Source organism: Scomber japonicus, chromosome 10, assembly GCF_027409825.1.
Source record: "Scomber japonicus isolate fScoJap1 chromosome 10, fScoJap1.pri, whole genome shotgun sequence".
In the NCBI taxonomy this organism is placed as follows: Eukaryota; Metazoa; Chordata; class Actinopteri; order Scombriformes; family Scombridae; genus Scomber; species Scomber japonicus.
In genome coordinates this window covers 31,966,317-32,038,405 of record NC_070587.1, presented here as the reverse complement: position 1 = coordinate 32,038,405, position 72,089 = coordinate 31,966,317, and the positions used below count along the sequence as shown (strand labels likewise).

Sequence of the window (72,089 nt, the reverse complement as noted above, 5' to 3'; positions counted from 1 at the left end):
GTGCTGCTTGTGCAAAGGTTCATGGTCAGTATAACACCATATCCATTACATGTCGGTATCATTTCCTTGAACAGCATACTCTGGCTGATGTGAGGCATTCATGTGTATTATTAAGCACCAGCTCCAGATATATAAAGAGTTTTCAGAAAAATACCTCGTTTCCACTGTAATTGCAGCCTTTGATATTGACGTCTGCGTTATTTATGCGTCAGAAACTGGTAATTACGGTAACTCCCATGTAATGTGAATGCAGCACAGCTTCACTTCATGGAGCTACTCTTGTTATGTGAAAACCAGTTGTTAAACACGACTGGTGGAACATTTTGCTTTAATATCATTTTTAGGATCCAGTTTAAAAAATCCACAAAGATCCACATTAAAAATCAGCATAAAAATGAGATCATGAGTCAGGTGTGTGTGTGTGTGTGTGTGTGTGTGTGTGTGTGTGTGTGTGTGTGTGTGTGTGTGTGTGTGTGTGTGTGTGTGTGTGTGTGTGTGTGTGTGTGTGTGTGTGTGTGTGTGTGTGTGTGTGTGTGTGTGTGTGTGTGTGTGTGTGTGTGTGTGTGTATTTGATATATCGGCACATTATCTGTAAAACGTTATATTCATATTGGATAGTTCCACATCTAACGTTTTACATTAACCCTCCTGTTGTCCTCGAGTCAAGGAAAGAAGGAAGGAAGGAAGGGAGGAAAGGAGGGAGGAAAGATGGAAGGGAGGAAGGAGGAAGCAAAGGAAGGGAGGAAGAAAGGAAGGAAGGTAGGAAGAACGGATGGACGAAGGAAGGTAGGAAGTAAGGGAGGAGGGGGGGGAGGAAAGAAGGAAGGAGGGGGGAAGGAAGGAAGGAAGGATGGAAGGGAGGAAGAAGGAAGGATGGAAGGGAGGAAGAAGGAAGGAAGGGAGGAAGGGAGGAAGAAGGAAGGAAAGGAGGGGAGGGGAGGGGAGGAAAGAAGGAAGGTAGGAAGGAAGGAAGGAAGGAAGGAAGAATGGACAAAAGAAGGAAAGAAGGAAGGTAGGAAGGACGGACAAAGGAAGGTAGGAAGGAAGGTAGGAGGGAGGAAGGAAGGATGGAAGGGAGGAAGAAGGAAGGAAGGAAAGGAGGGAGGAAGGATGGAAGGGAGGAAGAAGGAAGGAAGGAAAGGAGGGAGGAAGGATGGAAGGGAGGAAAAAAGAAGGAGCGAGGAAGGAAGGAAGGAAGGAAGGAAGGATGGAAGGGAGGAAGAAGGAAGAAAAGGAGGGGAGGAAAGAAGGAACAAAGGAAGGAAGGAGGGAGAAAGGAAGGGAGGAAGGAAAGAAAGAACAGTCAAAACAGACGGGTCAATTTGACCCGGGAGGACAACATGAAGGATAAAAGACAAATGCAAAAAGCAGAGTGACCTTAAATGTTGAATAATGAATCTCTGATCATGTTTTCGTTTGTTCAGCAGCTGCACTGTTGAGATTTGAAGGGTGTGTTTGTCGGCTCCTCTGTAAATTCCTGCTTGTTTGCTTTTTTTTTTTAAATTAAATCTATTTATGTCAGGGACCATGTACAAAAAACATGAACCTCAAAAAAGAGAAAAGAGCCGTTTGCAGTCTTTGTGCAGGTAAAGGACACACACATACACACACACACACACACACACACACACACAGGAGGAAGGAAAGGACAGAGGAAAGAAGGAAGGACGGAAGGAAGGACAGAAGGGACAGAATATAGATATCAAAATACATACCTCTATCAAAGTGATTAAAAAAACAGGTCATTATGAAGAATGTGATATTAATGATGATATTTAAAATCCATTTTTTTTAACTTCACGAGAGAAAATGTGGAAGTCTGGAAGTTTTCAGATGGGAAACTGTGAGCTGGAACATTTCTGTAGGTCTGCAGAGAACTGTGTGTAACATCAAGGAAGCATAAGTCCAGCTGGAAGGAGGTCAGGTTAGAGATAAAGGAGATACACCAGAAAAAACAAAGCTGCCTAGTTGCTATATCCAGTAAAAAAAAGAAAAAGATTTGTCCACACTTGTTTAAAACATAGTTATTGAATATAATCAGGAGTTTGGCAGAAGCATCCAATCTCAATGTTACTTTTGTGGAAACATCTGCATCATAATCATCTATAATCAGCTATAATAACTGTTTTCTGGAGGATGTTGAAAAGCAGAAAAAAGAAACAAGAGAATAAAAGTTACAACTCTTATTTGAATGATTGCTTAGAAGACAAACTATAATACAGGATAAACATTTGTCTTTAACCCTCCTGTTGTCCTTGAGGCAAGGAAGTAAGGGAGGAAGAAGGAAGGAAAGGAGGGAGGGAGGAAGGAAGGGAGGGAGGGAGGAAGAAGGAAGGAAGGAAGGAGGGAAGGAAGGAAAGAAGGAAGGAAAGGACGGAGGGAGGGAGGGAGGGAGGGAGGGAGGATGGAAGTGAGGAAGAAGGAAGGAAAGGAGGGAGGAAAGGAAGGAAGGAAGGAAGGAAGGAAGGAAGGAAGGAAGGAAGGAAGGAAGGAAGGAAGGATGGAAGGGAGGAAAAGGGAAGGAAAGGAGGGAAGAAAGGAAAGAAGGAAGGAAAGGAGGGAGGAAGGAAGGATGGAAGGGAGAGAGGAAAGGAAAGGAGAGAAGGAAGGAAGGAAAGGAGGGAGGAAAGGAGGGAGGAAGGAAGGAAAGGAAGGGAGAGAAGGGAGGAAGGAAAGAAGGAAAGGAGGGAGGGAGGGAGAAAGGAAGATGGAAGGAAAGGAAGGAGGAAAGGAAAGGAGGGAAGGAGAAAATAATGAAGGAGGGAGAGAGAGAAAGTAAGGGAGGAAGGAAGGAAAGAAGGAAGGGAGGAAGGTAGGAACGAAAGCAGGAGGGAAGGAAAGAAGGAAGGGAGGAAGGTGGATGGAGGAAGGAGGGAAAGAAGAGGCAGTAAAAACAGACGGGGCCAGTTTGACCTGAGAGGACGACAGGAAGGTTAATGCTGTGATTCCCCCGTCTTTATATCACAGCTGAAATGTAGTTAATAGAAGAACGTTTTGAGTATCTCGGGGCCACGTTGGGGCCTCAGCTCGGGGCCCTATGCTGCTCCTGGGGGCCACGCTGCTCCTGGGGGCCACGCTGCTCCTGGGGGAGACGCTGCCCATTTATTTGATCTCATAAGGTTGGTTGTCGTACACCTTAATCCACATGCACGCCTCCTCCCACTTTTATTCAGGAGCTCTGATTGGATTACACCACAGTTCAGCCCCGTGTGTGTGTGTGTGTGTGTGTGTGTGTGTGTGTGTGTGTGTGTGTGTGTGTGTGAGTGTGTGAACAGGAAAGAGAGATTTCAAAGATGGGCATATGGTAAGGAAAGGAGGAGGGAGGGTGTGTGTGTGTGTGTGTGTGTGTGTGTGTGTGTGTATAAATGAAGGATATCTACAGCTAGTTTCTCTCCAGCTGTAGGTTTGATCACTCACATTCACATCAGAAAAAATATTAAATATCTATTAATTTAAGTTTTTACAAAAGCAAAATGCTTTCTATTTGTTTTAAGGTTAATTAATCTTCCACTAATGTACACCTGGAGACCAAAATATAAAGAACATCACACAGTTAAAAACATTCATTTAGTGTCTAATTTAGAAATGATTTATTCTTCATTCAAAATAATAAATATTTATTACAATAACAACATTTATTCATTCCTTAAAATAATCTCAGCTGAACTCTGGCTCCGTCTGTCAGTGTGTGTGTGTGTGTGTGTGTGTGTGTGTGTGTGTGTGTGTGTGTGTGTGTGTCTGCTTATATCTCCGTTGCACAGTGAAGGCATCACCATGTGCTCCAGTTTGACAGAGAAACTTAAATCACTGATTGATTTCTTTGCTTTAAAGTTGAATGAGTCTCTGACTTTGTTTGCACACACTTAAAGTCCCTCTCTCTGGTTTTTGTTGAGCTTAATGTTCTTTACTCCCGCTTCTGTTTCACTCCCACAGAGACCTGGATTACAGATAAGATTCCTTTTTACAGAGCATTCATTCTGAAACAGTGACAAAAATTAAGCTAATAAGAACTGTAACCCATGATTTTCTGAGCACTATCTGGAAAAAATGATACTCTATGTAAAAGTTGTAGTATAATATCAGTATGAAATCGGGACAGAGTATTTGTTTTTGACTTGGATCACACACTGTAACTTTCCTCCAAACACTTTATCATCCTGAGTCTGAACTGCAGAAGTTCAAAAACAAAATCATTATTTTTATTCTTTTGAAAATAAGTGAATGGAAGACAAATTAAGTGACAGAAAGACAAACAGAATGAAGAAGTTGATTATTAAAGGTGGACTATACAGGATTTCTCAGAGAGAGAGAGAGAGAGAGAGAGAGAGAGAGAGAGAGAGAGAGAGAGAGAGAGAAGAGAGAGAGAGAGAGAGAGCGAGAGAGAGAGAGAGAGAGAGAGAGAGAGCCATGAATCAGATATAATAAAATGTTATTTTTTGATTGTTTTATGACGGTTACGCTCTTAAGCACAAATAAATATCTCCACTCCACATTTAAATCATTCAGTGTGTATTAGCCTTTAAACTGCTGCAGCGGGGACTCGTCATTGGTTAGAGGTTAGGCATTACTTTGATAGCTATTCAAACATCTCTTAGCTGGATGTTAGATTTAAATCCACATATTTAGAAAGCAAGCTGAAATTTGAATAATGGCATTTTAAAATCCTGTTTGAAGGTGGCAGTAAAACCTTTTTTTTTTTTTTTAAATAATGCTGCTAAATATGAAATAGCTCTATCCCAATGCTACACAGTTAGTACACATCCTCCAAAATATCTCAAACCTGCTTTATTTGTATGTTGGCATGAAATAAAAAGTTTTAGTTTATAGATCAACTTACAGGAACTTCACATAGGCCAGAAAGGCAGGGAGGGAGGGAGGATGGAAGTGAGGAAGAAGGAAGGAAAGGAGGGAGGAAAGGAAGGAAAGAAGGAAGGAAGGAAGGAAGGAAGGGAGGAAAGGAAAGAAAGAAGGAAAGGAGGGAGGGAGGAAGGAAGGATGGAAGTGAGGAAGAAGGAAGGAAAGGAGGGAGGAAAGGAAGGAAGGGTGGAAGGGAGGAAGAAGGAAGGAAAGAAGGAAGGAAGGAAGGAAAGGAGGGAGGAAAGGAAAGAAGGAAGGAAGGCTGGAAGGAGGGAAGGAAGGATGGAAGGGAGGAAGAAGGTAGGAAAGGAAGGAGGAAGGATGGAAGAGAGAAAAGGAAGGGAAAGAAGGAAAAAAAAGGAGGGAGGGAGGAAGGAAGGAAGGAAGGAAGGAAGGAAGGAAGGAAGGAAGGAAAAGAGGAAAGGAAGGATGGAAGGGAGGAAGGAAGGGAGGAAGGATTGAATTGAGGGTTTAGAGTTTAAAATGCATCATCAGAAACTTTTGAGAAACATTTGTAAATCGTGATTTTAGGCTGTATAAAATTCAGTATTCAGTAATTCAGAGTATTTTCTTCTTTTCTTTAAGCTCTGGTATGTTTCATATTAAAGCTGAATTGTTGCATGTGGTTGCCTAGCGATAATATAACACCAAAGAAAAAGACCGACGGTGGAGCTCATAGTGCAGCGTTTCTGTATGAAAACATAAGTGAATAGGTTGTCGCTTGTATTCTTCTTTACAAAGCAGTAAAGTACAAAGAGCTCGACTGTCTAGGATTTCATTTGAATCACATGTTTTATACACAACCTGCATGACGCTGAGAGGCAGCATGTTTTTACAGAGAATTTGACTTGTGCAATCTTAAAGGTCCCCATGAAATGAACACTTCTGTTTCATAATGTGCACATATACACACAAAGGCACACTGAAACCAGCACACGAAATGTAGTCCCTGATATTCAACAGAATTCAATGTCATTTTTACCTTCCAAGTTTTGGATGTATACAAATAGGAAAAATATTATATGTCTTCTTCAGCATTTGCTAGGTGTCAAAATATGGAGTTATAGCTGAATGTTTATATTTTTAAGGCCCTATATTATGCATTAAAGTCTGTGTAAAGTAAGAATAAATATGTGTTCTGAGTTTGACATACCACAGAAAAGTGTGTTGTTAACCACCCTGCCAAATCTGAATGATTAAAAAAATCGCCAAATATATGAAATTAGGCTTCAAAGTTGTGTAAATATCAGTCTCTTTCTCTGCTCCCAAACGCTGTAGATGTGGCCGCTGAGTCCGCTGAAGCCCCGCCCCCTACCAAGTGTCACCTGTCAATCAAAGTCACCACCTCTACCAGAAACATGGACGCTACGTCTGAGAGCTTTCTGCTGCTAGCTCAGCGGCTAACTCGGCAGCTAGCTTGGCAGCTAACTGGCTAACTGTAGACTGTAGTAGTAGTAGTGTGTGCTGAATGTATTTCTACCTCTACAGCAGCAGGGGCGGGTTTATGCTAATCACTAAATCCTGAACACAGAAATCTTGAAACACAGTTTGTGAAGCTTAGCTCCACAATTCAAATCTAAATGGTTGAAATGCTTTTTACACCTTTTTTAGAAATACATTTATGACCCATTTAATGTGTTTAGAAGAAAATGTCTGAATTCACTTTACACAGTCTTTAAGTTTTATACCATCCTTATTTTCAATGTATCACAGTATGAGATGACCTCGCTCTCCTGCTCCAGTTCTTTCTTATCACTTCCATTTTTGCAACTTAACTCAACTCCTATTTCATTATTCTACAACTTCCATGGTTGTATGTTTAAAAAATTATAACTGCAATATATTATTTTTTTTGTTTGTTTTTAAAATGTGGACTGGAGCACGGCCTGCTGGGAAAGGGAGAAAGAGCTCATCAATGAATGAACAGTTTACAAAATCGGGTCAAGTCCAATTCACAAATGTAGACAACATATTTCACATCTACTGCAGCGAATATTTATCTGGAAGTGAGCGCTATATAACTGAGACTTAAAACTCTCCAGTAATATGCTGTTATGTATATTTGTGAATTTGTGACGAATCTGCTGGAGCTGTTCGGTAAGGAAACCAGTTAAATTGGAAACCAGTTGGGACAAAACACCGGGAGCAGTGGTATCTGCAAGTACGGGTCACGTGACGGTCCGTTGATGCTATTTTCACTTCACAATGAAACAAAACTTCAAGAAAAAAAAAACAGTGCTCAATGTGCATCCAAAAAAACACGAACATAACAAGATCCTGAGGTCAAACCCACAAGGCCACTCCTTTCAATTATATTCAGCCTTTACTCAGCTGCTTCCCTTCAACACACACACACACACACACACACACACACACACACACACACACACACACACACACACACACAGGAAGGTCTTAAGTGACATTTCAATCTGGGTGTCATGGCAACCATTTTACTCTAAACCCCGCCATTACCACCTGAACATATCAGGGCTGCGACACACAAAGGGAGGAGGACTTCCGAGTTTGTGTGTGTGTGTGTGTGTGTGTGTGTGTGTGTGTGTGTGTGTGTGTGTGTATTGTTCCTCCATGAGACCTCACAGAAAAACACAAGGACAGGTCAAAGCTGGCACAAATACTCCCTGACCTCCGAATCAGACCCTCCACGTTGGACCTGTGGGGGCAGGAAGAGGAAGGAAGGAAGGAAGGAAGGAGGGAAGGGAAGTCTCATGCAGCTCGTCACTTGACCTCTACGTGTGTGACTGACCGTCCCCCTGGGAAACACGGAGCATCTTGATGGCCTCCTACAGCCAGCTCCAGACTCGTCCAGGACAATGAGCAATCAGGAGTAAGTGTTGGTGATTAGGGAGACACTCAGACCTCAGACCTGTGCTGAACTTCCTCCACAACATCAGCCTCCAGCAGGCTTCAGATCATGTTCACACTGAGCTGGATGAAGCTGGAAATGCTCCTTCCTTCCTTCATCCATCTGTCCTTACTCCCTTCCTTCCATCTGTCCTTCCTCCCTTCCTTCCATCTTTCCTTCCTTCCTTCCTGTCTTCTTTTCCTTCCTTCCTCCCATCCTTCCGTCTTTCCTTTCATCTTTCCTTCCTGTCTTCTTTTCCAACCTTTCCTTTCTTCCCTCCTCACTTTTATTCTTTCCTTCCTTCCACCTGTCTTTCCTTCCCACCTTCCTTCCATTTGTTCTCCCTCCCTTTCTGCCTTCCCTCTTTTCCTTCCTTCCATCCATCTGTCCTTCCTCCCTTTCTTCCATCTTTCTTTCCATTCTTTTTCCCTTCCTTCCATCCTTCCTTCCTTCCTTCCTTCCTCCCTTCCATCTTTCTTTCCTTCCTTCCTTCCTCCTTTCCATCTTTCTTTCCTTCCTTCCTCCCTTCCTTCCATCCTTCTTTCCTTCCTTCCTCCCTTCCTTCCATCTTTCCTTCCTGTCTTCTTTTCCAACCTTTCCTTTCTTCCCTCCTCACTTTCATTCTTTCCTTCCTTCTTCTTCTCTTTCCTTCCCACCTTCCTTCCATTTGTCCTTCCTTCCTTCCTTCCTTCCTTCCTTCCTTCTTTCCATTTGTCCTTCCTTCCTTCCTTCCTTCTTTCCATTTGTCCATTTGTCCTTCCTTCCTTTCAATGAAAATGAGTTTGACACCCAAGTAATAAAGCCAGTAGAGCTCTGAGATCTACTGACTCAGGTCAGATAGTTGAGCCCAGAGTTCAAACTAAACATGGTGAAGCAGCTTTTACACAACTGGAACAAACTACCAGCAGAACTGAAATCATGTTTAAATCCAGGTTAAAAACATTTCTCTCCTCCTGTGCTTATGATTGAGCTCTTTTAACCCTCCTGTTGTCCTCAAGTCAAGGAAGGAAGGAAGGAAAGGAGGGAGGGAGGGAGGAAGGAAGTAAGGGAGGAAAGGAAAGAAGGAAGGAAAGGAAGTAAGAGAGGAAAGGAAAGAAGGAAGGAAAGGAAAGGAGGGAGGGAGGGAGGGAGGGAGGAAGGAAGGAAGGAAGAAGGAAGTAAGAAGGAAGGAAGGAAGTTTCATATAAAGCACATTGAGTTGTGACTGTGTATGAAATGCTTTATATAACTAACGCTGCCTTGCCTTTAAAAAGTGATCTGCAGAGTTGATGGATCTTATTAATGCCTGGTCTTAGAGAAGAAGAAGAAAAAAACATCTTAAAAACTTTTCTTTTAGCCAGACATTTGATCACATTTCCTCATGTGACCCTTGAATATACAAAATTAGAAATATTTCACCTTTCTAAAAAATCTTCTGTGCAGCTGATACATATTTTTGACTCACATTAATTCAAAAAAACTAAAGACTCCACTCTCTCTGCTCTCTAAAAACCTTCATCGAGGATTAATCACCAATTCATGAATGACTGATGAGCTTATTCATGAATGATTTGTGCTTCCGAAATTATGTATAGAGACTAGTTATGAGTTTATATTGTTAAATACCTGAATATGAGCAGTATGAAAGGGTTAAAACTATCACCTAAACCAGGGGGGTCAAACATGAGGCCCGTGGGCCAGAACCGGCCCGCCGAGGAGTCCAATCCGGCCCACTTTCCTTCCTGTGTTCTTTTCCTTCCTTCTTTTCTTCTCTCCATCCATCTTTCCTTCCTGTCTTCCCTCCTCCCGTTCTTCCTTCCTTCCTTTCTTCCTTCTGACTGTCCTTCCTCCCTTTATTCCATCCTTCCTTCATTCTGTCCGTCCTTCCATCCTTCCTTCCTTCCTGTCTTCCCTCCTCCCTTTCTTCCTTCCTTTCTTCCTTCCCTCTTTATTTCCCTCCTTCCTTCCATCTTTCCTTCCTCCCTTTCTTCCTTCTGACTTCCTTCTGTCCTTCCTCCCTTTCTTCCTTCTGACTTTCCTTCCTTCTGTCCTTCCTTCCTTCTATTTTTCCTTCTTGTCTTCTTTTCATTCCTTCCTTCCATCGCTGTATGTGGCCCTTGATTGAAAAGGAGTTTGACACCTCTGACCTAAACTCTCTGCTCTCGCTTCCTGTCTCTACTCTTCTGTCTTTTTCTTTTTGCAGCAGTGCAGAAATCACTTTTTTTTTTTTTTTTACACAGGCACTGCAGCAAATTAATGATCAAATCTCTACATTACACTGTGCTTGTTCAGTCTCATGACAACAGAAATAGAAAAAACATTTATATGAGAACTACATTGTGAGTTCAGCACTATCAAAACACATTAATGTGACAATGGCGGACAGGAAGTGACAGAAAATACAAAGGTCAGCTGTCCTATTTCTAATCAGATGATGGCTGTTATACATCATTTTGTTTTCTGCCAAGCCAAAGACATTTAGTCAATAGAAGGTAAGACATGTTTCATCAGTATCTCTACGAATTAGTTCATATTAGATCATTCTGCAGGTCGTGATTTATGTCCAGTGCCAATGTTCATTTGTAATGCAGGAAGAAACGAGCCCTAGAGACAGAGAGCAGAGAGTAGAGTCACACAGGAAGACCTCAGTTCACAGCTAAAAATCAGAACCACAATCTTTCCTCCTTTCTAACCGTATGTTTGGTTTGTCTCATCTGCCATAATCACGATCCTTAACTTCAATTGTAGTGTTGTAGTACTCGAGATCGATCATTTTTTGAGGTTCTTGGTCTTGTCTCGGAGTCGAGGACATTTTTACTCGGCCTTGTCTCGGCCTCGGACTGGGCGGACTCTGGTATTTTTAACGAGACCGGTCAAAACCACAGCTGATAGGCTTTTTGTCCATGCCTTACTGATAAGAGTGAAAAAGGACTCTCTCTCAAAAACAGCTAATAACTTCAAATCATTGGGGCGGCTGTGGCTCAGGAGGTAGAGCTCAGGAGGTAGAGCAGGTCGTCCTCCAATTGGAAGATTGGCGGTTCGATTCCCGGCTCCTCCAGTCCATGTGTCCTTGGGCAAGACACCCCAAATTGTGTGAATGAGAATGAATGGTTAAATTCCCCCTGATGAGCAGGTTGGCACCCTGCATGTTAGCTCCTGCCATCAGTGTATGAATGTGTGTGAATGGGTGTGAATGGGTGAATGACATGTGCTTTGAGTGGTCGTAAAGACTAGAGACAGAGAGCAGATAGTCACACAGGAAACCTCAGATCACAGCTTTTTAAAAATCAGAAACACAATCTTTCCTCCTTTCTAACTGAAAAAAACTCTAGTTTTTTTAACAAGACCAGTCAAGACCCGGCCCATGTCTTCTTTTCCTTCCTTCCATCTTTCCTTCCTTACTTCCTTCCTTCCATCATCCATCTGTCCTTCCTCCCTTCCTTCATTCAATCTGTCCTTCCTCCCTTCCTTCCATCTTTCCTTCCTTTCTTTTTTCCTTCCTTCCATCTTTCCTTCCTTTCTTTTTTCCTTCCTTCCATCTTTCCTTCCTCCCTTTTATCTTTCCTTCCTGTCTTCTTTTCCAACCTTTCCTTTCTTCCCTCCTCACTTTCATTCTTTCCTTCCTTCTCCTTCTCTTTCCTTCCCACCTTCCTTCCATTTGTCCTTCCTCCCTTCCTTCCTACCTTCCTTCCTTCCTTCCTTCTCTCTGAAATGAAAGGTTTATTGTGACTTGTCAGGTCAATTCAGTTTTGATAATATGATGAACTTTTTCAACAAGTTTGCTGAGATTTGTTTCATTCATTGTGCTGCTCTGAAAACAACAGAGCAAAGATTGGTTTTGTTGTCTCATTTATTTAAAAGTAAACTTAAATAAAAAGAAAACTCACATTTTGATGTTTTGTTATGATATATATATGATCTTGGTCTCGGTCTCTATTCAACTGTACTTCCACGTTAAGATATTATAGCAAGAAAAGATGATTACAACATTGGCATTGCAAATAATCTGCACAATCAACCAGTGAAGCATCAGAAACTCCAGCTTCTTAAACCTGACTTAAAATAAACATCTAGCTTTAGTTTAGATGACTTTTCAGAAGCAACCTGCTACTGAGGCCTTATGATGTTTTCACTCATAAACAGCTGGCTGAATGTGGACTTTGTCTCATCCTCTATCTCAATAAAGATGCTTCAAATAATAATAAAAAAAAAATGATTATATGATGACACAGTAAGATCATAAAAAGCATCATTGCTGGATCAATACAGCTTTTTAAGGCTAGTGCTGATAATTTTGGAGTGAAGTAGCTGATAGTTAAAATTAATTATTTTTGACGTTTTATTGTAACCAGGGTGGGAAAGCTTCTGAGACATCATTTAGACCATCACGGGATGATAAAACTTTCCATTGAAATCTAGACTAATGAAATTCTTTCAGGGTTAGCAGCTCTTTAAAGCTGCATGACCCCCCTGACACTCACATGGATTCAATGGCAGGGATCTGGAAATCTGGGATACATTACTGCATTTAAATTAAGGAATTATTCCCAAAACCGGACAATAAAAATACACACACAAAAAAAAAACAATTGTGAGGAAGATGCATCAAATCAGTGATGGATGTCTGATAGTTTTCAATATATTTCTCCTAGGTGACTTTTATCATGTGCATAAGACCAAAATAGCACAAAACTGGCTTTAAGTACATTTTTAAATCAAAATAACAACAAATTATTAGCAAAACAAAAATGCTGCTTAAGTTCGTCATGCAAATCTCTGCAGCGTCAGTAAACTCCATGATTGATAAAGTGTCTGTCTTTGCTGCTATAAATCATCCGTTAAAAAGAGACACATATCTAAAGCGCTACAAAAATCTGTAAACAATGTGATTGTAATCAAAACTTTTTCATAGCTGGAAGCAGACGTGGTGATTACCATATGGCAACAGCAGCGAGCACAAAGACTTTCCCAGGCTTTGATAGTAAAACAGAGGACACCATTGATGCTGCCATGAATGCGATGCACCAGTAATATGCTGCATATGTTTCTCATCCCGTTGCAACTCTATGGGATTAAGCCTCCAAAGCCAGACACACACACACAGACACACACATGCAAAGTCTATGGCCTCGCGATCTCAGGGTCTCCCTAATCATGCTCCTTCCATGGGTCCCCCTCTCTTCATTAAAACTCAGACAAGAAAAGGGGGCGCAGACAGGAGCAGGGCGGCAAAGAAAGGCTGCTGAGACAGAGTCCTCCAGCCTGTCTGGTTAAGAGTGTGGGAGCGTGTGTGACGGTGTGTGTTTTTGGAGGGGGGGGGGGGGGGGGGGGGTGTATGAGAATTGACTTTGGCATTAAACGACTTGATTGAGAGACACCCACCCGAGCTCCTCCCCCGGTGAGAGGACAGCAGCGGCTGTGGAGCAGAGAGAGACCCGCCACTACCACCGCAGCAATTTGCTGTCTGGAAGGCACAAAGGAGAGGTCAGAGGTCAAATAAGTGCACTGAGATGGAGGTGCTTTCTCATGTTAATGCCGTCACAAACAACTCTGCATCATTCCAGGGCTGTTAGAGAAGCACATCGATTCACCGGAAGGAGATATTTATGGATATTATGCTAAGTATAATGAATGACACCTTCAAGGACTCCATGACAAATAACACTGGCTAAGTGAATCACAGCTACACATGTGACATCAATGAATATACCAGTCCTGCAGTTTTGGGAGAGATTTAAAATTAGACAAATTTGTTTATATGAATATATGAAACCGACCAAGAAGAACGCAGAGTTTGAATAGAACTACAACACTTTATGTACATATTTATATACAGATTAGATATATTGATAGACATACAGATAGCCAAGAATTCAGAGGCCCTTGGCCCAGACTCTTAGAGGCCCTCACACATGCACACACATGCGCACACACACACTCGTATGTGCACCAACACAACAGACAACTAGTTAAATAGTGCACAAGTGTGGATGTAGTAGTTGTTGGAAACTCCTGAACTTGCACAGGATTCACACTGACCGATAAATTCAACACAAGACTCTCAGCACATGCAGTGTGTGTGTGTGTGTGTGTGTGTGTATGTGTGTGTGTGTATTACCAAAACTGTCAACACTCAGATATGCAGAAACACTTTAAAGAATAGCAAACAACCTGTTTTTAGAATCTCCACAATATCAAACATCCCAACAACAAATGTTTTCAGAGTCATAAAAAAACAATGCACATTAACAACACATACACACACACACACACACATTAGAGTAGCTCCCTTATGCAATGACTTTTCTCCTAGCAAACTCCTCCACAACATCGCTAAAGTCCAGGTCTCTGACAGGTTCAGACTCTATTGCCAGTAATGATAAGGACTTCAGGCGTTTTTGTTTCATGCTTGTTCTCAGCTCATTTTTGATTCTCCCCACATGAGAAAATGAGCCCTCCCCCTCACAGTTTGTCAACGGCAACGTGAGGAACATCCTCAAAGCCACATAAACATTAGGGAAGACTAACTGCAGGCCAAACTTCAATATGGTTTTCAGCATGTTTGAGGGTGACTTGTCTGTTTCAGCCAACATGAAGGATGGGAACTGCAGACACTTAAAACACGCTGTTCCGTCTACGGGACGGGTCGGAGGTTGGGAGGTAACTACAGGTTCTTCTGAATGTTTTAAACACCAACCCTTAAACATATATATTCATGCTGTACATTGTTAGAAAGCTTAGATTGCCCTGATTCATTCAAGACCACTCACGACTTATATGGTTGCTCACAGCTGTAATAGTATTAGCGATTAGCTCGGCTAGCCACTCAGCTAAAGTAAAAACATCCCTTTATCCACAACGATCATCTTATGACTCAGGACTTTCTGTACAGCTCGCCAAGTATCCATTCTTGTGAAATATGAAATCCGTTTCCTTCTAACCGAAATACTTTCCTCAATATGTCCATGTATTTAGTCCAACACGTAACTAAACACACACGGAACAAACCATATACGGTCTTTTACGTAACTGACCTACACGCTCATCTGTGGGACACGTGACTGTTTTGTTTAAGTCCGTTCTTCTTCTGGCCGACCAGGTGCATTAAGTGCGTCTTCTTTGGTTTTATTGCCGGAGTTACTGCATAGTACCACCACCTACTGCACCGGAACTGTAACGACAAGCTACATTCACAGACAGAGTCCCATTATAATGCTTTTATGAGCGAGGTCGCGCGAGCCAAAAGCCAAAAAATCTATTCGTGGCCGCCACGAATAAATTAATGTGTGGGAAACACTGGTCTGTTTGATAAAGAGCACAAATGCCTTTCAAAAGAGTTACAGGTAGAAGCACTGTGAAAGTCTCTTAGAGGTGACCAGAATTATTGGACTTTACCTGTAAGTTTCTGATGAGTCAGGAACTACCAGGTTGGACTATTCAGCCTCCATAAAACTTCAAATTCTGTAGGCTACAGCATTTGTCAGACAAGCACTAACTAGTATTAATAGAACTATAGTCTACTAATACACTGTTAAGTTTTTCAGTGCAAGTCGAGCAGAAACAGCCACAGCTTGAGACCGAAGCCAGTGTGGAAGTACCATCGACCACCAACAGCTACTAGATGTTGCAGAAATACTAATAATATATTTTTTTAATCGTCATTCTGGCCTCCATCTCTAAATTTAGGCCCTCTAATAAGTGTGCTGGCGGTCATTTTTGAAATTATTGCTCAGTTAATAACATTTGAAGACTTAGATAGTAGATTTGATGCCTGCTGTGTGGGTGTTTGATTGACAGCTGTGATTGGAAGTCGGCTCACCTGCTGCTCTCCCCGGCTCCAGGACTCACACTTAGTTGAACTACTGTTGAAATATTTCACTAAATTTAATGTTACTTGATTATAATACTTGCCCTGTCAGCACAATTTAGCTAATGCGGCTATCTCTAAGTCAATCCAAGGAGGCACCACAGGGTTTTTTCAGTATGCTGTCACTTGCTTCTGTCTGAGTTGGAGCACTATAATGTATGGATAAATATCACCAACTGTTTGAGTTTACTTCCTGGAACTACTTAAAAATGAACACAAAGACAAACCAAAAGTCAACTTTGGAACAACAGGAGGTGATGGATCAACATCCTTGCACTCATACACATCCACCCTATTGTCACTGGCTGGCTGCCTCTCAGGAGGAGACTGTGGGATCAGGCTTGTCTGAGAGGCAACAAGTCTTGCACCTCCTTCCACCTTCTACTGAGGGAGGCCCCTGCACATACAGACATGGTGCATTATGTTTGCTGGCTGTCTGTCTTGTTTTCTGGGTGGAGAGGCCGTTCAGACGGAGGGGAGGAGACAGCTCGGGCTTCAGTACTGGAATGTTCATTAATAACGCCTGAGATGTCGACTGAGGCTGGAAGGAGATAATCCAAATACCTAAATACTCACTGTGACTCCTGTGTTATCTGAAAACAAGAGCTATATGAAGATAAAGCCAAAATGTGCAGCCCCCAAAAAATCACATGGTGGTAAAGAAAAGTCACCTTTCACGCTCTGGAAACAAGCCCCGCTACCTCAGACTTAAGCTAACACTAGCTTACTGGAAACAGGCTTAAGTTAGCTACTGTAACTAAACATACATACCATTAAACTTAGTGAAATATTACTGACTCAGTGTAAGTCCTGGAGCCAACTATCTATCACAGCTGTCAATCAACACCTTCAGCAGACATAAAAGCTACTATAAGTCTTCAAATTTTGTTAACAGAGCAATAATTCCAAAATGACCCCCAGCACACTTATTAGAGTGCCTGAATTCAGAGACTGAGACCAGAATGACTAATTGAAAACAATCATTGACTAAGTATTTCAAGAGAGAAGTTAAGGCTTACTGAATGGGATTCAGTTGGAGCATCTAGTGGCAGTCGGTGGCACTTAAAGGTGCTTAAGCCTCAAGCTGTGGTGGTTACTGCTTGGTTATTGTTATTGTCAGGGCCACCTCCATAACTGTGTTATTGCCCCCTATTGGCTTGGAGTGCAAATACCCAAACTGGCATAAACCTTTTTGTCATATAACCAAATTAGATTTTGTTTTTCCAGCGTTTTTTCTCTCTGTTTCAATCTTTTTTTTGTTTGTATCGGTGTCATTTAACTGATGTGAATAAAAAAACAAATAAAAGATTAAACAAAATCTGCTAATAACTTCTCTTCGTGTAGTTATGCCTCCAGGTAATACTCTGTGACATTTCCACCTGCTTCTCTTTATCATGACTGACAAAACACATTAGAGCTTCAGCCGCAGGAGTTTTATTTGCTCTTCTACACTCTCCATATGAAGAAATCTCCCAGCACAGGAACAGATTTTATTTAGGGTCAGATGTTTGATTGGTCTCCTTGGTTTGGACTCTTTGACTGACGGGTGGTATGTGATGGTGAAAACAAAATAAAAAATGTGTTCTTGCAAATTGTAACAGAGCAATACTGAGAGCATTACACAAATTGCATGATAAGGGGATCTTTTAGCTGAGAGGTTCAATACCAGTATGATATCTGAACTGTAAAATGGCATTTCAACACATTTTGTGAGAACAAGACAGCTCTATGTATGAATACAACCTAGATACAGTCACCAGTTTAGTTGACCAGTTTAGTTGACCGCTAATGATGCTCCACTAATCCAATGAGGTACACATTTCCCTTCCTGTAAGTTCATCACAATAAAAGTCTCTACTTATTTAGTCATGTATAACCTTTTAATGTGAAGTAGTAAAATAGGAAATGTTGGGTTTGCATCAGTGGTAACTTAACACAACTGTTATACAAGGGGAGGGGGGGGGCAAGAGCCTAAACAGACAGTTTCAGACAGAAGCTGAACTGAGGAGCTGCATAAAGGGCTAGTATGAGATAAATAAATATATTTTTTAAACTGTGTATCATGCAAAGCTACTACTCTAGCGGAGTCCCAGAATAAAAATATAGAGCTGCAAATAAGCATAATAATTCCTCTTTAATTGTCATAACGACACATAAAGAAGTCATTAAGTCAAAAAAGTAAGAATACAGCCACATGAGTTTGTATTTCTGCTGGTAATTGTGGGGGGAAGGGCGCTGAGGTTCCCACTCAGTTTTCCGCTCACCAGCATCTAGTGGCCATTTGTGGTACTGCACCTGCACGAAAATCTGCATGGCTTCATCTGTCAGCTGTCATGGTGTCTGCTCACTTTGTTGGATTTGCAGGCTGGTTTGGGAATAGTGATAAAGAAATCAAGACAAGTAAAGTTTTAAGTTTTAATTTTATTTGTAATCATTTGAACATTGAAATATTAAATGCACCACTCTCTGCTCAACAGGGGGGGGGGGGGTTATTTTTGTCAGCAATCATCTTGTTTTTTGTACACATAAAACAATAATGATAATAATAATGTATACACTGTATTTCCTTTTGCTCTGTAGGTCTTCATTAATTTGTTTTAAAAATCCCACATTTAACACCCTGAGGTGCAGGTGTCTTCATGCTGCTGCTCTCATCCTCTTCAAACAATTTAGCTGCAGGGTGAGAAAAAATAGTGCGTTGGCCTGTGTGCAGTCAGAGATAATTAGAAGTTAGTTATAGTCAGTTTTCTCATTTTATTTTATGAATTAGAAGAAAGAAAAACAGACAAAAATAATTCAACAAAGGTTTTTCACGTGTTAACTATGTGTCCACACGTGTAGCTGCATGGGAAACATGTACTAAATATAAAACAATTGAGTCTAATTTTAATTTAAATCGTGAATGAATCCAATAACAACCATAAAAACACACATATCATTTATGCTGGAGAACTTTTAAAGAGTACAAACCGCTGAAGAATGGGAATCAAACCTGCAGCTTTCTGGTTGCAGGACAAACTGCTTGAAACTCGAGTGTTAAATGAGTCGTCGTGGTGCGTTCAGGTTCTCCACCCCGAGAAGTCATATTTATAATTCATGGTCTCGTTGAAGTTCTGACTCCTGAGTTTGAGCGCTGAACTCACTGCAGATCTACAGATAGGCTGTAAAATATAACACAGCACATTATTGATCAGCTATTAATTCAACAGAATTTTTTTTTTTTCTAAGAAGAAACTCTTCACCTTATTCCAGTTTTTACTTTAGAGACCTGTAGGATAAACAACAACCTCAATTTCAGTTGATAAATTAATCCGTAATTTAAATGATCTACTTTGCTTTTGTCAATAACTGTCAGTTATCCCCAAATACTTTCATAATTACATTTTAAACATTTTAAACAAACGCAGCAGTGAACATTATTAGTCTGAATTATTAGATACATTTGAGGTAAGGAATTGTAGATTTGGAAAAAGGTTTTATTTTGCTTTAGTTGCTTAAAAAGTCACGTATAATCATAGACTTATTTCAACGTTTCCATAAAGGATTCATGATCTTTGTTTTCTCATTTTCAGCACTGAAGCAGCCAGAGATTATATGCTTTTATAAAAACAATTATTAACTTCTTACATATTTGGGGAGAAAGGAAAAAAAGTTTTCGTCATTTATTTTTCCAATTGTTTTATTTTTTAAACTAAATTATGACTGACTTGGTTTGCAGCAGACCTTTTTAGTGATGTTTCTGTACTTTATAGCTTGTTTTATATGACGTAATAAATACAATATAACACTGAATGGTGTTTTAATTAGTTCAGTGTTAAAGGGCATTGATTTAAATCATCATCGTCAAGAAAACTTGAATTTATCCTATAAACTACAATCAAAGCAGCTTTTTTGGGGTATTTTTTCCTTTATATTATCAGAGAGGAATGTCTGATAATATATAATAATTGGGTTTTTTTGGTTTAAGCTATACAGAAGAAGCTTCCTGCATGTTATATGGATGTGATCTAATTAATCATGTATATGTGATGTAAGAGGTCGAGATTATGTTATAAGTGGATTAAAAAAAATCATATAGAAAGTGAGAAGCGGCCTGTCTCTGCTGCAGTGTCCGTGCATGAGCTCTCCTCTGCGGGCCTGCTGCTCTTTCCCCGGGCCCCCTCTCTCTCTCCCTCTCTCTCTCTCTCTCCCTCTCTCTCAGTCTCTCTGCCTCTTGTCTTGTCTGCTGAAGGGTGTCTAATCAGGGAAGACAAGCGGCTGACGGAATGACGATGCTTAATTGGCATGGAGTCGTGGGAACGCGTAAACAAACAGCTGCCATTTTCATTTTGCTTGTTTCCCCCTCGTCCCTCTTCCTCATGAATAAAAGCCGCCGCGGAGAAGAAGTGGAACAGCAACCTGGCAGCTGCAGGGAGGGTGAAGGAACGAAGAAGAGAAGAAGAGGAGGAGGAGGAGGAGGAGAAGGAGGCCCGGACTGGAGATTAGCCTCACTTTAATCCGCCCTCTACCTCCTCCAGTGATGGGAGGAAAAACACAGACATACCTTCTGAACAACAGAAAAAAAAAATCTCCTCTTCACATAAAGGAGAACACATTTCTAAGATAAGCTGTGCATGTGATTATCCCTCTTTTATACAAGCATGGATCTGCCCTGCAAGATCCTCCAGAGTCCTGTGCTCTTCAATGTACAGTGAATCAGTGGGAATCTCACTGCTTTTGTGTCATAAGGCACAAATTCTTTATAATATTCCTGCAACTATAGAGACCTGAGCAAGGGTGAAGAATTGACCTTTCTCCTTGTCAGAAAAGAATTTCAATATCTATTTGACTTCAAACAGCTTTGATGCACAGATAATTACTGTAATAAATATGTAAAGAGTAGATAGATGAATGAAAGGAGCACAGAGACAATGAAACGTATAATAAGAAGTTAAAAAATGGACATGTAGTATTATCCTGCTCATCACTGAATATTCTAATGGGGGATAAATATGGTACTCAACAATTATTTTATTATGAAATTCTGTATAAGTATTTGTTTATTTATTTATTGATGGAATGATTATCCAAATCTTAATTTACAGGGCAGTGAATTCAAAATTGAAAAAATAATTTCAAAAGATAAAGTTCATACTAGAAGTACTTTGTTATGAGAGAAAGTGAAAAGTAAGTAAATATTTATTTATATAAAACTTAAATGACAAAAGTTACAAAGTGCTTCACAATTTAAAAGAGACATGAACAACAAAATCATCAGTGAAGAGAAGAGAAGAAAGAGAATATAAGAGAGATTTATTGTTATAGTTCACTTGAGTTGGATGATCTTATACTGACAAAGAAGGACATTGAATGCATCATATCTCATTTTAGGCTTTGGGATCATCCAGTAGCTAATGTGAGTAGTTTGACTTTCTATTATACAGACAACTCAACTCAGATAACACAGTGTAAACCCTGACTGAATGTTTAACTCCACACTACAGCAGACAGTGGTGTTATCCTCTCCCTGAGCTCCTTAAACTGAACATATCGCCTCCAGACATCCAAAACAAGTCAGGATACTTCAGCAGTGTTTTATGAGTGCTGCACAACATCTTTAACAACACTAAAATGATTAAAAACACATAAAAACACATACTTAAGGAACAGACTCCATTGCACAGTGAGAGTACAGTGGACTTATGAAGTTCTTGTGCATGTATTTTCTTATTTTCTGTCTTTGTATTAATATGTGCGACTTTCTGATATGAACAATCCTGCATAACTCTGCTCAAAATAATGAATTTAAGCTGTTCTGAATCTACTTCTCAGGTTTGTCCACGTCATCTTTTGATGTGAATCTAAAAAAAACTCCCTAACCTGCAGTCTGTGTCTCTCAGTTGGTTCCTACTGAAGATTTAAATCTTTGAAAATGGCTCCCAAATATATATTTTATTTATTTTAAATGCTCTGTAATTGTCCCAAAAAAAACTGTAGTTTCTAGCAAATATTAGTCAAACAGGTGGAAACACATGCAATGCATTTGTCTGGGACTATTTTTGGCGGCGGATGAATCCACATTTCGTGCTTATAGTGTGTATTTCTGGCAGCAGGATGAGCCTGTGTGTGTGTGTGTGTGTGTGTGTGTGGGATTGAGTGAGAGTAAATATTCACTGTGTGTGTTCATGCTGATGAAGAAACACATTACACCCAGTGCAACGTTCAACCTGTTTTTGGACAACAATGGAGCTCTACGGCACAAATTAATATAATAAATAAAGGTGCAACAGCTTTATTGTCACATCCACAATGACACAGTGGATGGAAACGCTATAGTTTTAAATTCAAGTATTGAGTAAAATATTAACAACTGTGAGAAAGGAGCCAGATGAGAGAGGAGAGGAGTATGTCGAGAATAATGAAAACCTCACATTCACTACACAAGCAATACCTTTTCTTTATTTCAGCTGCAGCCTTCCTCACATAGCTGTCTTCCTCATTTAGTGGCTCAATGGACATTAACTGTGAGAATGAAGAGATTGACATGTTCACGTTTACAAATGAATAGCTGTTATCCTGCAGAATTGGTCTTATTAGTATCAAGGTGAATCCAGCGGACCTATAAAGGAGCCTGACCTTCTTTATGTGTCTCTTTTATACTGCTGGAGATTTGAATCACCCCTGTCAGTCAAAGGAGAAACATGCATTATTCATCAAAGTGTGCTAACATGTTCTGCTTACTTAAGTCTATCAGTGATAAACCACTATTGAACCCCCCCGCCCCCCCCCCCCCATTCATTATCCCCATCAGTAATGCATTTAATTTTCTTTTGATGTTAATTTAATAGTATTTTATTGAAAAGTTGAAAAAAACAAAGTGTATATCTCGGTTAAAATGCCAAATAAATAATATTTTTTAAATCCTTTTAATGTTTTCTTTAGACCACACTGGCAGCTTATGTTATTCAACAGTTCAGATGAATCTTCTTCTTGATTACATTCTTAGCATTTCATTTTCAGCATTTTAATCCCCGCATATGTTATATCAGACGTCCATATAGTGCTGAGCAGACATTAAGATTAAGCCCTGATTAAAAAAAAAGAAATCTGAATTAATTAATTCTTTTGAAGTTACACGTCTCGTGATTGGCTCGTGTTAGCTCTGGAAGCAGCTGATGGTCTCCATCAGGTGAGATCTGCTTTAACAGGGTTCCTATAACTAACTGTATTGTGTAGTTTATTGTACTGTACTGTGTGTTCATGTAACTGTATTTACAGAGCAAGTCAATAAAGACGAGAGAGATTCTGATGTTTTGTTTGGTTGACAGTAGCTAAATTTCAAACAGCTCATCTATCTTTGACGCTGCCAGCTAATTAAGCCCCTTTAATAGAGCCAAAAAGGAGCTGAGAGGATGGTGATGATTATAAATTTCACTCTTTATTATCTTGCTGAGCAGCAACCTTTACTCTGAAAGCTCTTAATATTATTATTCAGCTTTGTCCAGACTTACTTACAGGTACAAGTGTGTATTTGTGCTGATTTATGTACTGTGCATGCACCTGTTTGATCTTTGACCTGCAAAAAATGATGCTTGTATACAAAAAAAGTCAGTAAATATAGAGTATGTGCTAGAAAAATTGTTTGTATACAAAAAAAGTCAGTAAATATAGGTTATGTGCTAGAAAAATGATGTCCAAAATTGCATGTGTTATTTTTACATTTGTAGCCTACCTACAAATTCTTTTAAATACAAAAGGTGTGATAACATATACTGTAACACACATTACTGTTAAATATATATTTAGGCAGGCCATAACCATCTACTGTATGTATAAAAAAATTACTTATACTACATTAAAATTCCTAAAAAAGAAAGGTTTTAGAAAACAAAAATGACCTATAGGTCCGTTTTAATGACAGACGCCATCTAGTGGCCGTAGTGATTATGACAGACTCAGAAGTGAGGCAGATCACATGACGTTAATATACGGTGACAAATGTCTAATTACAGGAGGAGGGTTGGATGGATGATTAGATGGATAGATAGGCAAAAAATAGACTTAGCTGCAGGGGACCACTGTTCACCTCTGTCATGTTTAAAAAATACTGCAGCTACGATTGTCGTGGTGTTTACTGTTGCCATGACGACAACGTTTGCCTAACTTTAAGGAAGTTAACTTGCACCGTATTTCAGGTGATCATTTTAACCCAAACCTGATCTTTCCCACTGATTTTTAACAGTTTTGGAAAGCCCTGATAATGGCAGCATATTAGAAATTGTCCTGTGTAAGTTGTTCTGTGTAAGTACATTGAGAGAAACCAAGTCAAATTGCTTGTTTTTGGACTTTTCCAGCTCTTCAAAAAGCAGATGAAGCTGCCCAGTTGTCATGGCATTGTCGATGTCAAATTTTCCGTTTCATTTGAGCACTTTCATTAAAATGATTCCCCCATTGGTGCTGCAAAATGATGATTAATAACCATCTGAAATCACAATTAAAGGATAGCTTCGCAATTTATAAGGTCTGTCCTAAAATAACATTCAGGAGAAATGAACATTGAAACAGGCTTTGGTGGTTGTAATTATTCCTCCTGTTCAGATTCCCTCCAAATGAGCTTTCGATGTAAATGATGGGAGACAAAATCTGCAGCAGAAATGTATTTTAAAGTTTATCCAAAGCTTATATTCAGCTTCAGCAGTCTGAGTTAGTCATATCAAGTAGATATCTGACACATTTACAGTCTTTTTTAGTCGTTTCCTGTTGAGCTGTGGTGGAAGTATAGTAACAAAGACTTTGCTAGTAAAAACACTGTAACATTGAAACATAGAAGATGAAGATTTGAAGGAATGATTACAGCAAGAAAAACACACTTCATGTTCATTTGGGTTCCTGACTGATGTTTTAAGATGGACTTAAAAACTTGAACCTATCCTTTAAGGGGAGGATGTTGCATTTAACTGCATCAACGTCAAATTTGACATTTCCTAAAGTGGCCCAAAATGCACAAAAAATGAAAATAATTTAAAAATGGTTATACAATAAACCCCACAGCTCCATAAAGCTCTAAAAACACTGTAACGTTGAAACATAGAAGATGAAGATTTGACTCATGTAAGTGCATTATGAAAGGATCTTTCTAATGGTCAGTATGAACAGGAGGAATCATCATCATGTTTTGGAACAGACTTGAAACATTGTCCTTTAAGTAATCACTAGATTAGGGTGCAACCGAGGAGTGACCACAGCTCCACTTCTAGAAGAAAAGTTCTACGTTATAATTGGAGCAAAATTACAGCAGTCGATCCTGTAACGGTGTGATTGGTTGGCGGGTAGAAATGTTGCCCAGTGTGTTTTGCGGTTCACTGATTGTCCTTGAAGACGCTCATTGGCGGGCATGAAAAATGTGTTTGAAATGGAGCCCAATCAACGAGCGTACCCCTCCTGCCTCAAGACAATGATAGGTGGGATGAACGGGGAGGGGCAGTGAGTGGCGCTCTGCTCAGCTGGAAGGATTTAAGGATTCGAGGTAGCTTTGATATATTTCTTTGAATGAAGGGGTGTATTTTTCTCTTTCTTTTCCCAGAGTAGTATAATTGAGTAAGGCAGCAGAAGAAGAGAGGACTCGCACTCCTCTGCAGAGCCACAAATTACATCATTTACAGAGTTGTGTTGCTTGCTCATAGAAGCAATGGTGGCGGTGCTGAGGGGGAGTGGGAGAAGAAAGCAATACGTCCACAATTGGGCCAATGAAGCATATCACGCGCATTCACTTTGCATTTGCCACTTCCGTCAAGATTCTTTAATTTCTTTGAGGCACTGCGGCACTCCTCACATGCTAATAATAGACTTGTCCATCAACTGTCCCCACCCTTGGAGTTAATTGGCGCTGTGCAAGGGGAGCCAGCGTTGCTCTGAAGTCGGGCCGTCATTAGATCAGTGGATGCTGACCGTCCCCGGCTCCCATACACCCCTCTGATCTGCACACACTCCCCATCTCTTTTTCACCTCCCCACCTGCTCTCCCAGCACGCCTCCCTACAGAGCGGACCCTCCCTTTCACCATCCCGTGGCGTCTCCTCAGAAGGTCTTGAGAAGGCCGACTTGCCTCCTTTCACATGCACGCCTCAGACGCTGCTGTGATCTTATTTTGACGAGATATCTCTCTGCCTCGCCCACAAGAAGAGTCTGCTGACCGTCCTCGTGCTGCAACTGTGTTTTGTTTCTACCTCCACACAATCACTTAATCACTGCTTGTAACGTTCTAGCTTGACGTGGTTAGATTTGTGTGTATTCTCTCTTCAATAATCATTTTGTTGTGTCCTTAAAAGCCTTATTCTCTCTTTAAATTAGTAAAAACATCTGTCTGCGAGGCGAAACAATTCCACATCCCCACACACTGATCAACTTGTTTCTACAATTCTCTGTATAAGTATAATTTCTTTTGACACTGGCGGAGCAATCTGCCTTATCCTGTCTCCTTCAAAATACAGAAGTGCTTCTCTAGAAAATTCTTGTTCATTTGGTTTGGAAGCAAATTTAAATGATTTTACTGCAGTGGAAGAAAAAAAAAAGAGGAAAGAAGGGTTTTTTTGCAGTTCTTTGTCCATTTTGCATTTTGCTGCATTAGAAAAGAGGTTTTTTGTGCATAAAACAGCATCACTTACAATCTCTTAGAGTGCTTTGCAAACATACAACAGCATCAGTTCTCAACTTAGCACAAAAATAAAACAAAGTAAGAAGAGAAAATTCAAAGGCATTCATCTCACATTGGCTATTGTTGCAACAGAGGCCGAAGCACACTGATACTGAATGCCAAGTGTCGTGTGTGTGTGTGTGTGTGTGTGTGTGTGTGTATGTGTGTGTGTGTGTGCAAGCTTTTGGTGCATGCAAACATATGTACTGTACATGCATGTTGTGCTTTTTTGGTTGTATTGTAGTTTCTGTGTGTTTTAATGGGTAAGCAAAGTACTGCATCTCCACAAACGTTTGACTATCATATCGATATTGGCCGTGTTGTCCACAGCAGACTGAGAGCTGAAGCACTTTCAGGCTGCAAATACTGACAAAAAACTCAAACAAACAAACAAGAATTTAATGTAATGAACAATTTTGGTGCCCCATGCAATTATTTATTGTAGTCTATCTCACACATCTTTTTAATTATCAACAAATCCCTTGAAAATACCCAAACTAACATCGAGTTGATCCTAACAAGTATTCTGTGTATCCAAAGCCTGATATATCTCATTCCTCTGTGCCGTAGAGCTCCACTGTTGTCCCAAAACTATTAAAAACACGTCAATAAGCCACACTGCTGCACTGGGTGACATGTTCGCTCATTACCATGAACACACACACTATAGTTTATTTTGACTCAGTCCCATACACACCGCCCTGCTGCCAAAAACACTCGCACAAGTACCAAATGTGGATTTAGTCCATGGCTGAAAACGGTCCCAAACAAATGCACAATTTCATTAATGTTTGCCAAAAAAACAACAGCGCTCTGTTGAAATGATTTAGGTTTAGATGTAATAGATATATAAATATTTGTGTTCCTATTTTAAAGATATACATCTTCAGTAAAGCATGGTAGTGAATTCAGAAAGGTTGACCAAACGTATTGCTGTTTTTGGCCTTTGGCTTCATCCTTTAATATGTGTGAATGTGCTTGTATTTATAGGATAGCAGCTGTATTGGGACATAAGGTCACATAATGTATGTTTATACTGTAGAATGTGACAATTTATGTACTCTTGTTTTATTCTCAGATTTAATATTAAACAGTGTCTCTTTGACATTTTTAGTAAATCAACTTTAAGGACACCAAAACCTACAACTGCTGGTATTGAACAAATTGTTGGTGGCAGGTTAAAAAGACACATTTTGTGCTGGACAACTGAAAAAATACAACCATTAGAAAATAAAAATATTTTTTTGCACTTACAGAACAACAACTCAGCAATTATCAGTCAAGAGTATCAAAAAGCTTAATCACAAAATACTGGTATCCGCCTTCAAACGCCTGCAGCCACTGAACCCTGGCGTGCTCACACTCTTGCATGCATGCATCAGTTTGTGTGAGAGAGAATAAATGTGTCTTTTTTGGGAGTGTATGTGTAAGTCTGTATATGGTGGGGTTCAGAACACAAAACGCCGCCTCATGCCCTCTTTGTTCCCCCTCGTCTGCCCTGGCAGCTCTCCCATGATGCCCCTGCCGCCGGCTTCCTGCCTCTAATGGCCGTCTCTGTGTGCCATCTCGGGAAGCCTGACATCCCCTCCTGAGGCAGAGGGCCCGGCGTTAATGGAAGCCATTGATGGGCAAAGAAAGGCTCCTTTGTGGCGCCGGGGGCAGGCGTGGGCACCCGTTTGCTCACGCACAGCTTCCCCTCCGCACACACTGGGCCGGCCGCTCAGAACTGAGTGCCAACAGCGGAGATCGAAAGACAGGAGCAGCAAAGTGCCCCCTTACCAGGGAAATGGCAGAGAGGGATGGGTATAGCTGAGGAAAGGCGGGAGGGGAGGGTTGGTGAGAATGAGAATGGGAGGGTGGAAACGACAGAGGGGTGAGTTGGCAAAGAGAAGGAAAGCAAAGAGGAAGGGATAGGCCACAGCGAAAAGAAAGGCCAAGAAAGAGCAGGAGAGATTAACCGAATACGACAAATTCAATTGGTGCATAGGAGGAACGAATAAAAAAAAGGACGTGAAGGAAATGGGGTACAAACCTTGCAACCAAACACAGAGCGCTGGAGAAAAGAAACCCTGGAGAAAAGGGAAATTGAGCAGGAAAAACAAAGAAACGGAGGTTGGGATCGCCCACGTCAATGAAGCTGGGTGGCCTTGGAGGATAAAAAAAACGGTGGCAGGGTGCTGGAGGTCTCCCTCTGCCACTGTACAGCCTGTCAGCCTCTCGCTGGCTCGCTCCCCTTTTGGTGATTTATAACACCTGAATTGTTCTCCTTTAACAGAGTTGTGAATGGGGAAAAAAGAGGGGAGCTGCCGGCATGCCAAACAGTCCCATCGTTATTGATAACCAAACAGATGTGTCCAGTTTGGAATGAACATCTGACGCTAAATCTGGGCTAACGGTTTTTGTTGTCAGGGAAATACTGTACGCTGGCAGCCGGGCGCTCAATAGAGACGTGGGGTTTTTGTGTGAGATATTGTTTTCATTCATCCTAAATAAAAAGTCTGTTTCCTGGCGCCGGGCTTTCCATGTGACGTCTCTTCTTCTGGTCATTGTTGGCTGTGAAAAGGCTTCATCACAAATCTAAAACATACTTTTCTTATTACATTCATTTAATTACAACTCAGGTTCTGAATGCACATTGTAAGGCTTATGACAAAAACAAAAGGAGCTGTTGTGCAGGTCTGAGCTTGCTTGACTCAACGTCGCCACCTACTGGTTTGACATCCGCGCCATCAGCCACCTCTTGTCTCCCTGCTGTGCAGCACACAGCCTCCTGCATTGTTCAGGTCGCTAATTCATCCCAACAGCTCCTGCTGCTAATTTCCAACAACTGGCAGTGTGCCATGGCCGGAAGTTGCATCGTGCACCGCCTGTATCCATGCGCCACCGTGGGAGAGCAGCAAGAAAGTAGTGCCATATTTGTACCAGTATGTCATCTGTTTAACACGCCTGATTGGCTTTCACACCATAGCCTCCTAATTAATATGCAGCGGCCCCTCGCCCCGCCTCTCCCTGCCATGCCCTAAGACAAAAGCGTATTGTGCGAGCACCTCCTGTTTTAATTACGCTCAAAAGGGAGCCGTGTGAGGGTTTTCTGTGTGCGTGTGTGTGTGTGTGTGTGTGTGTGTGTGTGTGTGTGTGCTGCATTTATGAATGCATGAGCAATGACTGTGTGTGGGTGTATGCGGCATATGTGTGTATGTGTGACAGCACTGTACACAAATGTACAGTATGTGCACCAAGGGAATCATAAAACAAGCACATTCATCGTCATGTCATCCAGCACGTATGCTCCTGTGTGTGTGCGCGTGTGTGTGAGTGTGTGCGTGTGTGCGTCCGAAAACAAGAAGAGTTGTGATGCCATTGCTAGGGGAGGAGCTGACGCTGTCCTATCCCACAGGAGAGGGGGGAAAAAAAGTGTTGTTGCTTGTTGCCTTTATGCAAATTGGCATCCGATAAAGGTTTTTTTGGGAGAGCCACAAAGAGGGTTTGTGATCGGAGCGCTGGGGAGAATGGGAGAGGTTAGGAGGGGTTATGGGGAAAAGACAGCGACTAAATTCCCATCGGCATACCCAGAGCCATCATGTTACATTCCTCTTTTCTCCTTTTTTCCCCCTTTCCTCTCCTTTCTTTTCATCCCTCTCTTCCTCACATCCATGCCCCGGTTATTAATTTGGTTGAGATTAGTTGCTCGTTAATTAACGCATGCCCCCATCTTTTCCTCTCGCCGTCTCTTTCTTTTTCGATTGTATCGGATTCTGGGTTTTTTTTTTCTCCTCTGTCTTTTATCAGTAGCCCTCTTTTCTGTCTTTTTCGCTGATGAGAATGAGGTAATGTGCAGTGTGAGGGGAGTAAGACAAGAGGATTGGGTGGGTCCCCCCTCAATTCCCTCAGGGACCGTTTCAAACGCAGATAGCGAGAGTTTAACGACTGAATACGACGGTCTGAATAGTTGTATGAATTCATAATTTCATATCGTATGCTCAGTCGACATCTGGATTCAGCACTTGTGCTTTTTAGATCTCCTCCAAACAACCTCAAACTGATTTCAGGGCAGTGTAGTCCTTATAGATTCAAATTGTTTCACACAATCTCATTAATTTTTTTTCTTTTTTTGCAGGGCTGATTACTGCCTTTACAGAAGCCTGATTTGTCTGTTATTTCACAGCTTTATGGTTTAGTGAAATGGAGTCGAGGGAGGGCTCATCTGATATGAAGACATACGATGCAGTAAGGTTGTATAACTCGAGTCTTTGCTATAAGTGGATTCAACTTGAAAAGTTTTAGATTAGAGCCCAGAGAGTGGCATAATTCAGACTCTTCATATGCTTTTCTGCTAAGCTGCTGTCTTTTTTAAGTGTAAAAAATGGTAAAATGAGCATGAAAGTCTACTCAACAGAAACCTATTAGCTACCCAGTTAGCTTACATTTATGAGCACAAAATATCCTACTTAAGGTCAAGGTTGAGTTTAAGGTTTGAAAAGGTTTCCGTGACACAAGAGTTACTGAGAATCAAATCCCAGGTGCCTGTAGATAAAGATAAATCTCTACCCTTCCCTAACCCTATACCCTAACCCTAAAAGAGGTTAGGTTCTTTTGCTTTTCATGCATGGATGTTTGTTGTTTGCATTTCAAAGCATTGTGTACAACCTAGGATGTTTCTATTTGCTCAAACCACATTTGGATTGGCTGTGATATCACTGGCATCACCATCCTACCGATGCACTGTAATCCTAAACACGGTAAACTACCATGCCAGGGTCATCACACTACTCTGTGACACTAAAACATATGAAACACTGATAGAGATCCCACCAGTGGATACAAGAAAAAAGCCATAGACATCTACACAAGGAAAAAAACATCAACTGTGACAGACAGATATTTATCATCTTAGCCTCTTTGGTTGGCAACACTCCTCATCATATGCAAAACTCCATGGACTGAGTGAACAAAATTGAGATTGAGACTGGACCCATATATAAAAACGGCCTCCTATGATGTGATCTCATTGTTTACATGCATCCTAACAATGGAGGCATTGGAAACCGTAAAGAAATGGAAAACTTACTCTTTTACACTCACTAACCACTGGAGCATAAATAAATCAATCAGTGTACCAATGTACCCAAGAGAAAGAGCACAAACACCTGAAGGATTCACTTAAAGCTTGTGGATACTTCAACTGGACCTTTGTGAAAACAGCCGCAAGACCGAGGAAGAACACCAAGAGGAACGGTGAAGAATGTGGTGAAGAAAAGAAGAATAAATGCAGCAACATCGTCATTCCATGCATGTCTGGAGTATCTGAGAAACTCGGGAGGATTTTCACACCCAAACTCAAGAAAAGCTTAACCCACTGTTTGCAGTCCACTCCACTGCAGTGAGGAATGCACAGACTTGTATATCCGGGAAACTAAACATCCAGGGCCTGTGTTGAGTCATGCAGGTCAAGACTGAGCAATTTACCTTCACCTGACAGATTAAGGACAATATACATATTTTGGTTAAATACCTGAGACAACCTGCCAGATGCGAGGTGAAACATCTTCAAGTATCTACAACCAAGTTCGATTTAACCCAAGTGATTTGTATAATTATGATGGCCAACATATTCTCTGTCTGTCAGTTAAGTCAGTTATTGTATATTTGATGTTGTGTACCAGTCCTGAGCAGGTTTACAGTACATTTTTAACCATTTCAAGCTCCAAAACTTCAAGTATTTCTCCAGAATAAGAAACTTATCAGGGTGTAAGAGCCTCATTTTAAGAAGGACAGGATAAAACTCATATTAGCAGCTTGTACAGGCATGGTGACAGACCCTTATATGCAGTAATAAAAGATGGATGGATGGATGGATGGATAGATAGATAGATAGATAGATAGATAGAGAGAGAGATAGAGAGATAGATAGAGAGATAGAGAGATAGAGAGATAGATAGGAACTTTATTGATCCCCTAGGGGAAATTTAGGGTCCAGCAGACATCACACATCATAAACAGGAATGTAAAAGTAAAATCTGTATGAATACAAGTTAAATAAGAATAAAGATACTAAGAACAGTATACTAAATAAATAAAAACTTAAAATAATTAAAATGTGCTGAGGCTGTGTGATAATAGTGTAAACGATAAGGAAAGACAGTAAATAGATATATATGACCATTATAGTGCAGTATCAGAGTAAAGAGAGTATTATGGCCTTTCCATGAACAGAATACAGAAAAAAAATTAATGACACTGAAACTAATCAGGGATGCATTTTGTTCCTTACCCCTCCTGTTGTCCTCAGGTCAAGGAAGGAAGGAAGGAAGGAGGGAGGGAGGGAGGGAGGGAGGGAGGAAGGAAGAGAGGAAAGAAGGAAGGAAGGAAGGAAGTGAGGAAAGAAGGAAGGGAAGAAGGAAGGAAGGAAGGAAGGAGGGAGGGAGGGAGGGAGGAAGGAAGAGAGGAAAGAAGGAAGGAAGGAAGGAAGGAAGGAAGGAAGGAAGGAAGGAAGGAAGGAAGGAAGGAAGGGAGGAAGGAAGGAAGGAAAGAAGTATGGAAAGAAGTATGGAAGGAGGAGGGAGCAAAGAAAGACGGAAGGAGGGGAAGAACAAAGGAAAAATTAAAGAAAGAGGAGGGAAGGAAGGAAGGAAGGAAGGAACAGTCAAAAGAGATGGGGTCAATTTGACCCGGGAGGACGACAGGAGGGTTAACCATTGACGGACCTAGAGATGCAGTGCAGACACTTCAGAGTTGGTGCAATGCATTGAATTTTATTTTGAAGGAGCACATCATCTCTCCTCCGTAGATGTGTGTGAGGGGAACAATCATCCTGTCATCTCTTTCTCTGAGCCGTCCCTACATTCTCACAGTTAGCCTATAGCGTGACTTCCTAGCTGCTCCCCTTTTTCGTTCTCAGTCGCTGCCTCAGTCGGCCCCCGGCGAGACCCTGCTGAGCCACATGCTCCCTCAATGGGCTCACTCAATTAACAGGCCATGAAGCCCCCCCCCCCCCCCCCCGACCTCTCCCAACCTCCACCGACCCCCTCGAGTCACGCACCTCCACAATGCCTGGAGCTCGGAGGCATGCGTGCAGTGGAAGTGGCTGATTTGGGGGGGGGATTCGGGGTGGAGGTGAGGGTGTAAGGGGATGGGTGGGGGGTCAGTCAGTAGTCTTTTGTTGCAGTGGTGTCCAGCTTGCCCCCCCTTCACCCCTGGTGTCTTTCATAAGGAGTGTGTAATAACTGCCTTTGTTGGTTTTTCCTCTTGTAATGGGTCCGGTGGGAGGCCTTGTTAGTGCGAGGGGTGCTAAGCCAGGGGACCTCGCAGGAACTCTGGGATTAGAGGCTGCCCAATTCTGCCCTAAATGTGATCCTTCCCTGTCACAATGGTCATTCAGCCACTGGATGAATAGGATTTCTTTAGATCTTCCTAATTGCAAATGCTTTTTTTTGTTCTATCTAAGGATCTTAAATTTTGGGTTTGCTTAGTCATCTAAGGCAGAATTAAAGGCCCAGTATGCAGTTTGAGGAAAGATAAATAGAAGCGTGAATTACAGAGTGGCACATCAAGGATATAATGACCTCAAGGAATTAAAGTAATAGAGACCCTTAGAATGAAGTTTGAGAAAAGCTGCTTATTAAAGTATAAAGTGGTAAGAATATGACTTAATGTGTCTTTGGATTTGTGATGAGACATCGAATGTGTTCTGACTTAATCTTCATGTTTCTTTTTGTTGAGAGTTTGTGAAACTTTCAATTCATCTTTGTGCCTAATTCAGTAACAAATTAGGGCCTGTGTGAAAATTATTGCATTGGAGACGATGGCTGACCCTAATGGTTCAAATGTTTTTTTAAATCAAGGCCTTCCCAGCTTTATTAAAATTTTAAACAGTGCTGAATAGGCACTTGTTCAATAGCTTACAGATTTTTGAACTTAATATTTAAATTGAATTGTAATTGTCATATTATATCCCAATTTTTAAAAACATTTTAACCAGAAGAGTTGCTGCTATCAAACAGTTATCACCACTGTCAGTGACTAAACCATTAGCAGCTATTAGCAGCTCAAGAAAAGAAGTGAAACATAAATTTGGGTGAGAAACGTTTATACTTATACTTATAAATCATTTCTTATTATTTATTTACTGTATTCTTTAAATATTCCTCCCAGCAGTGGTGTACTGGTCATCAGGCATCCCGGCCCTCTCTGACTGTCATTCGGGGTGCACATGAAAGCGTCAATCACAACAAAATTATATACTGTTCATATGGAATTAACCCTGACCCGAGCAGATTAGACCAGGACTCAATCTCAATCTCTTTCCCAGTTCACCCAGTAACAAAAAGTCTATATAACCTTTCCCCCTTTTATTTACACCTTCTTCCTTCCTAATAATGTCGTACAGTCCCTAAGTCTAATTTGGTAAAAGCATGTAAAACCTCTCTGTAAGTTATCAGGTTGCTTAAAAAGTCATTGGACGTATTTAGGAGACTCTCCAGTTATGGAGATGCACCGGGGAGGTCCAGGCGTGGCAGGTCGCACTCTGCTTTCACACGCCGGATTTGTCGACCACAGGCCAGCTATGAAAGAGGCGAACATTTGAGGGCCCCGAAATGAACACTGCTACTACTTTTGTTGATTTGGCATTCACAAGGCTAGCCATTTTTCAGGGAGGAAATTCAAGTGAAGCACTCCCAAGTACTCGTGGAGCACTGAAGGCAATTTCCCCTCAGTCAAGTGGCTGAAACCCTCTCCAGCTGAACAACTTCCTGCATTTACTCAGCACCCCCCACCGACACCCCTGCTCCATCATCACCCTGCTTAGCTGGCATCAGTCACAACCTCTCAGCAGGTCGCTGCTCCTTCCAGAATGGTGACGAGGGGGCTACAACCACAGCTTTGTTCCGGGATATAATCTGGAACTAAACGAAAAACACAGCACTGAAAATCACAGCCGGAGCTCCGAAATGTGGCTTTAAGTTTTGTGTTTTCTTTACGTAACATCACACAGTCTGTTGTCTCGATCGTGGCTGGGACCTATGGAGCTCTAACAACAGCAACATTTCCAGATTTCCATATTTTTCAGTGATGATCATCAACATGTTGACAAGTGTTGATTGGAGAGTTTATGCAGCTTTTGGAATAACTGTTCAAAACTATAATGAGCGCTAAATTAACTGTGATGAGTGTGCACTTCCAGATGCACCGCCGACGTTTTGATATTTATATTCTGAGTGCAATTTACACAATTTTGCTTTGAAGGATCTCAGCAAAAACATAAGCACATGGAATAATTATGCAATCAAAAGATTATCACTGCATCTTATGCAAAGAAGATGCAAAGAAGTTATGAAGTATATTTACTGCAAAGTCCATACAGTTCTTTATTCAGAATTTATGAGAGAAAGTAAAAACAATGTATATATCATAACATATCCTTCAAATTCATGGCCTTATTTATGTAACAATGTTTTTAATGTCATGAATGTCACCACGCCTTCTTTATGACATTTTGGAGCTGATTCTGTGACACTTTGGTGGTTAAATTTAGATTTTAAAGTTCTGCTACTGGTCTACAAATCACTGAATGGTTTAGGTCCAGAATACATGAATGACATGTTAGTAGAATATAAACCCAGTAGAGCTCTGAGATCTACTGACTCAGGTCAGATAGTTGAGCCCAGAGTTCAAACTAAACATGGTGAAGCAGCTTTTAGCTGTTATGCTGCACACAACTGGAACAAACTACCAGCAGAACTGTGATTCATTTTTAAATCCAGGTTAAAAACTCTTCTCTTCTCCTGAGCTTATGATTGAGCTCTTTTAAAGCTCTTTACATTTTAATCTTTCATTTGCACTCTATGTCCGTTTAATGATTTTAAAGCTAATCATTGTTTTATGCTGCAATCTTATATTTAATGCTCTATTCTAGCATTTTATTTCTCTCTCTTTCTATTTTTCTGTACTTTGTTTTTATTATTAGTGTGTGTGTGTGTGTGTGTGTGTGTGTGGGGGGGGGGGTTATTTGTATGTTTTAATGTTTCTCAAATTGCATGCTTTTCTGTTTTATGTAAAGCACATTGAGTTGCCATTGTGTATGAAATGCACTATATAAATAAAACTGCCTTGCCTTAAATGTTTGCACACTCCATGACATAAAAAGATGCATTTTTGTACAAATGAGTCTGAATCAGCCTCTTACATCCTGTCAGTGTGTCAGATCCACACAGTGGTTTTACCCTTTGCCCCATTACGGCCTTCACAGGGCTGTGAGCAGGCTGAGCACTCCCACAGGGGCCCGTCAGGTCCTGAGGGAGCCTATTAACCCATTATGTTCACCTCCAGAGCAGTGTTAAGGACAACAATCACATACGAGCTGGAGGCTGATCCACAGGAGGCTACAGCTGCTTAAAACAATCCCATATAGCCTGAAGCGCTGATCAGCACCATTCCCATGCCATGCCTTGCTCAAGGGCCACATGTGGAGAAGTAGAGTGATGGCTCAGAAGTGTAATATGTCTTCTTGGATTTATGTGTGATATTCTATCAAAGGAAAGTGGGGGAATAATGTGTATAATTGGCTGTAGCAGGATTTTATAAACGGTTAGGACATGTTTACTTGCTGGTTTGATTAAAGAACTGAACCATAAGAAAACTATTTAACTATTTTATCATAATTTCCAGACACATGCTTAAAAAGTGAACTGGTTTTATTCTTTCAAAATATTACAAAAATGTGAGCATATCAGTCAAGAAAGCAGGTCGGTTAAAACAAAGCAGATGTTGAAATATTGTTTATTAGACACTTTTTTATTTCTATTAATCACATTTAGCATCTGTGACCATTTCCTTTCAACCGTCAATTATATAAACCCACCAACTGGTTATGATATAGTTAAATCAGTTATATAAACCCATATACTCCAGCCTAAATTGAGCCTTTGAAAGTCCATTTGCAAATCTGATTTCAATAAAAAGTGATAGTTACACATAGTGACAGGTTCATATAAAATACAGAGGAAGTGACCTCAGTGTCATGGCATAGGCGAGATGATTGTTAATAATTCTTCTTTGTTTTAAAATTGTATTGAGAGGTTATCTGAATACTAGAAGTGAGGATGTAACTCGTAGAAATGAGTGGGGTTATATAAACTTACTCTAATAGCTCTACCCCCAATCATAATTTAGGTCAAACTCAGACAACAATTTGTTCCGCAGCCTTTAATTACTTGTTATTATGCAGTTATTATAATTATACCAGCTCACTACAGAATATATCTTAAGCGACAGAAATTAAAACAATTAACATGAAGATTTCATCTAATATAATGATAGCTGTTGTACAAGCATTAAATACAATACACCACAAAAAAAGATTTCTATTTATATATATCAGGGCCTTCAACATTTTGCAAACAAGCACATCTCTGGAAGGAATATTAGACAATAGAATAATTACCATAATCATGATTATTTTTCTCTGCATTTTAATTAGCCCTATGAAGCTCAATTAAGCTCTTCAGTACGAGCGCCTATTCAGTAAACAGCTGTCCACCTGTCTTCTCGTTCCTGGGAAAAGGCTGTGGAGCCTGTTCACGCCGAGGTACCATCACCAAATCGGGTGGGGGGTCAGATGAGGCCCCCGTAGGCTGCAAGGGGCCCTCGATATGAGAGGCGTTTAATGCCTCACTGAGGCAACCAAACAGGATGGGCATCGTTAAAGGTATGCTTGTAGCTTGCTTAGAAAAGTTAAAACTTAAATATGTAAATATAAAACTGATTAAAATAAATAGTTAATGATGTTAAATTGTAATTATAAGATGATGAATATGTGAAGGAGCCAGTGTTACTCTGATACGCTCTTATAAAAAATAATATTAATGCTGTGAACCAATGTTTGTTGTAATGTAATGTTTTTTTTGTTTTCTTACACTACAGTTCCCATCATGCCTTGGGTGATTCGTACAGTCGTAGTAATATCACGTTGCCATGGAATAACTGTGGCTTCAAATTTGTTCACATTGTGGTGAATCTGCACCATGGGAAATCATGCTGCATTAGCTGAAAGCACTTCCTGTTTGCACTGTTACCCTGGAAACAGACAATAATAAAAATGAATGACTTTAAGCAGTGAGGAAAAAGTCTGAATTTGATTTGATTGTGCGACAAAATTTAAAGTGTTTATATGATTTACGATAAGTAGATTGACAGAGGATTGCTGGATAAGTTGTAGTGATTCCAGCAGGATATCTGTGTCAGTGCTAATAATTAATCTGTGAATAAATTAGTGAGGGAATAATTTAGTAGCAGTTATTTAAACCAGTTTTTTCAATGCTTCATAGTATCTGCATGTTTCCTAAAGTTTGTGTCAGAGTGAATCCTGTGAAGTCTGACCACCTGACAATATAAGACAAAGGGAGCATGAGAGGTATAAGTTTATTTTAAAAGGTTTGTTGATGATGATGCATCCTCTCCTTCCTCCTCCTCCTCCTCCTCCTCCTCAGTGGTATTAATTACCCCTCATACGCAGGCCCCGAGGAGACCATATCTAACAAGGACACCCGCTTTCTTGGCTGTTTGATCCCCGAAAGTGAAACTGTGTTAATTACGCGGTGAGAGACAAACCCCATCTGGATTGGAGGCATTAACCCTTTCTGCTGTGATTGCAATACAGTCATTAAGCTTTTAAGAAAAAAAAAAAAGGACTAATGATGACCAACCTTCATCATAACAAGCAGAGACTTGATTGCACCGCCACTTCTGCCTCTCACCCACCTTTTTAAAAATTACTAAATCATTATAATATAATTTTTCATTGATTATTTCACTTTTCATTCACCCCTCATTATAACACATTATTACACAGTTTAATATTAAATACTAAATGAGACACAAACACACTTGAATGATTTATTTTTGCCATAAAATAATAATCCAATATTGTGTTTAAAAATACTTTCAGTTCACAGGATATTGTTTCAAGCAGTGACTGCAGCTACACATCTAAACATCTTTTAATGATTGTCTAAAAGATCCAACTCACAAATAATGTACAGTAATGTAAAATACATAACTAAACCAACAGTGACATTTCTATCCTAACTATTCAGAAAATCCCAAACCTAAGAGGTACCACATACATAAAAATATAATTATGCCTCTGCATTGTTTTGCATGAAAATCCTTTATTTAAAAAAAAAAGGTTATAACCCATTTTTCAATTTCTGTTTCCCAACAGTGACTCAGTTAGTATCGAATGCAGGTTTCTGGCTCCAGGAGAGTCTGTTTGTCTTTGGTTTGAACTGGCTGCTGAAATTAAATTCTGTAACCATGTCTTGGCCTGGTTTAGGGGACAATTAGACACCATCTTTCATCAAATAGACACATCATTTCCCACTGCACCCTTTTCACAGGCCTGTAGCACTGAGTAACGTAGCTCTAGATCTACCTCTAGTGGTCAATGCTGTCAATAACCTGTGAAAAGGTGTTATCTCTTTTTTTTTGATCTGTAAAAACTGATATTTGACAGCTGATTGTCAACATTAGGGCAGATGGGAGTACATTATTCTTCTTTTTTTTTTACAACCTACAGAGTGAAGTCTCAAGTGCTAGGGTGTTAAAACCTCAGAGTGTGTGTGGTGTGTGGTGTGTGTGTGTGATTGTGCCTGTTTGTCTTGTGTGTGATTAACAGTTGAGCTTCTCAGACTCCTCCGTTCTCACTGTGGTCAACTGTTCATCGTGACTCTCTTCTTCTCCAGGCACCTGTTAGACAGACAGACAGACAGACAGCGAATAAGATAATTGAGTTTTCACATTTTCATGACCTCATCTGGTCTCAAACATCCTTCAATTTAACCAGATTAAACAGTCTAATTGTTGCTTTTCAAGGTGCTCACTAATAGCTGCTTCCTGGTTTTATATCATTAATTTTCTCTAAATGCCAACATCCTCTACTTCTCTCTGAAGCGTTGCATGTGCTGTGCATTCATCCTTTGTTCCCACTTTCAGATGTTTATTAAAAAAGATGCAACTGATAATGATTAAATTTGCGTTAAGGGTGGAAAACAGCAGCACTCAGTTCAACACTGACATCAAATAACGTATTACTGAATGTCATTTTTTGCAAGCAGAGGACACACAATCAATCAAAAAGACAAATGGGGGGGGGGGGGGGGATCAGAACAAAGCTATTTCAAGGGGATGTGAAAATATTTTCTCAGCGTGCTTAAACATACATTTGCCCTTCATTCATCTTTAATTTCCTATACTGTGGCATTTATTAATACATCATTTAAAAACTGGATCAAATCTACATTCTTTCATTTTCTTTCTAACATAAATGTGCACCTCTAAACATTTACCTTTAATGTTTAATTGGTACTGTAGTGCATATATAAACAAAAGCACATTTAATAACCACAGACCACGCTGCATATTGCATTGTGGGATTGAATGGGAAATTTAAATTACGTCATCCCCGAAGTTGAAAAGGTCTGACATCATCCAGGAGGGCCTGTGTTCCCTGCATCCACCTGGCTGATCACATCATGTGGTGGTAAATTTGCTCCACCTGGTGGTCAAACGGCAGTACTGCCCCATCTGACAGTGTTCAGCCATTAAAGTCACTGACACTCAACTGTTGGTGTGACGCTGCCATCTTGTGGCCGTCAGACTAAATGACTCAGTCCTGGAAAGACCATTTGCGGGACTTCATATACTTCATCTTTTTACTCTTTACTTCAGTTTGAACGGTTTAGTGTAAGACCATGTAAGGCACAAGTTTAATAAAAATACCCTAATAAACTGGCTTTTAACCTGTAAACAGTTTTTTGTCCTCTTTGTCCTTTTGTCCTTTTTTTTGTCCTTTTATTTTATGTCTTTTTTACTTTGTTCCATATTTTTGGTGTTCTCTGTAAGCGTCATTGAGCACTTGTAAAAGCGCGTTATAAATAAAATGTATTATTATTATTATTATTATTATTATTATAGTAGGTAGTTTGGTCATAATTATAGGAAGCAGAGGGCCTTTCCTTGATTGATCGACTCTTTTTAAAACTGAAAATATTAAGTCAGCACTGATTTATTGTTGGAAATCTTATACTCCACATGCCTGAAGACACATTTCACATTTTTGCTGCTGTGTTCTGACTAAAGGCTGTCTTTTATTTGAATTAGTTAATTGCCCTAACAGGAGCATTGGCTTCATTTTCAAGCTAACTTCTTGCGAAACAGTAGGAAACCATTTACAAATTACCTCAACATAAGGTGTTACTGTCTCGTTTCACTAAACTCACCTCCCAGTAGACGCTGTCCTCAAAGCAGATGGTGTCAGGAGGAGCACCGAAGATGGGCAGCTTCAAAATGAACCCTGACAAAAGAAAAGAGGTGCTGTTATTTGTAATGTGCACATTGACAAAAAGCAGGATATGTGTCTTATAAAAACAATACACATTTAATGCATATTTCCTTTTTATATTAGAGGAATTTATATATAAGTGTATGAGGCTTTTAAGTTGCCAGTTAAAGATTAAACAAAATACTCTGCAGGCTGGTCTTTGAAAGAGTTGATTTTACACTACGTAGCTTGACACGTTACCATATGTTGACAACATACTGTTTGTGGCTTGTTATATAAGAGCTCTGTTGACCTCTGTTTTTAGGATTTCCAATAATGAGTTAGCTGAAGTGAGAATATCTGTTCAAAAACAGAAATCCAACCACCTGAGAGAGCTAATTATTGAACCAGTCATTGGTGTTTATTATTAACCCAGTAGGCAATTGCATGGTCATTATATGATAAAAGGCATTCAAAATCTCATTTTTTTCCTCTTTAATCAGGCATCAAGTACTTTTTTGGTGAGTTTACAGTTCAAAATACATCTATGTTGTTTTAACAGCATCTCCTGGACTATATTTCAGTCTGGTTTCATGACCTGCTTCACACTGAAATGCCTCTGAAACAACAGTCAGATGTGTCCAGTCTAACCCTAACCCTAACCCTAACTCAGTCTAACCCTAACCCAGTCTAACCCTAACCCTAACTCAGTCTAACCCTAACCCTAACTCAGTCTAACCCTAACCCTAACTCGGTCTAACCCTAACCCTAGCCCTAACTCAGCTTTATAAAACAGTCCTACTACACGCTCAGTTTGCTGTCATATATCAGAATGAATGAGGAAGACATTAGACCTAGTCATTGGTGTTTATTATTAAACCAGTAGGCAATTGCATGGTCATTATATGATAAAAGGCATTTCTTGGACTATATTTCAGTCTGGTTTCATGACCTGCTTCACATTGAAATGCCTCTGAAACAACAGTCAAATATGTCCTAACTCAGCCTAACCCTAGCTCTAACCCAGTCTAACCCTAACTCAGTCTAACCATAACCCTAACTAAGTCTAACCCTAACCCTGACCCTAACTCAGTCTAACCCTAACCCTAACCCAGCTTTGTAAAACAGTCCTACTACACCTTCAGTTTGCTGTCATATATCAGAATAAATGAGGAAGACGTTAGACCTACCAACGATAAGTCCTCCCAGCAGAGCCATGCCCAGGGTGACAGCCAGAGAAATGGCCTGTCGTACACCCTGGAAAGATGCTTCAATGTCTCCGCTCGCCACATCAGGGAATACGTCTTCCAAACTGAAATACACAGCGAAGAGAAACAACACTTGTGACACTTGACTATGAATGATCTAAATTACTAATCATATAAAAATGAAAAGGAGGCATGATGAGTTTCAGCTGGATGCCACATCCAGTACACAAGCTGATTACACCACAGATTTATTGTCTTTAGCAGGTCGTTGCATGCTGTCTGTGCATTAAATGAGGAATTTGAGAGAAGCCTGAGGAAAGCTGAGATCTGTCAGTGGAGTCAAAGTGATGTTATCGCTAATGAATACACTCCTGCAGTCAAACCCTCACTGACATTATCTTGGTGACTGAAAACTATGGTGGTGGTTTGTCCTGAATTTCCACATGTTTCCCAATCGGTCACCTGTTAACAGTCAAGATACAGCTTGTTGAAGCTATTTAACCTTCTCACTGCACACAGACTAGAGGCTAATATCACTGCTAATTCCTGTACAGTATTTACAGTGTGTAGTTAAAGCAGAGACATTAGTTGTCCCTTATTTGACTAAGCAAATATTTATTGAACATGCAGCTCCAATTTAAACAATGTTTTGCTTTTGCAGTTATATACATACACAAATTCAAACTTTGGTGTCATAATCTTGAGAAGCACTACTAAGAGCATGAGTGCATTTGGCAACAACAACATGAATAAAATATTTACCCCTTTCCATAAACGTCCTTGGTTGCAAATGCAGCAGTGACCGCTCCCACAATCGCCCCCAGGACGCCGGGCATGCCATGCAGATTGTGAACCCCGCAGGTGTCTTGGATTTTCAGCTTTTCCTCCAGAATGGGCTGCAAGGAAGAAAAAAAGGAGTTAAATGCAATATTAAAAGGGGCTATAATTCATTTGTTCTCTCTGTTTTATACAATTTGGGTGAATAGTTTTGTACACAGCAATTTACAGTTTCATGAACGCCAATATTTTTAAATAAAAGTGACTCTCAGCGGAAATCCAATCCCACATCACACCCACCTGCCTATATTCTCTTACAGTAGATATTTAAATGTGATATCAGGGCAGTGAGTGGTAGAAACAGGTTTTCCAGAAGTACTGTTGACATTTTCTGTTGATTTTTAACTGTTACCATTACATTATATTGTTATTAGATTGACTGTACTACTATTTGACTGTAGGCCAGAGGTGTCAAACTCATTTTCATTCAAGGGCCACAAACAGCCCAATTTGATCTAATGTGGGCCGGACCATTAAAAGGAAGGAAGGAAGGAAGGACAAAAGGAAGGGAGGAAGGAAGGAAGGAAGGAAGGAAGGAAGGAAGGCAGGGAGGGAGGGAGGGAGGGAGGAAGGAAGGAGGAAGGAAGGAAAGGAAGGATGGGAGGAAGGAAGGAAAAAAAGACAGGAAGGAAAGTGGGCTGAATTGGACCCCTCGGCGGGCCGGTTATGGCCCACGGGCCGCATGTTTGACACCCCTGCTGTAGGCACAATTGGATAACCCTGTGAACACTAATAGACATCGACAGTGCATCATATACAGATATTTCTTTTTACAGCATAGGTGAAAATTCATAGTTTAGTCAGGAGTGTTTTTTTTTTTTTGTCTTTTTCCTCTCTAATGTGTGCAGTATCTTCACCCACTCAAACATAAAATGAAACATGGTGAATCATCCTTACTTGGAGGTACTTGTAACCCAGAACAGAGATGACGCCAGCCAAGAAACCAACAATCATGGAGCCAAAAGGTGTCAGCATCATTTCACCAGCTGTTCCCGCTGCGACGCCACCAGCCAGGGCAGCATTTTGGATGTGGACCTGAGGAAGAGAATATTGTATCAAGACTTAACATACTACATTTTTTTACTTAATTTCATTTATGTAGTTTGCTGCATCAATTCCAGTAATATTCAAATTTGACTGAAATATCCAAGGAGGAGGATACTCTTGGTTGTGTAGAGGAGGCTTTGAACCTTTGTGTCGTCCTCCCGGGTCAAATTGACCCTGTTTGTTTTGACTCTTCCTTCCTTCCTTCCTTCCTTCCTTGCCTCTTTCTTTACTTCTTTCTATCTGTCCTTCCTTCCTCCCTCCCTCTTTTTCTTCCTCCCTCCCTACCGTCCTTCTTTTCTCCATCCTTCCTTCATTTCCTTCCTCCCTTCCTTTTTTCTTTTCCTCCTTCTTTCCATCCTTCTTTCCTCCTCCTTCTTTTCCTTCCTTCCTTCTTTCTCCTTCCTTCCTTTCTTCCTTCCTTCCTTCCTCCTCCTTCCTTTCCTTCCTTCCTTCCTCCTCCTTTCTTCCTTCTTTCCTTCTTACTTCCTCCCTCCCTTCCTTCCTTGACTTGAGGACAACAGGAGGGTGAAAAACATTTAGACTTTTATTTTTATATAAATAAACAGTTAATCTAATAAATAGTTGAAATGAAAATACTGGATACTTTTTCTTGCAGTAGCTACAGATAGCCAAAAAGCTTCACATTAAATCGTGCATGCTCCACATGAGTTGAAAGGTTCAAAGCGCAGTACGTTGCACTTTTGAACTCATCCAATGTCACAGATGGGCTCAGTCATAAGCTCAACAGACCACACCCACCTGTGATGTAGAGGGGTTTTGCACAATAGTACAACATGAGCAGCTACACAGTGCAATGTAGTGGTGGCCACCACTAGAGGGCAGCGCTAGTAGGACTTTTAGCCTGGGTAGAGTTACCTCTTAACCCTCCTGTCATCCTCCCGGGTCAAATTGACCCCATCTCTCTTTGACTGTTCCTTCTTTCCTTCCTTCCTCCCTCTTTCTTTAATTTTCCCTTTGTTCTTCCCCTCCTTCCATACTTCTTTCCTCATTTCCTTCCATCCTTCCTTCCTCCCTCCTTTCCTTCCTTCCTCCCTCTTTTCCTTCCTTCCTCCCTTCCTTCTCTCCTTACTTCCTTCCTCTTTTCCTACCTCCCTAACTCCTTACGCCTTTCCTTCCTTCCTTCCTCATTTCCTCCTTACTCATTTCCTTCCTTCCTTCCTTCCCTCCTTCCTTCCTTCCTGCCCCCCTCCCTGCCTCCCTCCTTACTCATTTCCTTCCTTCCTCCCTTCCTTCCTTCCTTCCTTCCTTCCTTCCTTCCTCCCTTCCTCCTGTCCTTCCTTGACCTGAGGACAACAGGAGGGTTAAAGTATCGACACACAATCACATGACTACTTATATGTGACAGGGGTCTCTTGTATAGAATTAGCACCCAGCTCTGCAGTTTTCCACAACTTTATAAATAATGGTCCGCCTTTTAAGTCATATATCAACTTAGAGGTTGGTGATATGTCAGTGTTGTTTTCACGGCTTGTTTCTACTGCCCCCAAGTGGACAAAATGTCAGTTATTGTGAGTTTAAACCTCAATGCACTGAGCAAAAGACCCATGCATGAAGCTCTGTGCTCTTGTTAAAAAGCTGCTAATAAATGTCTGCTAAGTTAGCTACTGTAGCTGGCCATCAGTGGAATAATATATTTCGCATTGCATCGATTCAATCAATCAATCGTTTCAGTGTACAATCCAGCATTTTATAGTACACATTTTGCACACATTAATTTAACTCTAAAACATACAAAGAATATTTTGGTTGATTTTTTTTTTACATATGCCATGCTCTGTATGCTCTCAAGTTTATTATTGTATGTTTATGATGTTTATTTTGTCTTCAATTTAATCACTAATTTGCACAGAAGCGATTCTTGTGTGTTCAAATTAAATTATTTTGTCAGGATCATAACTTCTCTAAAAAGTAGAATTTATATTTTTATTTATATTGGTGCTCTGATGATGACAGAATGGACTGGCTGTTTAACTGTAATGGTTTTAAGTTGGCTAAATATGTAACTGAAGCCTGGAAAAAAGTGTAAGCCCATTTGGGCTGTGCACTTCTGGTGGAAGACACGTTAATAAAAAAATCAATCAATCAATCAATCAATCAATCAATCAATCAAAATATCTGTGCACAAAATGTTCCATCAGGTACTTAGAGAAGAGATGCACATATTACTCCATGAGCTTTCAAACCCAAATAACCACCAAGCTTGTGGAAGTGGATTTGTTTTCCCCTCTGGTGTCTTAAAAATCTGGAAGCATAAATGGATCTGACCAGCTGTAGAGGAGAGCTACAGAAAAATATGTCAGATTAGATTTTCTGATTAGACCAACATGAACTTTTCAAACAATAAGTATGTTTGGAGCATGCTGTGCCCTTTTTCACACCACGTGGAGTTGATTAGCTTGTCTTTACTATCAAAAGGCTAAATGGTATGTCTTCAGTCTTCTCCTTTGTCAGGTTACTGCATTGCATCACTGTTCGGTTTGATTACTATCTATGCAGGAATGCCTCATCTTGATTTTAGCATGATTTACTGTTGACAGCTCAGCATGTCAGGGCTGATACAATGTTTGATTTCCATTAGCCTCCATGTGACTTAGCCAATTTTTGTTGGGTGTGTATCTTCAGGTGACACATCGGCGTCAGCTTTTTATCTGAGTGACTGTGTCATGAGTTGACAGGCGGTCAACAGAGTGAATCCTTTCTAGCTCATTCCCTTGGGTTGCTGTCTTTACTCCTGTCAGGGCGCAGTGCTTTGACCTCTTCACCTCTCTGAATATTTAGTGTATTTATGTTTAAGGTGAACTAGGAGCTCAATTATCTTCTATTTCTACAGAATCTAGATAAAAATATAAATGTGCATGCTTAATGGAAATTGTAGCTTAATTACTTTAACCTGGATTTTATTTTTTATAACATTATGGTATAGTTTAGTAATATTCTTAAACTTAAAGATTCAACACTTGATTTAATATCAGAAAGCACAATTAAACCTTTGTGTCAGCCTCCCGGATCAAATTGACCCCGTCTGTTTTGACTGTTCCTCCACCCCCCTTTCTTCCCTCCTTCTTTCCTTCCCTCCCTCCATCATACCTTCCTTCCTTCCCTCCCTCCCTCATTCCTTCCTTCCTTTCCTTCCTCTCTTCCTTCTTTCCTCCCTCCCTCCCTCCTTCTCTCTTTCTTTCCTTCCTTCCTTCCTCCCTTCCTTCCTTCCTTCCTCCCTTCCTCTTTTCATGCCTCCCTCCTTTCCTTCCTTCCTCCTTCCTTCCTTCCTTCCTTCCTTTCCTTCCTTCTTCCTCCCTTCCTCTTTTCATGCCTCCCTCCCTCCTTCCTTCCTCCCTCCTTTCCTCCCTCCTCCCTCCTTTCTTCCTTCCTTCCTTCCTTCCTTCCTCCCTTCCTACAACAGGACGGTTAATTCAGGAATGTTTACCCAGAATGACCCTGTGTCCTTACCATGTCCAGTTTTCCTTCGTGGGCGGTGATAGCAGACATGCCGTAGGTGGCCAGAGTACAAGCTGCCAGGGAGTAGTAGGTGTTCATGGCAGTGCGGTGCTGGTCGTCTCCATGAGCTGTGATGGCAGAGTTGAAGCTGGGCCAGAACATCCACAGGTAGATGGTACCTAAGTGGAGATACAACAGGAAGAAGGAAGGATTATTGAGATTAATGTTGCATAGCCTCAAACAGCAGTGAGGCGCAATTGTAAACTCCATCATATTTGTCAGCCAGTCTGTGAGGTTTCATATCAGGAGGGGAAACAGAGACGGGAAAAAAGACAACAACCAATATTTCATTCTCTCACGGCCGTGACATGCAATGTTTTAAATGTGTTTTCAACGAGAAGCTCATGTCAACAGAGCGTGTAGCAATCACTATATGGCAGCATTAGTAAGAATTTTTAGCCTGCATGGGTGTAGTTACTCTTTTAACCTATGTGTCGGCCTTCCCGATCAAATTGACCCCGTCTGTTTTGACTGTTCTTTCTTTCTTTCCCTCCCCCCTTCCTTCCTTCTTTACTCCCTTCCTTCCTTTCCTTCCTTCCTTTCTTTCTTTCCTCCCTCCCTTACTTCCTTCCCTCCTTTCTTCCTTTCCTCCCTCCCTTCCTTCCTTCCCTTCCTTCCTTCCCTCCCTCCTTCCTACCTTCTTCCCTCCCTCCCTCCCTCCCTCCTACCTTCCTTCCTCCCTCCTTTCCTTCCTTTCTTCCTTCCCTCATTCCTCCCTGCCTTCCATCCTTCCCTCCTTCCTTCCTTCTTTTCTCCCTCCTTCCTTCCTACCTTCCCTCCCTCCTTCCTCCCTCATTCATTCTTTCTCCCTTCCTTCCTCCTTTTCTTCCTTCTTTCTCCCTTCCCTCCTTGACTCGAGGACAACAGGAGGGTTAAGTGAAAAAATAATGTACTCTTCTAGACAGTAAATGTTTTTTTTTTTGTTTGACAGAGGAAGCTCCTGCATTGGGAGAAGTTTACCGATCATGGCGAACAGGTCAGAGTGGTAGACTGAGCTGTTCTTGTGTTTGCTCTTGTCCAGGTTCGGCCGGTACAGGACTCGGGTCACCATCAGGCCGAAGTAGGCTCCAAATGTATGGATGGTCATGGAACCACCAGCATCCCTGGCCTGAAAGAATCAGTTCAGATGAAATGTTATAAGACTTTTCATCTAATAGTAGAGTTGATGAACAGATGGATGTAAATATAGACCAAAATGTACTGTACTGTTTTGTATCTTCTTAGAGTCAGTAACTCACCCCCAGAGCAGTCAGCAGAATGAACTCATTAACAGCAAATAGCACAACCTCAAACAACGCCATAACCAGCAGCTGGACCGGACTGGTTTTACCCAAAACAGCTCCAAATGAGATCAGAACAGAACCAGTGCAGAAGTCAGCGTTGATCATACTGAAGAAGACATAGTTTGAGAAGAGACATTACTCCATTAACTTGTGCAGGGCATAGACAAGATAATAAAAGCACTCTACTGTACAATGTAGTTTTTAACGATTTTCTCTCAGAGGTGCTGCTTCAACTCAGTGGTTCATTTTGTGTACCTGTATGTGTGGCAATTCATAAATGTTTGTTTACCTTTCCACCCCAATGTGGATCTTGCCTCCATGCATTCCATGGAAGAAACCCTGCATGAGTGTGGCCCACTGCAGAGCAAAAGCTGCGATCAGGAAGTTGAAGCCCACGCTGCTGAAGCCGTAACGCTGCAGGAAGGTCATAAGGAAGCCGAAACCAATGAAGATCATCACGTGCACGTCTTGGAAACCTGCACATGGGAGAAAAAACAGATTGATGATTATGGAGCCAAAATCAACCCAGATTGCTGGAGGGTTCGCAGCACACTGACCAAAACATGAAAGATTAGAGACTTTTTAGTTTTTCTATAAATCAAAATCATACAGTAAACATTCAATGTGTAGGTGAAGGATCAATTCTGGGCCCACTACCTTAAATTTATACTTTTACTACTTAAAATTACTTTTATTGTGTTGCCGCCAGGGAATTTCAACTTTCTACCACTGTCGCTTCACAGCAAGAAGGTCTTGGGTCGATACCTGACTAGAGCTAGGCCTCTCTGTGTGGAGTTTGTGTCTTCCAGGTTAGGGCTGGGCAATATATCGATATTATATCGATATCGTGATATGAGACTAGATATCGTCTTAGATTTAGGATATCGTAATATAGTGATATGTCATTGTGTTGTCTTTTCCTGCTTTTAAATGCTGCATCACTGTAAAAATGTGTAAATTTCTGAACTTACCAGACTGTTCTAGCTGTTTGGTTATTTATTTTTTACCAACTTTGTCATTATAACAACATTACTAATGATTATTTATCAAACATTTCAAAGTATAAATATTTTGTGAAAGCATCAAGAGTCATCTCTACATTATCGTTGCAATATCGATATCGAGGTATTTGGTCAAATATATGGTGATACTTGATTTTGTCCATATCGCCCAGCCCTATTCCAGGTTTAATCCCATTGTCAAATAGGCCTACAGGTACCAGAGTTAGGATGGGTTAAATGCAGAGACTGAATGTCTGTCTGTCTGTACAACTGTCTGTGTGACAAATAAAGAACCTTCATCTATCTATGAGCCCTATTTTCTATTTTGAAAACAATATCAGTAAAAATCCTAGTAGCAAGTGCCAGCAGTCCTTCATTGAAGACTCCAGTCATTTAGCTCAATCTCAAATCTGCTCTTCAACAGCCTCTATCAACAGAAATACCCAGTCACTGCAGATAAGTGTGTCACTTGAGGGCTTTGTCATGAAAAACAGGCATTCTCTGTGAATGGGCACAGTTACATAAGCTTTGGCTAATGGGGACTTGAGGTTCAGTTGTTACTCAGGCCTTTATAGTGTGACTGTGAAACTTTAAAGTTATCACACAACTCTGTGTTTTCATATAATTATGCAAAATGGTTACGAGTCCATTTTAAATTTGAACTCTCTCAACTTGGACCCCATTGCCTTCCTCCCTTATTGACTTGCTTCACGTAGATAGAGAGCACTCCTTTCTAATGCTCCCTATTTTTCCCATAGTGCCACACACAATATAACACTGTGCCTTGGCTGCTGTCACCATGGTGACCGTTAATTGGCATGGCTGTACGGAGGTGTTGCCAGTGTCCCCGTTAGCCTTTTGGCCCAGATACACACAGTGACATCCAGGAGTACACAACACAAATCAAAGCAATGAAAGGCTCTGTTGGGAAGCACCAGTCTCTTATTGTCATCAGATTTCTGTTGAAGGTATAATAACAGTTTTTGTCTTGTGTTTTCTTTAAATGTCACCAGACCCAGAAATCCCACGAAACGTCAAAGGTTGAGATTTTCCCTCAATTATTTAATTCCTGTTGGGGAGCCAAGAATCTGTAAGATCATTTAGACCATTATGTGACACTAAAAGTCTCTAACTCTGGTTTCTTTAAAGGGTAAGTTCACCTAAAACAAATTTAGACATAGGGTGAACATCGTCTTACATGAAAAAATTTATTTCATGTTTTGAATTGTAGACACCTCAACAGGAAACCCCTGACCTCTTAGACCAGTGGTTCTCAAATGGGGGTATTAGTTCCCCTGGAGGTACTTGAAGGCACTCCAGGGGGTACATGAGATTTAGCATAGCATCAATTCAAAAATCCTTTAAAATGAAATGTTTATTTATCAACAATTGAGTTCATGAATTCAGTTTAAAAACATATCTTTATTATAATCCTAAAAGAGGTTGAATATTAGTTTTAAGTGCACTGATCTTTATTTATAACTAAGTTAATTATTTATTTTTTCTTCTTTAGTTATTTTGATATCTTTTTATTTCCAAATGTTTTGCACAGTTACAAAATCAGACACTGATGACAAAGTGTTTCATTTTTTCAACCAAATATGCTTAAAAAAGGTTGAGAACCACTGAAAATACATTTAGACAATAAATATGATTTCTTTTTTTTTCTTTTTTTGGTGATATGGAACATCGTCTTACACATGATACACCTCAATAGGAAAGTTGCTGTAAGGATCAAACCCCCGACCTCTTAGACAACCACAGAACAGACTGCTGTTTTCACCTTCACATGATCTTTTGCACAAGAATGAGATTTGTCGGCATATTTCCACCAGACATACCATCCTTATCTTACAGGAACGTATACAACAGACAATACATTGACTTTAAGACCACCAACACATGATGGATTTACAAGCTACACATGATCCTGCTTCAGACAAAAAGAAGAAAAACATGCCAGGTGTATACATGCTCTGTAGAGCGTGAAGGTGAAGGTGTTTATTGGAGGTTTTTCAGGCGTACAATGTGGATGTTGGATGTGTTCGCACGCACAGCAGTGAAACATGAAGGTGATATTCTGTTTCAGCTCCTGTGACAATGAAGGTGTGAAGTTAAAGATTATCTGAAACCACTCAATTAAACGCACCTTCGCTCCCTGCCCTTATTTTTCTAACCTGAGAGAGTCACCTTCTGTTGTTTGAAATGCAGCAGTGCTACAGAGACAGCTATCTGTTTGTTCAAACACTGAAAAAACCCTCCAGTTACATGGCCCCTGCTTTGAAATACAGACCTTTGAACATTGATCTTTGTGCATGTTTGAAGGCTTATAATTCAGCAACAACAGGGGCTGCAGACATAGAGAGCTCTTGGCCTCAGCTATCATGTGAGAATAGTAAATAATTGGGAGAAAATATTGATAAAATATGGTTTTAAATTTTTTTTCACAGATTTAACAATTAGATATTTAAAATTTGACGACACAAATGTGTTTACGATCTTCTGATCACTGTACTCTCAATTCAGTATTTACAACTTCCAATTCTGGGAAAAACCTATTTTCCACCTATTATATAACTATAACTACAATTCCCTAGAGCAGCACTTTTGTTAGTTTGTGGGATGTAGTAGATTCTACCCCGCCCATATTTTCTCTTTCATTCAGAAATATGTCACTCTGACAAAGCTAAAGATCCTCTCTCTGCTAGTTTAGTCTGACTTTTAAATCTTTAAAAGTCGATCATCATACTCAGGCGGGGAGCTCCGGTCCTCTGAAATGAAGCCAACGCGGAAGTAACTTAGAACTGCATTCTATCAAAAGGCCACCAGGGGGCGACCGTCTCTATACAAGTCAATGGAGAATTCACCAACTTCTCACTTGATATCTAACCTCAGTAAACGTTTTCAAAATGTGTTTATGGTCTCAATCGCTAGTTTAAAGCCTTCTTCAATGCAGTATGATGTTCATTTGGGACATTTTGGCCTCCCTGATTTTATATTTGACGATAAAGCAGGGTATGCATTAGGGCGTGGCTACGTCCTGATTGACAGGTTGATTGCCCAATTTCCTCGAGATCCAGCCCTCGCAACCATAGCAACCCCCCAACTCCGTCCATGGCTCCACCCATGGCCCCTGCCTCATGCCCATATAAGTAGAAGCCATGTTTTTATTTTTCCCAGTATGCACCTGAAATTTTCAAGATGGCGCTGCCTAGATTTGAAACTATTGGCTTCCGAGCAGCAGTCCACAAACCAATGACGTCACCCATGTTTTAAGAAAAGTTGCATCACTTCCTGCTTTGGCATTAAACAGAAACAAACACTTATACGACACGCTTATGTTCAAGTGGTACTGCCCTCTAGTGGTCGTAGTAATTATGACGGGAGTGTTAAACATGGCTTTGTTGCTTTAAACTGTGACCATAAAAAAAATGTTATCTTTCGACAGCGACTTATAACAGTTTTTGAAAGTCATTCTCCTAATATGGGCATCACATCACACAACACGTCTATGTTCTAAAGCACATGGGGAGGTTTTTTTTACATATTTTTGTTAATCAAAACAGTTTTAAGAGGACATTCAGGGAGTTTCGTATTAAATATTCTTTCCCATAGTTATTGTCAGAGGTCATGTCATACTTTGATACACAGCAGTGGGAGGGTGTTTGCTCAAAGGCACATAAACAATCAATCAAATACAGAGCAAAGAAGACTGCTATCCCCTGTGCTGTACATGAAGAGTTTAATCCGAAAGCTGTGTGAGAAAGCTTAAATATTAAAACAAATGAACTGACAAAAGCTATCACATTTCAGGTAATGAGTAGGTCACATCCTCTTCCTTTTAAAAGTTCAAGTTATTCAAACAAGTCTTTCTAGTATCTGACAAATCAGGTCATGTTTGAAGCTTTGATGGGAAATTGAATTTCATGTTTGAGGGTTCCTCTTAACTCGTAAAATCAGTCATAGCTGTCATATTAAAAGCTTTAGGAATAATGCCAGCTCCTGTTTCAATATGTGTGGGTATGATAAGGTCACATTTTTGGCTTTTATTGTAATAGTTATACAGGTAAATTAGTGCTAGTTACAAAAATAGCAAACATGTGTGCACCTTATGATTGAGCTCTTTTAAAGCACTTTACATTTTAATCTTTCATTTGCACTCTATGTCCTTTTAATGATTTTAAAGCAAATCATTATTTTATGCTGCAATCTTATATTTAATGCTCTATAGCATTTTATTTCTTTCTTCCTATTTTTATTATTAGTGTGGGGGGTGGGGGGTTAATTGTATGTTTTAATGTTTCTCAAATTACATGTTTTTCTGTTTTATGTAAAGCACACTGAGTTGCCATTGTGTATGAAATGTGCTATAAAAATAAAACTGCCATGCCTTGCCTTATATTTATTCACTTGTTTTTTTCAGTAATCTATTTTTTAATTTAATACATTTAATAGGTTCATTTTTCTGTTTTTAGTGGAGAATTTGGATCCTCAAACTGAGTAGAGAATGAGTAAATGGTCAAATTCAATCATGGTAAATTGCCACAGAATATTAGCTATTAGCAGTCTAACAGTACTAGTACATATGTTACCTGCAAAACCCTACAGGTTATTTTAATAGCAGCGTAAAATCAGTCATAGCTGTCATATTAAAAGCTTAAGGAATAATGCTAGCTCCTGTTTCAATATATCTTTCTGTGCCGATGTGTGGTTCTGATAAGGTCACATTTTCCCTTCTCTTTTTTTGGCACCTTAAATTTATTCACTTGTTTTTTCAGTCATTTATTTCGAAATTTAATCCATTAAATAGGTTCCTTTTTCTGTTTTTAGTGAAGAGTTTGGATCCTCAAACTGAGTAAATGGTCAAATTCAATCATGTTAAGTTGCCACAGAATACTAGTCAGTCTAACAGTACTAGTACGTGTGTTTGCCTGCAAGCCCTGCAGGTTATTTTAATAGCAGCGTCAGTTTAGATCCTACTTTAAGGTAAACTGTTCAGTGACAGATAAGAAGAAGGTGGGGATAACTGCCTGCAGAAGGAAAGTTGTACGTTGGAGATTTAAGATAATGTTAAGTAAGATGTAAGATGAGAGCAATCATCTCTCAACATTCTCATCATTCTTTACTCGGCCTCAGGACTCTACATTCTACACCTGAGAGACCGAGCGATAGAGATAAAGAAAGAGAGAGACAGAGAGACAGAGAGGAGGACACCCAGGTAAAACCTCTAATAGTGATAGACAGGTTAAGACATGCCCACTAGCCCTTTTCCATGGTAATGAAGGTGTATTTGTTAAGGTGGAACTGTGAGAAGATACGTGACTCTAGATTAAATAAACATAAGTAAACACATCCTGTTTCAATGTTTTTCAGTATTTAACCGAGACTGTGTTCTTTCTCTTCTCTCATCCATTTTCCTAAATAAAACCATTAGAAAAGGTTATTCATGCAAGCAAATAAGGTCATTGTAAGTGAACATATGTTGATTAAAAAAAGGTATTTAATTAAAGGAGACTGCATTGCTTCTCTTACTTTCATTGATGATGATTTGCAGCATCCTTGTGCATTCAACTACACTGAATGCCTTTTTAAGTAAGAATATATTACCTCAAGGATTTTTAATAGACAGTGTTAAATTGAGGCATGAACTTGAAACTCTAGCAACATATTCACACTGTATTTATTACCATTCTACTGAGAAGCTGAAATTAGTCTGTGCTAAAAAACAACTTTGTGTGTCGTAAGCGTCAATGGATAAATTAGAAATTAGTTTAATAAAACCAGTAATGAGCATCTCACAAACTGTAAACAGTGGCCTGTATTTCCCCTCCAGCCTGTGAAGGAAAAAAAAGGCTTTTTTGTGTACACCATCAATCCATGTAAATCAGGCAATTAATGATGAGAGAGATTATTGGATCTGCCTCTATGAGACAGCAGCCGACTGGAAGACAGCTCTGTGAATTGTTCACTCAGAGAGAAAAGGACTTGTCCAATTAGGGGGAAACAGAGAGCTGCTCATCCTTTTTTATACAGAAAAACAACTTTTTTACCAACTAGCTAACAGTGTTAACCGTTGGAATACTTACAAGTCTTTAAAAATCACAGAGGAAGCATGTAACAGAGGGTAAGATGTCAGTGTTAAACATCATTAGACAGAGAGATTACTGAAATGATACAAATAAACAATGAAACAAATATGCACTACCAACAATGGCTCAAACAAAGCATGCTGTTGCCTAAAGGATTTAACTGTGACTGTGCGTGAAAAATGGGGTTCAAAGATCAGCTGTTGATTTTTACCTGAGAAATCAGAAAGAAGGAATGTCTCAATAGTTTTTTTGCACTACAGCTTAAAAGCATTTTAAATTAAATTCAGACGTTTAAAGTTGTATTTATAATTGTTGGCTTGATTTTGTTCTGCAATTCCCTGCATGTCCCCAAAAAAGCGGGTAAAGGCAGAGTTGCATCATGGGAATTGTAGTTCACCTCTTTTCTCTCCAATAAAATTGAGTTTGATCTTCATAAATGTGACAAAATGTTGGATCTGTTTCCATGAGATCAATGAAATGCTTCAATTCTAACTGTTAAAGTATCACACATGCAGCAACACCAGTTTGTAAGACATTAACATACAACATTTGTCTCAATAGTTTTTGCACTACAGCTTAAAAGCATTTGTACTTAAATTCAGACTTTTAAAGTTGTATTTATAATTGTTTGCTTGATTTTGATCTGCAATACCCTGCATGCTCCAAAAAAGAGGGTAAAGGCAGAGTTGCATCATGGGAATTGTAGTTCTCCTCTTTTCTCTCCAATAAAATTGAGTTAGATCTTCATAAATGTTGGATCTGTTTGCATGTGATCAATGAAATGCTTCAATTATAACTGTTAAAGTATCACATATGCAGCAACACCAGTTTGTAAGATATTAACATGCAAAATTTGCAGCTGTTATTATTATTACAGAGCCCATTCCCATCATGTGGAGTGTAATGTAAGCACTTTTATCACTGGTTCTTGAGAAACCTTAAATGCATTGATCTAGAAGTCACATATTAGTGTTTGGGGTCAAAGAATCTTGACCCTTGACCCTCGCTATAACTTCTGACCCTCTCCCTGAATTTTCCACACATCATCTACAGGACACTCACTTGCATAGCGGTAGTAGAAGTCGTTATCATAGTCAGGGTGGGTTTGGTTATGCCATTCCTTTGCATCTGTCTCGTGGTCGTATTGCACCAGCACACCGAAGAGGATGATGAGGATGATCTCCAGGACGAAGCAGATGATCGGCAGCTTCAGCCGCATGTTGGTGGCTGCGTCTGTCATGTTGCTCTTTCCAGTGAGAGGAAGAGGAGAAACTTAATGAGGCAACTTCTTTTTGGAGTTTTGGGGATGAAAAGGATAAAGGATCCAGCACAGAAAGTTAAACTCTGTCTCTCTCTCACACACACATGGGGGTTTCCTCAGTGCAGAGACGAGAGGCTAGTGTGTGTGTGTGTGAGTGTGTGTGTGAGAGGGTGAGAAGGAGAAGCTCCCAGACAAACACATGAGCTGGTCTTACATGTGTGTTTTTGCTCTGCTGGGTCACACCTACCGGACCTGCCTCCTGCGTGAATGAGGCAGGGTCAACTCTTAGCTCCACCTCCCTACAACTGTACTTTTTAAGGTGGTATGAAGTTCTTGTTCTCACCTTGTCCACCTTATTCTCAGCCCCATGATGTTAGTGATTGTTATAGTAATGACTCACACAAGGAAACGTTTGAGACTTTTTAAAAATGTGCTTTATCTCTTTATTAATAAGAGTTAAATGAGAAGATGTATACCTATTCTTTTAGCTGGACCTTTCTTAATGTGACCCACAGTATATAAAAAAAGGAAATAAAATGCATCTTTTTAAACAAAAATTGGTGCAACTGACATTTTTGTATATGCAAATGTACAAAATTTAAAAAAGGCAAGGCAGTTTTATTTATATAGCACATTTCATACATAATGGCAACTCAATGTGCTTTACATAAAACAAACATTAAAAGTAAGAAACAAAAAATATAAAACAATGCAATTTTTAGGAATAAATATAAAACCCAAACATTAAAACATACAATTAAACCCTCCCACCCAACTAATAGTAATAAAAATATAAAAAATAAAAACAAAGTACAGAAAAATGGGAAGAATAGAGAATTAAATATAAGGTTGTAGCATATAATAGTGATTGGATTTGCTTTAAAATCATTTAAAAGGACATACAGTACAGTGCAAATGAAGAATTAACACAGCCTGTCACATAAGGAAAAGTTAATGTGCTTAATCTCTTTATTACCAAGAGTTAAATGAGAAGGTGTATACTTCTGTCATATTTGTCCACTAAATAGAAGAGTATTCAGCTCCCCATACATATAAGTGATTTGTTGTTTTAACCCTTACATTCTGTTTAGGGTCAAATTTGACCAATTTTTACACTTGAGAAATTTAAAAACACCATATACACATTTCTTTTATCTGGACTTTTCCTAATGTGACCCACAGTATATAAAAAGGGAAATAAAATGCATCTTTTTAAACTAAAATTGGTGTAACTTATACATATGTTTATATATGCAAACCCACAAAATTTTAAAAAAGACAATTCAAACATGTCTTATTGATTATATTCTAAAGAAATATTCTCCTGGACCATAAAATAGTGTCTTTTTTCCATAAATAAATAGAATATGCTCTGATTAATTAAACCTGATGGGAAATTTATGAATGTGAATTGGTATAGGGGACTAATTATGAGTCAGAATATGAACACTATGTAAAGGGTTAAAGAGTGAGCTTTAGAGGTGCTGTGACAGTAGTTACCTTTGGACAGTTTCCAGCTGTCTGTATGCTAGACTAAATTACTTTTTTTTCTCTGGTATGATGTGATGATATCTCTGTCTTCTACTTCTGAGGAATAAAAGCAAAAACACAGTCAGTTGTATACTACTATGAAAGTACTGATAAGCCTCAGAGCTTTGCAGATTGTTCATTGCTTTATGGTTAGAAACATTGTATTATGCTACTGGTGATTTGCTGTTGTTTATGTACTGTATGTAGAAATGTGTCCTGCAAGTCAAAAGCCAGGGCTTCAACCTGCAACTTTCTTTCTACCTACACCTCATTTGCATGCCAATAAATTGCCACCTGTTCTGCTACATACATATTTTGGATCAGAGTTTGGCTTGAAGTTGACATTGTAGGTAAAGAATGAGAAAAACCCTACTAATTTGTTAACGTGAGCCCCCAGAAGTTGGCTGAGATGTAACTTCCAGACGACCAATTCAACCAGACTGGGCTCACTGGGAGGAAGGTCTTAAAGAGACAGGAGCTAAAACGGCCTGTTTCAGACAGAGGCTGAACTGAGGGACTGCATAAAATAAGGATTTTTTTTTTAGTCATACAAGTCATACAAATATATTCCATTGAGGCCCAGAATAAAAATAAAGCCCTGGAAATGTGCAGAATATGTTTAAAGTCCATGTAAAGTAAGAATAAATATGTATTCTGAGTTTGACATACCACAGAAAAGTGTGTTGTTAACCACCCTGCCAAATTTGAAAGATTAAATACATCGCCAAATATATGAAAATAGGCTTCAAAGTTGTGTAAAAATCAGCCTCTTTCTCTGCTCCCAAACGCTGAAACCCCGCTCCCTACCAAGTGTCACCTGTCAATCAAAGTCGCCACCTCTACCAGAAACATGGACGCTATGCCTGAGAGCTTTCTGTCGCTAGCTCAGCTGCTAACTCAGCTCACTGGCTAACTGTAGACTGTATTGGTAGTAGTGTTAGATGTAGTAACAATAACTGGCCACTAGACAGGTTAACCACTTAACGCACGCTGTTCCTCCTACGGGACGGGACGGATGTTAGGAGGTAGCCACAAGTTCTTCTGGATGTTTTAAACACCAACCCTTAAACATATATATTCATGCCGTACATCGTTGGAAAGCTTAGATTCTCCTGATTCATTCAAGACCACTCACGACTTATATGGTTGCTCACAGCCGTAATAGTATTAGCGATTAGCTCGGCTAGCCCCTGAGCTAAGTAAGAAAAGCTATAATGCCTACATACCTTCAAAGTCTTCCCTTTATCCACAGCGATCATCTTATGACTCAGGACTTTCTGTACAGCTCGCCAAGTATCCATTCTTGTGAAATATGAAATCCGTTTCCATAAAACCGAAATATTTTCCTCAATATGTCCATGTATTTAGTCCAACACGTAACGTAATAACACAAATAACAAACCATATACGGTCCGTTTACGTCATTTCCTGACCTGCACGTCCATCTCAGAGTACACGTGACTAGATGTTTACGACCGTGAGCTCCTCCTGCTTCTGACGACACCACACACAAGCCAATCGGTGTTTAGGATTAGGCAGTACATGTCTCCAAAGCCAATGAGGACATGTGACCGACAACAATGACGACATGGCTTTGATTGACAGCTGTTCCAGCCTATGGAAATATTCGGTGAAATGAAGTTGATAACATTTTAGCCAATAGTCTGAGGTTTCCAACGGTGTATGACACTAAGCTATCAGGTTTGGCTGTCCATAAACAAACTCCAAGCGTAACCGGCGTGCGCCCTGTGCGTAAAAGAGTTGAACCATATATCATTACGCACACGGCATTTTGGTACACGGTTGGTTCTTCTTCGACTTAACATATGACTTATAGCAAAATAAACAGATAGATAGATAGATAGATATGGCCAAACAAAAAATATATGGTTATATGTAATAATAATAATAATAATAATAATAATATGGCGTCAGCTTTCATTAGAGACCAAGATTTTGATTGTAGGCAAAGGGGATGAGAAGTTATAGGTGTTTGACTGTGGTTATACAGCTTTGGTAACCAAGTGTCCATTTGGAGTCTCCAAAAAGGACCTGAGGAAAACGCATGGACATACCTGTTGAAAAATAATTCTGAAAAATTCATCTTTTGGTCTTTTGACTCCAAATTTGGACTGCATGAAGCCAAGACATGTGGCTGTGGCCTCATTGTGTCTATATCCTGCTGAGAGGTCCCTGAATGTCTGTACACATGTCATTGTAAAGGCAAACCTATGGGCGAGTAAACAACCCCATCATTGTAACCTCTGCCACTCTTTGTCAGTAAGTCACAGAATCACACAGACACTTTTACAAGAATCCTGAGAGTGTTTCCTTTCCAATGATACCAGACACATCTCTGAGTCTCAAACTATGTGGGATCTGTGCTGCTCACAACTTGGGCATGTCGTTTAGGCTAACAGCATAAAAAACAGGGGCGTGTGTTAAGTGGTTAACCACTGAGGAGAGCGGACTCTCGGTCTTATATAATAGGGGAGGGATCACATCACATGATCTTTCCATAAACAGTTCAGTGTTCATGAACCAACGGGTCCTCCAAACTAAATGACCAAGTAATTTGACTATGTGACACCAGAACGACACATAGGAGTAGTTTCTAATCTGATGCCACTGTCAGCAATCATTTATCTTTGCTTTTTTATGATATGGTTAGGTTTGGTTAGGTTTAGGGAAAGATCATGTGATGTGATCAGAAACATGTGGTGTGGGTTAAATATACTATTTCCTTTAAAGTCCATGTAAAGTCAATTCATTAAGATATTATACATGTTGGAAAATGGTTACAGAAAACATGTGAAAAGGCTGATAACTATGCAGATAGAGCCTTAAACTGTTTCTCAGCCTCAAATTTTTCCTGATTTTCTGATCTTGCAAAAAAGGGCTACCCCATGACATAGTGGCGTACCCTTGGTCCCTCCCCTTCTATATAAGACCAAGAGTCCGCTCTCCTCAGTGGTTAATCTGCCTAGTGGCCAGTTATTGTTACTACATCTAACACTACTACCAATACAGTCTACAGTTAGCCAGTGAGCTGAGTTAGCCGTCGAGCTAGCAGCTGAGCTAGCGGCAGAAAGCTCTCAGATGTAGCGTCTATGTTTCGGGTAGTGGTGGTGACTTTGACAGGTGACACTTGGTAGGGGGCGGGGCTTCAGCGTTTGGGAGCAGAGAAAGAGGCTGATTTTTACACAACTTTGAAGCCTAATTTCATATATTTGGCGATTTTTTTAATCATCATCATTTGGCAGGGTGGTTAACAACACACTTTTCTGTGGTATGTCAAACTCAGAACACATATTTATTCTTACTTTACACAGACTTTAAGTTAGACAACCTTCGTCGCCATAGCTACAATAATAACTAAGAGGTTAGGGTTAAGGTAAGTCCACTGTTAGGTTAATGCCTCCATCTACCCCTCCTCCTCTGAATGTGGAAGTTTGCTGCTCTGGGTCTCTATTACATTTACTATGGTGTTGTTTTTCTTGGGAGGACAGTCTCCGTGGGAACTGCGATGCACAGCGAGTCACTTTATATTTCTAATAGCAACAACGACAGCTTGCTCAGTAGTTTTCATGGTTGAACAGGAAGAACAGGATGCTGGTGACTAAAACCCAAACATCATCAAGAAATATGACACCCAATACAGTACGATGTGTTTAATACGTTACAATACATTCGACACACAATACTTGTTATTAGCAGTCATTAATGGCATCAGCTCACTGTTAGTTTTGGTTTTACTGACAATAAAAATATAAAATAACAGCAGCAGTATCCTTTACGCTTTATTTGCTGGCGTCAGTGAACTGTTTACTCAATTTACTTTGGAAACCACAACAGCATAGACCATTTACTGTCATTCACAGTGACAATAGAGCAAAGATGCAGGCATGGAGGTTCTTTTACATTAGAGAACCAAGTGGATTAAAAGAAAACTGTGATTAGATATAAAAAGCTCTTTGACCACAGTACAGACTGGAGTGTGTGCCTCCTCCTCCTTCTCCCACTGTCAGGTTTGATAAGAGATGTCACTCACACCTCTATCGGCGTCCTCCATCACCGGAGACTGCCTTTTCTACAGAGAGGTGAAAGAACTGACAGGAATGTTGTTATGATTTTGGGGAATTCGAACTATTACAACTTGAGACCGCAGGCGTCAAAAGAGAAGCCGTGAACTTCTGTAGTGACTGAAACCACCAGTCTGTCTGCTCAGCGTCCTGTCTGTCCAGCTCCCGGTCCACAAGTCAGTCTGTTGAATGGTCTAAAATGGAAATTAAGTATTATTAATTAATTTGATGTATTTTTTACAGTTTTAATTCATACTAATATATTAAAACGAAATAATGTTAACCAACAGTGTAATAATTAAGGGTAAAAATATCAGTCATGCGAATTCATTATAATGGTGTGCAACTATAGGGGCCGTTTCCACTGCAGTAACTAAGGGGTAATTTTACGGAGTAGGTTCTCAGAACGGCCCGGAAAAACTTGTGGGTGCTGATTGGATATACTCAAGGCGGGAAGTGACATCAACAGAAAGCGATAAAATAGCCCGGCATTTTTAAAACCCAGTAGACTAACTCAACTAAACGAAGAAGAATATGGCAGAGTCTTATGACAAATGGACTGACGACGAGGTCCAGGTGTTGCTGGCCTTTTATGGCAACGACGAGGTACAGCGGGGGGTTTGAGTCGTCTCAGCGGTCGTTGTTGTTGTTCTGTTGCTTTTTCCTCGGTCAAATGTGACAAAATTATGTCACATCTAGAGCCCGGTAACTTTACAGGAACCTTCCTGTCACTCGGCGCTCTCAGTGGAGACATAGCGGTTGAGAGGGCCGACTGAGACAACCGCTGAGACGACTCAAACCCCCGCTGTACCTCGTCGTTGCCGTCGGCCGTCGTTCCTACCCCCCAAATAGTTCCAGGAACTTCTTCAGTGGAAACTTATGTGCTAACTATTGAATTGAACTTATCATCGATTAACCAACTGTGCATTTAACCAGGACCTGAATAGTAATGGACTGTACTTAGATCATGCTTTTCTAGTCTTTCGAACACTGAAAGCACATTCATAAACAGATGGCAGGAGCTACCACGCAGGGTGCCAAACTGCTCATCAGGAGGAATCTATTGGGAGCAATTTGGGGTTAGGTGTCTTGCCCAAGGACACACTGACGTAGGCTGGAGGAGCCGGGAATCAAACCGATCATCTGATTGGCGGACGACCGCTCTACCTCCTGAGCCACAGCCAACCAGAAGCTAAGAGAGGTCACACTGTTGGTTTGTTTATAAATAACTTTAATACCTTTGTTCTGCATGAATATCAGCAATGTGGCATATTTGAAATTCAGGTTTTTAATCCTTCAATTCAAGTGCAGTTTACTATAATTGTGTTGGCTGCTCATCAATAAGAGTCTGCCAGTGCCAGGTATAGTTATTTGTTCCCATCAAAGTATTAAGAATTTAATTAAATAATCTCTTAAGAGTTTAATCATTCAAGAGTAATTGTGTTCTTGGAAGAAACTGATCATGCTCTGTCACGTGACTTTAGAGGAACTTCAAAGTTCAAGCTATAAGGTCCAAGACGTGTCCCATCTTGTCTTTTCTCCCGAGACACTCTTGTTCCTCATCACTTCGTCTCGGCGGTTAAAGTTACAGGTTCACACAAATCAACAAGCCTTTGAGCCAAACTCAGGTTCAGACATCGAGCCACTTCAAACTATGGTCAGGTAAAGGTCCACAGGTGTAGATTCAACCAAGCGCTGTTACAGTACTTACTGTACCTGGAAATGTACTTGTATGGTCTTGCAGAAGATGTTGATGGACAACAAGATAAGACAGCGACCTCTGACCTTTTAGTTAATTGTGTATTAGTGTGTTGACTGACAGTGTCAGTTCTCTAAAGTCAACACGATGGAGGAAGTCCTGTTAGAAAGCACAGCGGAAGGTTAAACAACAATGGGACCAACATGGAGGTGAAATAAAATACTGACAGTAGTGTAAACAAATTAAATCTGAAACACAGAAATAAATAGTTTGTCCCCACATTTAGGCTAATGTGACCTAGCTAACAATTAATTCATTTATATTTTAAAAGGCACTAAAAAGAGGAAGGAATTTATTAAAACAACCTTACACATTAATAATTAGTCCAATATTAACTAGACATCATAAAACTGACTATACAAATATATAATAAATAAGAATGTATGTGTGTATATACACACATGGGAATTTAAAAGTAACAGTAAAATAGAGTAAAAGTACAACCAACTCTTTGAATTCTCACTCATTTACACATACTGTTATTTACTGATTATGTTTGGTTGCTCAAAGAGGCTGTGCTTTCTCTATGAAAAAGCCTAAAATGTCCAAAAATGATCAGAAATGTGTATTGATACTCTAAAACTAAAAGAAATTAATGGATTTTTGTCACTTTGATTGGAGGATGTAAGGACTAAGTTGCCATTGTCTTTTTCTTTAGCCTATATTTCTCTGCATTGATGTATATCCTTGATGGACATTAACCTTCGTGTAGTCCCCCCGGGTCAAACTGACCCTGTCTGTCCTTCTTTCCTTCATTCCTTCCTTCTGTCCTTCTTTCTGTCCTTCCTTTCCTTCCTTCTTCCTCCCTTCCTCCCTCCTTTCCTTCCTTCTTTCTCCCTTCCTTCCTTGACTCGAGGACAACAGGAGGGTTAAAGATACCACTGTCACTGGGAAGAGGAAGGTGAGCTGATTTGGGTTATATTTGACTCTTTTAGGGGAATTGAGATGTCAAAAAAGGGCAAAATGTGCCAAATTAAAAGGAATTTATTAATAAGTTGGACATTAAAATTTCAAATAAATCAAAATATTTTGCAAATTGATCAACTGGTTGTTTCCCAATTTCATTTTTCCAGTCACTAACAGTTATTCAGTTGAAAATTACAAATCCATCATGATATGTAATGACTGCTTGCCTTTGCTAACTCTTGAACTTTCTGATTGTGCACATTCATGATCACACAACACTGAAATGTTCAAGAGCACCAGTTACTGTAACTAATAGAAAATGAAAAAAGACCAAAGTTGTGTCCTTTAAATATCAAATGTTTGCTTATAACAATTAGACTGTGTCCTCCATCCATACACATCCCTCCATGTAGTCCTGAAAGTTTATTTGAAAGTATTTCCTAATCTTCAGACTGCACTGTGTGACGGACTGATTACAGTTTTTTGTTGAATGCCAGAGAAATGCCAAGAGTGACTGTCATTCCTGAGCTTACTCAGCTGAATAAACTCGTGGCAGACACCTGAAGTCTTGTGTGAGTCTCGTGCTAGCATAAAACACAAAGCGTCCCTGTCCTTATGACATTCATGTCAGATTGCAGATAATGTAACAATTCTTCAAATACTTTTAATTCCACCGTAAATGTCGCAATACATTTGAATCTGTACCATGTGGATGCCAATCTTAAAGTTAATGATCATTTCTCTGAATAAATAGTAAAATAATTCTTATTACAATAAATCTCCTGTAAATATGTTTCAAATAACCCTGCTGTTATTATTGTGACATTAATTGTGCACTAGTTAGTCATTCCAGCCCAAAAATTAACACAACATGTCATGAATCAGTTTTTAAACACCTTAAAGAGCAACATGCAGGTTGGCGGCCCTAGTGAATTAATTAGGGGAAATGAATGACGTCAAAAAATAAACAATAAGCACTGCAGTGACATCTCGACTCATTTTTGTAATGCTGTTTTCATATAATGCTTAAATAGAGATACTGGACATAATGTTACATATGGATGATCTACGCCAAGGTTAACACGTAAACTAGTGAAAAAGGGATTCCTTTCATCTGAACTGTAAATGTACATATACATTAGACCCTACCACAAGGGTGGACCCTACCTTCATTTGCGGCGGGATCAACGAATGTCGATCTAATGTTTCTGTACACTACTGGACAGACTTACAGCCAATCATATCAACAATACACGATGACGTATTCAGAGCCTTTAGGGAGCAGCACGAACACACACTTCCTGTTTACGAAGGAAAAATCATGTAGCGCAAGTTTTTGTTCTATTTTCAAAGTGAACTCGCCTTCCGATTTATTTAGCACACAATCTACTGCTGCTGTGAACGGTTGCTGCAGCTCTGTGGCGCCATGCTGGATGTAAACAGAGTCGCTCTACCGTCGAGCATGAGTATACCCAGGAAACAATTTTCCAGCTCCTCCTGGAGGTTCCCAAGATGTTCCCAGGCCAGAACAGATACATAGTCCCTCCAGCGTCTGACCCCGGAGGCCTGTACTACAAAGCTGGATTTTCTCTTATCGAGATAAGTTCAGGGTTAACTCTGGGTTTTCCGTACTACGAAGCTGGTTCACTTCTTACCGGGGTAAATCACCATGGTAACTTATGCTGAACGGCTAACCTGCTCCGGAGCAGGTTATGTTCTGGATAAGAGATCAGCGAGTATAAAAGCACCGCCCCCTGACCAATCAGTTCTCTTGGAAAATGGCCTGCCCATTCCTGGAAGATCCTGTGGACGTTGGTGCGCGGATCGTTAGAGGAGCGCTCAGAAGAGAAAGAGTATTCAGGGACCGATGTGATCCTTTTGATGTCCCCGATGACATACTGTATGAGAGATACAGATTCACGTCAGCTGGCCTGCACTACATTTGCGAACTGCTGGAGCCATATGTGACGAATGTCACTCATCGCAGTCGGGCGCTGACAGTACCTCAGACTGTGTGCATTGCACTCAGGTTTTTTGCCACAGGTAGGCTAATTAATCAATCAATCAAATCAATCAAATGTATTTTTCATAGGCCAACATCACAATTAACAGCATGTCTCAGTTGGCCTAACAAACTGTACGTGACATCCTGTCCTCATACCCTCACCCCAGGTGACGAAAAGTGGTTGTACTGATTTAGTCTTTTCTTTTAATTATGCTTATGGTTTTTATAATCCCACCTGGGATAGGTCGTAAAACGAGACACGAAATTCATTCATTCATTCATTCATTCATTCTTTCTTTCTTTCTGTCGTAGGTACTTATATGCATGCCGTTGGCGATGCCGAAAACCTTGGCAAAAATACATGTTGCGCTGCCATTCATAAAGTGGCAGGTGCCCTGACTGAGCTTCTAAATGAATTTGTTGTTTCCCCGGCCACCTGCCCTTACAATCCATCAAAGAGGGGTTTTATGCGATAGCAGGTAAGATAAAATAGGCTATGTAAAATACACATAATGTACACTTACTCAGCTGTATACTGAATGCAGCATGTCCCTTTCACAGGGTTCCCTAGGGTAATAGGTGCCATAGATTGCACGCACATCCCCATTTGTGCACCTCTGGGGGAAAATGAGGCGGACTTCGTGAACAGAAAAAACATTCACAGCCTCAACATTCAGGTAGATCACACAATAAAGAACTATTTGTAATGCACCAACATTTCACATTCAGTTACTTCATTAACAATAATATGTCTTATATCATTTTGAACCATAATTAAACAGTCCACATATACAAAGAGGCCCACACAATACTGTTGTCACTGTTGAACTGTATTCAAGTCTTTCCAAGTGTACATTGACTAACCAGCCTCGGTCACCAGCCTCGTGGCCAAGTGGCCAGGGTTTGTACATGACTCCCGGATTTTCAGGGAGTCTGCACTGTGTCACAAACTGGAGCAGGGTATGACAACTGTACATTCAATATTTTAATCATGTTCATAATTTGTGGTACTTATCAAGGCTATTCCTTTTTTTTTTTTTTTAAATATCTGTAGGGCTGTGCAGTGGAGTGCTTTTGGGCGACAGGGGCTATGCCTGCCCCCTCCTCCCCCTGATGTGGTGGACCCCATCACCCTCGATTATCCTGCAGGTGTGGCCGTGAGAGAGGCCATTACAAAGCAGTTTTTTATTTGAAGAAGGATATGGTCTTTGGTATTTCAGTTATTTATATTTATTTCAGGGAAATTTGAGTTGTATTCATTTCTTTTTCTCCCGTTCCTGAAAAAGAGGATACATTTTAGTTTCATTCAGGTGAAAATCCTTGAAATCCTTGAAAACGCTTGAATTTAAATCTTGTGTTCAAGGTCTGAAAAGTGCTTGAATGTGACATTGTAAATGTGTACGAACCCAATTGTTTCATCATGCCTGAAAATAAATGATCTTACATCACTGAATTACCTTCTTGTCATGTTCAAGTTTCTCCAGCTCTAGCTTTGCGATTTTTATTTTTATTTTCTTATATTCAATGTCGAGCTCCAATTTGCGTTTGTACAGCGCTCTCACGGAGTCTGCTCCGACCTGTAACAAATTAAATACATACAGTTGCTTCAGCATATAGCCACTTTTCATGGCTCGTGTTACACTAATGCCAATGTCACACAGACTACCCTCATTAAATTAGAGTTCATTACATCTCTTGATGGTCTTGAGGTGGCTTGTCTGGAGGTGGAGGCCACAGGCTCAGGGGGGTTTTCCTCTTCCTGTAAAATAAGTATAGCAATTGCTTATTTATTAGGACAGGGAGCACTAGAGCACACTTCTTAAAACAAGCAGACTACCACCATTAGTGAGACTGTACAGATACACCAGCATCCACCACATTGTCCTCCATCTGTGTCAAGAAAGGCAAATTGTTAAGTGCATAACATTAGGAAAATAAGGACCACGTTGTACCAGTGATGGTCTTTCCGAGCACACAGATAGTGTTTCCTCGTCAACGGCCTCCACCTGAGAGGGCTACATAAGATGTGGAAGACAAGTTTAAATGTATTGTCACTAACCACAGCTGAAATATATGACAGATTGATCTTACTGTCTGTACCGGACAGAGTTTGTGTGGGTGGGGGCAGCAGTGTCATATTTAGAGTCTCACGATCAACTGTAGAGAAAATGCATGTTAGCCTAGGCTACTTACTCCCACAGCACATTGTATATTGGATAATTGTGTTTCATGAGCAACCCAGTGTTTTGACATGGACTCACTGAAACATACCCTGAACAAATGAGGTGCTGCTGCTACCTCCACCGGGGTCTGATGTCACTCCCCCCTCTACACCCTCCATCAAGGGGCGACCCTCATTATTAGCAAGGGCAAGCTCCTCTGCAGCTGTGTACTCCTGAGTAGGAGCACCCCTCCCCCTGTCTTTTTTAGGCTGCTTTTTTTCCTGTGGGCTGCAAATAATATCAAATAAATTCCGTTGATTTCATCCATACAACAGAGAGAGTGTGCAGAAATAAAGGCTTGTCACTGACTGCTTTGAAGTATATTTTTATACTTATTTTTGACTTGTTCCCAAGTCCGCTTGGCTCCACCTGGGTTGCATCTGAAATAATGGGGTTAATAATGATGGTCAACACATGGCATAACTGCAGAAACATGAATTTATGGAACGCTCGTGCCGTCACAGTGAGGAATTAATTTTCCAACACATAACGCGCTCACACGGAGGTGCTGAGCCTCAATAGACTTCCATGGAAACTATAAAGGAAAGGAAGGGCACTGAGGAAGCGCTCTGCCCGAAACATCTGTGCAGTAATAAAGTGAAATTAAGTGATCAGAGTGCTGTCCATTTATATTGTCCGATAAATTAATAATGTAGTTATGATCTCACGGACTTACGCATTAACAGAGTCTGCGATTTTCTGCCACCATTCCTTCCTGGCTTTTGCTGAGGCAACAGTGTGGCTTTTGGCCTGGATGATGTGTCTTAATTCCTCATGTTTATTGAGGATCATTGTCTGCTCCTCCATGGTGAAATATGGTGCTCTGCTGCAGGGTTTCTCCATGTTTGTGATTGGTCAGACGCTGCAAACACCTCCCCTTTTATGTGAGCGCGCACTGATCCAGATTGGAAAACCCTGGGTTCAATTAGCGAGTTGATAACCAGCTTCGTAGTACCGCTTATCCTGGACTGCGAATATCTGGATAAGTCAACCCAGGTAACGGAGAGATATCCTGGATAGGTTAATCCAGCTTCGTAGTACAGGCCTCGGGTCTTCTACTATTTGGGTTTGCCAATATGTCATGTGTGAATATGATGGTTCACAATCTTATAATTTTGAGCTTTAAAAAACTGAGAAATTGATTTGTGGTGTGAGGAGAACCAGAGGAGAACTGGTCAGGTTTCTTGGTGAGTGACTAGTGTTAGTTAAAAGCATCTAATGCTGTTTTGTTTCATTTCACAATGTTGGAACGTTTGCTATCACATATCGTAGCAGAACCAAAACTAGCACTGTATTTTTGGTATGACATCATGTAGCACACATTGCTGCCATAGTAGCTTCCCTCAGCAGACAGCACAGAGAGATTAAATTAACCCTTTTATTGGGTGGACTGCACAATATAACACAAAGAGGAGACACAGCCGCCCAGTGCTCAGGCAGATGTTTTCTTAGAGTCTACAGTTCAAAATCCTACAGCTCTTTCCTCCTCCTCTCCCTCTGCTCAGCTCTCACTCAGTCCAGCCATTACTACAGAGAAACAGGAGAGCTTGATTAGTCAACTCAGCCCAGCTGTGCCAATCACCTCACCTGCTGCTGGTCCTGCTGATCCAGCTCTGCCTGTCTCTTCTACAGCTGACTGTCCAAACCACGCCCGCCTCCACAATCACATTTTCAATAGAAATAACACATTACATTACACACAATAGACAAAGTTTAGCTGAAACTGAAGTATACATATCCACATATCTCCATTCAAAATCAAAACAGAACTGCTTAAAGTTTAAGCT

At 40.2% G+C, this 72,089-nt stretch overlaps 1 protein-coding gene and 1 pseudogene across 1 annotated transcript; one reads left to right on the top strand and one right to left on the bottom strand.

Annotated features, from left to right (window-relative positions):
• Positions 1-39,118: 39,118 nt before the first annotated feature.
• On the bottom strand, positions 39,119-58,000 carry rhbg (Rh family B glycoprotein). Its single transcript, XM_053327253.1, has 10 exons — positions 57,600-58,000; positions 49,737-49,923; positions 49,403-49,553; positions 49,125-49,272; positions 48,117-48,283; positions 44,499-44,636; positions 43,527-43,660; positions 42,747-42,868; positions 41,516-41,589; positions 39,119-39,983 (listed from the first exon to the last, which is right to left on the bottom strand). The coding sequence occupies exons 1-10, from the start codon at positions 57,775-57,777 to the stop codon at positions 39,906-39,908; spliced, it is 1,377 nt and encodes a 458-aa protein (XP_053183228.1). The 5' UTR covers positions 57,778-58,000; the 3' UTR covers positions 39,119-39,905.
• Positions 58,001-67,853: 9,853 nt separating this feature from the next.
• LOC128366915 (putative nuclease HARBI1) lies at positions 67,854-69,241 on the top strand (annotated as a pseudogene).
• The last annotated feature ends 2,848 nt before the right edge of the window (positions 69,242-72,089 follow it).

Bases quoted from the DNA above. Each gene is read 5' to 3' on its own strand.
- rhbg (XM_053327253.1), bottom strand. From the start codon at position 57,777: ATGACAGACGCAGCCACCAACATGCGGCTGAAGCTGCCGATCATCTGC. The intron at 49,273-49,402 runs GTGAGTTACTGA...TGATTCTTTCAG, and splicing joins TTCTGCTGACTGCTCTGGGG to GCCAGGGATGCTGGTGGTTC. The intron at 39,984-41,515 runs GTGAGTTTAGTG...TCTGTCTAACAG, and splicing joins AGGACAGCGTCTACTGGGAG to GTGCCTGGAGAAGAAGAGAG.